Source organism: Miscanthus floridulus, chromosome 11, assembly GCF_019320115.1.
Source record: "Miscanthus floridulus cultivar M001 chromosome 11, ASM1932011v1, whole genome shotgun sequence".
Classification (NCBI taxonomy): domain Eukaryota; kingdom Viridiplantae; phylum Streptophyta; class Magnoliopsida; order Poales; family Poaceae; genus Miscanthus; species Miscanthus floridulus.
The window spans coordinates 18,690-90,778 of NC_089590.1; the positions used below are offsets into that span (position 1 = coordinate 18,690).

The 72,089-nt window shown below is 45.6% G+C and overlaps 2 protein-coding genes and 2 pseudogenes across 2 annotated transcripts; 2 read left to right on the plus strand and 2 right to left on the minus strand.

The window, feature by feature from the left end:
- The first annotated feature begins 24,392 nt into the window (after nt 1–24,392).
- On the plus strand, nt 24,393–27,608 carry LOC136493858 (uncharacterized; annotated as a pseudogene).
- A 4,969-nt stretch (nt 27,609–32,577) lies between these two features.
- On the plus strand, nt 32,578–38,074 carry LOC136494751 (uncharacterized). Its single transcript, XM_066490926.1, has 9 exons — nt 32,578–32,699; nt 32,815–32,885; nt 35,510–35,703; nt 36,610–36,906; nt 36,996–37,134; nt 37,415–37,502; nt 37,590–37,631; nt 37,717–37,765; nt 37,875–38,074. The coding sequence occupies exons 4-9, from the start codon at nt 36,878–36,880 to the stop codon at nt 38,071–38,073; spliced, it is 546 nt and encodes a 181-aa protein (XP_066347023.1). The 5' UTR covers nt 32,578–32,699; nt 32,815–32,885; nt 35,510–35,703; nt 36,610–36,877; the 3' UTR covers nt 38,074.
- Nucleotides 38,075–40,714: 2,640 nt separating this feature from the next.
- LOC136493867 (peptidyl-prolyl cis-trans isomerase FKBP43-like) lies at nt 40,715–43,842 on the minus strand. The gene is made up of 3 exons (XM_066489995.1): nt 43,728–43,842; nt 43,535–43,605; nt 40,715–40,912 (listed from the first exon to the last, which is right to left on the minus strand). Exons 1-3 carry the CDS (start codon nt 43,738–43,740, stop codon nt 40,715–40,717), a joined length of 282 nt encoding a protein of 93 aa, XP_066346092.1. The 5' UTR covers nt 43,741–43,842.
- Nucleotides 43,843–70,550: 26,708 nt separating this feature from the next.
- Nucleotides 70,551–72,089, minus strand: part of LOC136493870 (uncharacterized) — a 5,682-nt pseudogene continuing 4,143 nt past the window's right edge.

Sequence of the window (72,089 nt, forward strand, 5' to 3'; positions counted from 1 at the left end):
CCTTTCACAGGACCTGGCGGACAGGATAGAAGGCATAGTTCTCCCCTAGAGGGGCTAGTTAGTTAAATAGGTCATGCGGTCATTTTTGTAATAAGCAGACAAGTTCCATTCCTTTTGTTTCGTTTGAACAAGTCGGTTCTTTCATTTCGGTTGAACAAATTTGTTCTTTCTCCCCTTTTTATGTGTAAAAAGGGGTAAAGCGCTCCAACCCTTCCTGTTGTTAAGATTGTAGAGCTCGAGGTGCAGGTGAGAAACTTCGATCACGCTAGTAAGTAAGAGTGCCATAGCCGCCAGGGTGTAGGTTTCTTGTAGTCCAACTAGCCTTACTCAGTCATTCGTTTCCACAAACCTTGCCTCTAGGTTTTTAATGTGAGAAATGGGTCAGGCATGGTGACTATTTCAGAAAGGGTATATATATACCCTTATCAGCCCTCGAGTGAGACCTGACCCTTTGCCATTGTTAGGGTCAGGTTTCACTAAAGATCAAGATGATGATAGAGAAACTGGTAGGAGAAAGCGTTTTTTGTTTTAGAAAGATTATTCTTAGTTTTCATTCGTACCCTTCTCCCTAGGATCTAAGCCATCGTTCTACGACTGTGCATTTGGTCTCCTTATGAGTCCAACTTTCCTCGAGCCCCCACGCATAGCGGGGGTCCGGTCGAGGGTTGGCTCGTCTTTGTGATTGTCACCCCATCCATGGTTTCCATAACTAGAGGGGTTGAGCTAACATCACTTGCCTCGATGGCTTAAGTGTTGTGCTCGGTGAGCTCGCTAATGGGCATATCTGAGTGGAATCCGGGTCCATCGTTCATAACGGGGGTCGGCATAGCCCTCATGTGGCATTCCACTGCTCCTTAACTCACCTCCCGATAGATGCCCGAGTCATTCTGGAGATCAACTCAGGTGGCCCGCTGGCCTCCCCTTGATGGAGATTCTGTGGGTATGGCTCAAGGTTAGGATCGAACAAGAAGGTTGAGATGACCCTATCCGCTTCTGTGTGAGTCGAGCAAGGGCCACTAGGGCTCATCTACGTTTTCTCCCCTAGCTTTGTTTGACGTGAGGCGACCTCGAGCCCTTCACGGGCCAGCCTTCGAACCTCGATCGGTCGCCGCTCATATCGAATGAGACAACTACCGCTTCGTGACGCAACGCGAAGCATTGTGATGCAATGATTGCATATGTGATGCTTGGATGTATGAGAATAGATGAATGGATGATCATGCACTGGAAAAGTAAAGTGGGGGTTGGTAAAGTTACCTCGATGGCTCGAGTGACTATTTTGGGGAGCTCTTATCGGATATTTCTGAGTGGAATCTAGGTCGGTCATTCATGACGAAGTTGGCGTAACCCGCATGGGGCATCTTGCTGCTCCTTACCCATCTCTCGGCTATGGCCCAAGCCGTTCGATTGACTTGGGTGACCCGCTGGCACATGACTTACCTCGATGGCTCTAGTGATGGGTTTGGGGAGCTCTTACTGGATATGTCTGAGTGGATTCTAGGTCCCTCATTCATGACAGAGTCGACATAACCCTCATGGGGCATCCTACTACTCCTTACCCATCTCTTGGCAGTGGGCCGAGCCTTCTGATCGACTTGGGTGACCCACTGGCACAAGACTTACTTGCGTAGATAGAGGATGAGATCATCTCGCCCAAGAAATTTGTTAGGCAGATAAGCCAGGTGGCGAACTTATAATAAATGGACAAGCTCTTAAATTTTGTTATGGCCAAATAGATTTTTAGCCCCTCTCCCCTTTTTGTATAAAAAGGTTAATGCATTCTGACCCTTTCCATCGTTAAGGCTATAAAGCTCAGGGTATGGGTGAACAAACTCTAATCATGCTGGTGAGCAAAAATGCCATAGCCGCTGGGACATAGGTTTCTTGCAGTCTAACCAGTTTTATCAGTGTTTGTTTCTGCAACCCTTGCTTCTAGGTCTCAACATGAGAGAGGGTTGGGCACATAGAATGTTTGCTAGGTGGATATACTCTTAAATGTGTACCGACTCTTTCCGTAGTTAAGGCTAAAAAGCTCATGGTGCAGAAAAAACTCTGATCACGCTGGTGAGAAAAATGCCATAGCCGCTGGGGCATAGGTTTCTTGCAGTCTGACCAGTTTTACTCAGCGTTTGTTTCTACGACCCTCGCTTCTGGGTCTTAACGTGAGAAAGGGTCGGGCGTAGAGAATGTCTACCAGATAGATATGCTCTTATTAGCCCCCGAGTGAGGCCTAACCCCCTACCGTTGCTAGGGTCGGGTGTCACTAAACATCGAGGAGTTGATAGCGAAACTGATAAGAGAAAGTGTGCGTAAATTAAGGGTAAAACAATGTAGCTGTTTGATGTTCCAGGCATTGACAAAGACTTCACCATCGATAGTCTTGAGCTTGTAGGTGCCTGGTCGGAGCACCTCCACGATGACGTACGGTCCCTCCCATGGTAGAGAGAGCTTGTGGCGGTTCTTGTTGCTCTGGACGAGGAGGAGCACCAGGTCCCCAACGTTTAAGGCCTGATCCCATACTCGACGGCTATGGTACCAGTGCAACGCTTGCTGGTACTTGGCCAAGCAGAGGAGGGCGACATCATGCACTTCATCTAGCTAGTCCATGGCATCCTCGAGGGATGCCTCGGCTCATTATTCGTCATACGCCCTGACCCTCAGTGCTCCATAATCGAAGTCGATCGGGAGGATAGCCTCAGAACCATAGACCATGAAGAATGGTGTGTCGCCGGTGGCTTGGCTAGGGTCATCCTTAGTCTCTAGAGCACCACGGGAAGCTCCGCGACCCATCGTCCGCCAAACTTGTTCAACCGACTGAAGATCCTAGACTTGAGGCCTTGTAGGACCATGTCGTTTGCATGCTTGACCTACACATTTGTGTGAGGGTGCACCACAATGGCCCATTCGACGTGGATGTGGTATTCGTCGCAGAATCAGAGGATGTAGTTTGGGAACTGCGTGCTGTTATCCATGATGATATAGTTTGGGACCCCAAAGCGATGAATGATGTCAAGAAAGAACAACATGGCTTGCTCAGAATTGATCATGGAGATCGGTCGAGCCTCTATCCACTTTGTAAACTTGTCTATGATGACAAGCAAGTGTGTATAGCCCCTAGGCACCCTCTTGAGAGGTCCAACTAGATCGAGCCACCAGACAGCAAATGACCATGTGATGGGGATCGTTTAGAGCGCTTGGACCGGTAGGTGGGTCTGCCAAGCGTAGTATTGACACCCTTCATAGGTGCGCACAATCTATTCAGCATCAGCTACTGTGGTTAGTTAGTAGAAGCCTTGTCAGAACACGTTTCCAACTAGGGTCCTAGGCATGGCAAGGTGCCCATAGACCCCACCATGGATATCACTCAGCAACTGCTTCCCTTGTTCGATGTGGATGCGATGCTAGAGGATCCCGGTGTGGCTTTGCCTATAGAGCTCACCCTCAATAAGGACAAAGGACTTGGCGCGATGCGCGAGCCACCAAGCCTCCATTTTGTTCATCGGTAGCGAATCATGGAGGTGGCAGTCGAGGTAGGGCACCCTCCTATCGGCCAGAGGGTCAGGCTCTATCATAGGATCTTCATCAAGCTCCATGACTTCAGGGTTAGATGGGGCTACCGGCTGGTTAGCCCCAAGCCTAGGGTAGGCGGCCCATCACTAGTTTGTTCTAGCTCCTCCTAGCGGACCGAGGGCTTGTACTGATCACTGGCAAAGATGCCCATCGGCACTGGCTCTCATCTGGATGCCGTTTTTGCTAGCGTGTCGGTCGCCTCGTTGAGACACCTCAGGATGTGACTAAGCTCGAGAGCATCAAACTTGTCTTCCAGCTGGCGAACTTCTTGGTAATATGCACCATCTTGGCATTGTGGTAGCTTGACTCCTTTGTGACTTGGTCGATGACCAGCTAGGAGTCGCCTCAGACGTTGAGCCATCGGATACCCAACTCGATGGTGATGCATAGGACATTGATGAGTGCCTCATACTCAACCACATTGTTGGAGGAGGGGAAATGGATGCAAACCATGTACCTCATGCATACCATGAGGGGTGAAATGAAGACCAACCCCACACTGGTGCCTTTCTTCATCAGCAATCCATCAAAGTACATCATCCAGTACTCTTGGTTGACGACTACTAGCGGCATTTGGACCTTGGTCCAATCTGCAATGAAATCGGCCAGCACTTGGGACTTGATGGCCATCCGAGGGGCATATGAAATGCCTTGACCCATTAGCTTGAGTGCCCACTTCATGATTCTTCCTATGGCATCCCGGTTTTGAATGACCTCGCCAAGAGGGTAGGACATCACGACCATCACCAGATGCAACTCAAAGTAGTGGCATAACTTCCTCTTAGCAACAAGGATGGCATACAGGAGCTTCTGGATTAGGGGGTAGCGAGTCTTAGAATCAGACAATACCTCACAAATGAAGTACACGGGACACTGCATTTTGAGGGCATGTCCCTCTTCTTCTCGCTCTACCACCAGGGCGGCACTAACCACTTGCATGGTGACTGCAATGTAGAGCAGAAGCAGTTCCCCATTGATTAGAGGGACCAAGATCAGGGCCTTCATCAGAAGCTGCTTAACTATGTCAAGTGGCTCCTGGGCCTCGAGCGTCCATTTGAAATGGTTGGCCTTCTTTAGAAGCCGATAGAGGGGGAGACCTCATTCATCGAAGTGTGAGATAAAGTGGCTGAGCGTAGCGAGGCACCCTGTAACTCGCTGTACCACCTTTATGTACTGAATCAGGCCCATCCTTGTGATGGACAAGATCTTCTCTAGGTTGGCCATGATGCCATGCTTGGAGACAATAAAACCTCATAGCATACCCCTTGGGACTCTGAAAACACACTTCTTGGGGTTGAGCTTAATGTCGTTTGCTTAGAGTTTCATGAAGGTCTGCTCTAGGTCGGCTATGACTTGGTCAGCCCATTTGGATTTGACCATGATGTTGTCCACATAGGCCTCAATGGTCCACCCGATGAGATCCCCGAAACACTTGAGCATGCAGCGTTGGTACGTAGCTCCCGTGTTCTTTGGGCCAAACGACATTGTGACGTAGTAGAATGATCCAAACAGGGTGATGAAAGACGTTGCAAGCTGGTCGAACTCTTTCATCATGATTTGATGGTACCCAAAGTACACATCATGGAAGCAAAGGGTTTCGCACCCTAAGGTTGAGTCAACTACTTGGTCTATGCATGGCAAAGGAAATGGATCCTTTGGACATACTTTGTTGAGACCCATGTAGTCAACACACATTCTCCATTTCCCACTATTTTTTTTGTACAAGAACGAGATTGGCTAACCACTTGGGGTGGTATACTTCCTTGATGAACCCGATGGCTAAAAGCTTTGCAATCTCTTCACCAATGGCCCTACGTTTCTCCTCATCGAAGCGATGCAGGCACTGCTTTATCGGCTTGGAGCCTGGCTTGATCTTCAAGGCGTGCTCGATGACTTCTCTTGGAATGCCTAGCATGTCCGAGGGTCTCCACACAAAGATGTCTCTGTTGGCGCGGAGGAAGTCGACGAGTGCGCTTTCCTATTCAGAGGAAAGCATGGTGCCAATGCACACCACTTTGCCCTTGGACCGCTTAGGGTCAGGCATTTCTTCGACGATCTCCTCCCTGATGGCTGCTAGCTCTTTGGAGGCGACAATTGCCGCAGCGTGTTTGTAGCACTCGACCTCGTACTCATAGGCATGCTGGAAAGAGGTGTTGATGGTGATGACCCCACATGGACCCAGCATCTTTAACTTTAGATAGGTGTAGTTGGGGATGGCCATGAACTTCACGTAGCATGGATGTCCTAAGATGGCGTGGTAGGTTTTGTGGAACTCGACCACCTTGAAGGTAAGGGTCTCCATCCTGTAATTGGTCGAATCCCTGAAGGTGACGGGCAGATTGATCTACCCAAGTGGTACGGCCTACTTTCCTAGCACGATGCCATGGAAAGGGGCCCCAGTCAGCTAGATGCGTGCTCGGTCGATGCCCATGGCATTGAGCGTTTCGGTGTACATGATGTTGAGGCCACTGTCTCCATCCATCAGCACTTTGGTAAGCCGCTTCATGCCGATGATTAGGTCGACCATGAGCAGATATCTTCTAGACTATGGGACGCTTTCTAGCAGCGCTTGGAGTCATAGGCTGCTGACCCTCCAAAGATCATGAGGTAGCCATCCAGCGTTGAAAATCCGCTGTCCTTCCCCTCAATGTCATCTACGGTTGGCTTGGGCTCCTTCCTATGCTCCCCCTTGTTGGAGCCTTCAAACAAGAATCACTTCATGAGGACATAGTCCTTGTATAGGTGCTTGATGGGGAAAGCATGGTTTGGGCATGGTCCTTTGAGTAGCTTCTCGAAGTGGTCTAGGGTACCCTCGATGGGCTTCTGACCCCCTCTGTGGTCGACGGTGGCCACGAGTGAGCCCTCGTGCTGCTACTTGTTCTTCTTTTTGCTGGGACGATTGGAGGCACCTTCATCGGCGTCCTCATCCCACTTTGCCTTGCCTTTGAGGCGGTCGAAAATCGCCCTGACCACCTCCTCGCCTGAGGCATGGCTGGTGGCGATGTCGAGGAGCTCCTTGGTGGTTCGTGGGCCCTTATGTCCTAGCTTGTGAACCAGGGACTCATAGGTGGTCCTAGACAAGAAAGCTCCTATGACGTTAGTGTCGGTGATGTTGGGCAGCTTGTTGCACTGCTGGGAGAAGCGTTGGATGTATCCACGAAGAGTTTCCCCAAACTTTTGTTGATAGTTTTTGAGATCCCATGGGTTCCTAGGATGCGCGTATGTGCCTTGGAAGTTTCCCACGAAGATCTCTTTTAGGTCCACCCAACTTTGGATTTAGTTGGGCGGAAGGTGTTCCAACCACATTCATGCTAAATCGGCCAAGAACAATGGAAGGTTGCGGATAATAAAATCATCATTATCTGCTCCATTGGCTTGGCAAGCAAGCCGATAATCCTCGAGCCATAGTCTAGGGTTCATTTTCCTAGAGTGTTTGGAAATGTTGGTTGGTGGCTGGTAGCTTGGAGGGAAGGCGACGTTGAGGATGTGTCGGCCAAAGGACTGAGGCCCTGGTAGGCCGGGGCATGGGCTTTGGTCCTCACCACTGTTGTAGCATCTACCACAATGAGGGTGATAGCCATAGCTAGCTCCCTCCCTCGAGTCATCGTGGGTACTTCTGTGGGTGTCGAGGGTGTCACGTGCATCATGGTTGTGGCCGAGATGTTGATGCACTAGCACTGGGTACATCTACGGGTGTCGAGGGTGGACTAATGTGTCCTTGCTAGGGTGCACTAAGGGCATGCCCTGGTTGGCACCCTCGACGCCCGCAGACGTACCCGGTCCCAGTGCATCAGCATCTCGGCCGCAACCGTGACGCATGCGACACCCTCGACGCCCACATACATACCCACAATGACCCGAGGGAGGGAGCTAGCTGTGGCTATCACCCTCATCGTGGCGGACGCTATGATAGCGGCGAGGACCAAAGCTTGAGCACTGGCCTACCAGGGCCTCAGGCCTTCGGTCGACACATCCTCAATGCCACCTTCCCGCCAAGCTACCAGCCACCAACCATCATCCTAAAATACTCTAGGGAAATGAACCTTGGACTATGGCTCAAGGATTATTGGCTTGCCTACCAAGCCGGTGGAGCGGATAATGATGATTTCATTATCGCAACCTTCCACTATTCCTGGTTGACTCGGCGTGAACATGGTTGGAACACCTTCTACCCAACAGAATCCAAAGTTGGGCGGACCTAAAGGAGATCTTCGTGGGAAACTTTCAAGGCACATACAAGCACCCTAGGAACCCATTTGATCTTAAGAACTACCGAGAAAAGGTCAGAGAAACCCATCATGGGTACATCCAGTGCTTCTCTCGGTAGTGCAACGAGCTGCCTAATGTTGCCGATGCCGATGTTATAGGAGCTTTCCTATCTAGGACCACCTGCGAGTCCCTAGTTCACAAGCTAGGACATAAGGTACCATGAACCACCAAGGAGATCCTTGACATTGCCACCAGCCACACCTCGGGTGAGGAGGCAGTCAGAGCAATCTTCGACCATCTCAAGGGCAAGGCGAAATGGGATGAGGACACCAGCGAAGGCGCCTCCAACCATCTCGTCAAGAATAAGAACAAGCAGCGGCACGAGGGCTTGCTCTTGGCCACCACCGACCATGGGGGGGTCGGAAGCCCATGGAGGGCACTTCAAACCACTTCAAGAAGCTTCTCGAAGGGCCATGCCTGAACCACACCTTCCCTATCAAGCATATGTACAAGGACTATGACCTCGTGAAGCAGTTCTTGTCTAGAGGCTCCAACAAAGGGGAGCACGGGAAGGACCCTGACCCAACCACAGATGATGCCAAGGGGAAGGATGGCGGCTTTCCGATGCCAGATGGCTACCTCATGATGTTTAGAGGGTCAGTAGCCTATGACTCCAAGCGCCATCAGAAGCTCACGTGGCACGAGGTCTATACAACCGAGCCAGCTACTTCTACCTTCCTTCGATGGTCAGAGTCCACCATAACCTTTGATTGGACTGACCACCCAGAGAGCGTCCCCCAACTAGGGAGATACCCGCTCATGGTTGACCTGATCATTGGCATGAAGCGGCTCACCAAGGTACTGATGGATGGAGGCAGCGGCCTCAACATCATGTACGCCGAGATGCTCAACGCTATGGGCATCGACCGAGCGCGCATCTGGCTGACCGGAGTGCCTTTTCATGGCATCATGCCTGGAAAGCAGGCCCTGCCACTTGGGTAGATCAATCTACCCATCACCTTCAGGGGTCCGTCCAACTATAGGATGGAGACCCTCACCTTTGAAATGGTTGGGTTCCACAGAACCTACCATGCCATCCTAGGACAACCATGCTACACGAAGTTCATGGCCGTCCCCAACTACACCTACCTAAAACTGAAGATGTCGGGCCTAGGTGGGGTCATCACCATCGGCACCTCCTTCCAGCATGCCTACAAGTGCAAGGTCAAGTGCTGTGATCAAGCCACGACAATTGTCGCCTCCAGAGAGCTCACAGCTATTAGGAAGGAGGCCACCGAGGAAGCACCCGACCCCAAGCGGTTGGCCCGATCTTTTGAGCCAGTGGAGGGTGCCAAGGAGGTCCTCATAGACCTCAGCAGCCCTGAGGGCAAGATGGTGCGCATTGGCACCATGCTTTCACGTTGAGGGAAGTCGCCAAGCATGCTTGAAGATCCACCTAGGCTCCAAACCGGTGAAGCAACGCCTACGTCGCTTCGACGAGGGGAAACGTAGGACCATTGGCGTGGATATCGCGAAGCTTTTGGTGGCTGGGGTCATCAAGGAAGTGTACCACCCCAAGTTTTAGCCAATCCTGTTCTTGTACGAAAGAAGAGTGGAAAATGGAGGATGTGTGTTGACTACATGGGTCTCAACAAAGCATGCCCAAAGGATCTATTTCCTTTGCTACGTATAGACCAAATAGTCGACTCTACCTCAGGGTGCGAAACCCTCTGCTTCCTTGATGTGTACTCTGGGTACCATTAAATAGCGATGAAAGAGTCTGACCAGCTCATGGCATCTTTCATCACCCCCTCTAGATCATTCTGCTACATCACAATGTCATTCAGTCTAAAGAACGCTAGGGCTACGTACCAGCATTGTATGCTCAAATGTTTTGGGGACCTCATCGGGCAGACCATTGAGGCCTATGTGGACGACATCATGGTCAAGTCCAAATGGGCTGACCAGCTCATAGCTGACCTTGTGCAGACGTTCACCAAACTTCAAGCAAATGGAATTAAGCTCGACCCTGAGAAGTGCGTTTTCGGGGTATCGAGGGGCATGTTGCTTGGTTTCATTGTCTCCGAGCATGGCATCGAGGCCAACCCAGAGAAGATCTTGGCCATCACAAGGATGGGCTTGATTTAGGGTGTGTTTGGTTGAGCTGTGGCTATGGGAAAAAGCTGATGTGGGCTGTGAGCTGTGGGAAAGCTGTTGTGGGCTGTGAGCTGTAGAAAAGCTAAAAGCTGTTTGGTTAAACAAGTATAAAATATACATTCTATCTTTATCTCTCTTGAAACAACTATGGAAGAGCTTTTTATTCCACCAATTTTGAAAAGCAGGAAGCCAAAAGCCAAAAGCAGGGTCAAACCAGCTTTCAAAAATGTACTACGGAAAAGCAACTGCTTCTGAAAAAGCAGCCTCCAAAAGCAGCCCCTTTGGTTGGGCTTTTGGCTTTTGGGGCCAAAAGCCAAAGCCAAAAGCCCAACCAAATGGACCCTTAGAACATAAAGGGGGTACAACAAGTTACAGGGTGCCTCGCCGTGCTCAGCCGCTTCATCTCGCGCCTCGACAAACAAGGTCTCCCCCTTTATCGACTTCTGAAGAAGGTCGACCACTTCGAATGGATGTCCAAGTCCTAGGAGGCACTTGACATGGTCAAGCAGCTTCTAATGAAGGCCCTGATCCTAGTTCCTCCGACTAATGGAGAACTCCTTCTACTCTACATTACGACCACCATGCAAGTGGTCAATGCCGCCCTAGTGGTGGAGCGAGAAGAAGAGGGCACGCCCTCAAAGTATAGTGCCCTATGTACTTCATTAGTGAAGTCCTATCCGATTCTTAGACCCGCTACCCCCAAATCCAAAAGCTCCTGTACGCCGTCCTCATCGCCAAGAGGAAGTTGCGCCACTACTTTGAGTCACATCGAGTGATGGTTGTGACGTCCTTCCCCCTCGGTGAGGTCATCCAAAACTAGGATGCCACAAGAAGAATTGCAAAGTGGGCGCTCAAGCTGATGGGTCAAGGCATTACGTATGCCTCCTAGATGGCCATCAAGTCCCAGGTGTTGGCTGATTTCATTGCAGAATGGACCAAGGTCCAAATGCCACCAGTGGTCGTCAACCAAGAGTACTAGATGATGTACTTCGATGGATCACTGATGAAGAAAACGCCAATGCAGGATTGGTCTTCATTTTGCCCCTTGGGATATGCATGAGGTACATGGTTTGTCTCCATTTCTCCTCCTCCAACAATGTGACTGAATATGAGACGCTCATCAATGGCCTACGCATCGCCATTGAGTTGGGCATCTGATGCCTTGACATCTGGGGTGACTCCTAGCTGGTCGTTAACCAAGTCATGAAGGAGTGAGCTGCCACGACCCCAAAATGGCTACATATTGCCAAGAAGTCCACCAGCTAGAGGACAAGTTAGACAACCTCGAGCTCAACCACATTCTGAGGTGTCTCAATGAGACAACCAACGCGCTAGCGAAAGCAGCGTTCGACCAAGAGCCGATGCTGATGGGTGTCTCTGCCAGCGATCAGCATAAACCCTCAGTTCGCTACAAGGAGCTAGAACAAGCCAGCGGTGGGCCACCCACCTAGGGCTTGGGGGTTGACCAATCGTTAGCTCCATCCGACCCTGAAGTCATGGAGATCGAAGAGGACACAGTGACCGAGCCTGACCCTCTGGTCGACTGGAGGACACACTCTACCTCGACTACCTCCTCCGTGAGGCGTTACCGATGGACAAGACAGAAGCTCGACGACTCACGCGTCGCGCCATGTCCTTTGTCCTTGTTGAGGCAAACTCTACAAGCAAAGCCACATCGGGATCCTATAGTGTTGCATCCCCATCGAACAAGGGAAGCATTTGCTAAGCGATATCCATAGTGGGGTCTATGGTCACCATGCCATGCCTAGAACCCTAGTCAGAAATGTGTTCCGACAAGGCTTCTATTGGCCGACCGTAGTAGCTGACGTCGAGTAGGTGGTGTGCACCTACGAAGGGTGTCAGTACCATGCTCGATAGACACACCTACCAACCTAAGTGCTCCATACCATCCCCATCATGTGGCCATTCGTGGTCTAGGGGCTCGATCTGGTCGGATCTCTCAAAAGAGCCCCCGGGGGCTACACCCACTTGCTTGTCACCGTAGACAAGTTTACAAAGTGGATAGAGGCTCGGCCAATCTCTGTGATCAAGTCCGAGCAAGCCGTGTTGTTCTTCCTCAACATTGTCCATTGCTTTGGAGTCCCAAACTCCATCATCATGGACAACAGGACATAGTTCACCGAAAACAAGTTCCTCTGATTCTACGATGAATACCACATCCGGGTCGATTGGGCCATTGTAGCGCACGCCCGCATGAATGGGCAGGTCGAGCGTGTAAACGACATTGTCCTATAGGGCCTCAAGCCTAGGATCTTCAACCTATTGAACAAGTTTGGCAGATGATAGGTCGCTGAGCTCCCCACGGTGCTCTAGAGCCTAAGGACGACCCCAGTTGGGCCACCAGCTACACGCCATTCTTCATGGTCTATGGTTCCGAGGCTGTCCTTTCGACCAACCTTGACTATGGAGCACCAAGGGTAAGGGCATACGATGAATAGGGAGCCAAGGCATCCCTCAAGGATGCCATGGACCAGCTGGATGAAGCGCGTGATGTTGCCCTTCTCTACTCGGCCAAGTACCAGTAGGCGTTGCGATGGTACCACGACCGATGAGTTTGGGGTCAGGCCTTCAATGTCGGAGACCTAGTCCTCCACCTCATCCAGAGTAGCAAGGACCACCACAAGCTCTCCCCACTATGGGAGGGACCGTACGTCATCGCGGAGGTGCTCCGACTAGGCACCTAAAAGCTTAAGACCATCGACGGTGAGATCTTTGCCAATGCCTAGAACATTGAGCAGCTACGTCGCTTTTACCCTTAATAAACACACACTTTCTCTTATCAGCTTTGCTATCAAACTCCTTGACCTTTAGTGACACCCAACCCCAGCAACAGTGGGGGGTCAGGCCTCACTCGGGGGCTAATAAGAGCGTGCATATTTGGTAGACAGTCTTTACGACTAACCCTTTCTCACGATTAAGGCCCAAAAGAAAGTTTGCGGAAATAAACGCTGAGTAAAACTGGTCGGACTGTGAGAAACCCATGCCTCGGTGGCTATGGTGTCTTTGCTCACCAGCGTAATGAGAGTTTTTTCTGCACCCTGGGCTTTTGGGCCTTAGCCACAGAAAGAGCCGGTATGCATTTAAAAGTCTATCTACCCAGTAAACATTCTCTGTGCCTGACCCCCTTTCATGTTAGGACCTAGGAGTTAGGGTTGCATGAACAAACTTTGAGCACCATTGGTCGGACTACGAGAGACCTACACCTCAGTGGCTATGGCACCTTTGCTCACCAGCATGATTAGAATTTGCTCACCCGCACCCCAAGCTTTACAACCTTAACGAAGGAAAGGGTCAGAATGCACTAACCTTTTTACACAAAAAGGGGAGAAGGGCTAAAAAGCTATTTTGCTATATGAAATTTAAGAGCTTGTCCATTTATTACAAGTTTGTTGCCTGGCTTATCTGCCTACCCAAGTGTTTGGGCAGGATGTTCTCATCCCATATCTCCGTAGGTAAATCTTGTCCCGGTAGGTAACACAAGTCAATCGGATGGCTTGGCTGCTACCGAGGAACGGGCAGGGAGTAGTAGGATGCCCCACACAGGTTATGCTGACCCCATCACAAATGATGGACCCAGATTCCACTCGATCATATCCGGTAAGAGCTCCCCAAGCCCATCACTCGTACCATCAAGGTAACTTTACCGACCCTCACTTTTTCTTTTCCATTGCATGATCATTCATTTATCCATTCTCATACATGCATTCATACATTCAATCATACGTTCATTCATCCATTCTCATACATGCATTCATACATTCATTCATTTATTTGTTCATCCATTCTCATACATGCATTCATACATTCATTAATACATTCATTCATTTATTCATTCATCCATTCTCATACATGCATTCATACATTTATTCATACATTCAAACATTTTCATTCATTCATCCATACATTCATCCCATACATCCAAGCATTGCACATGCAATTGCTGCATCACAATGCTTCGCATCACATCACGAAGCGGTAGTCGTCTCATTTGATATGAGCGGTGACTGACTGAGGTTCAAAGGTCGGCCCATAAAGGGCTCGAGGCCACCTCACGTCAAACAGAGCCAGGGGAGAAAAACTGAGATGATCCCCAATGGCCTTGCCTGACCCTACTCAAAAGCGGACAAGGACATCTCAACCTTTCTCATTTGATTCTAACCTCAAGCCAAGCCCATAAAATCTCCACCGAGGAGAGGCCAACGGGCCACCTGAGCCTATCGAACAGCTTGGGCATCTACCGGGAAGAGGGTTAAGGAGTAGTGGAATACCACATGAGGGCTCTGTCGACCCCGTTAGTGGATGACGGGCCCGGATTCCACTCAAACATGCACATTAGCAAGCTCACCGAGCACGACACTCAAGCCATCGATACAAGTGTTGTTAGCTTAGCCCCTCTGGTTGTGGAAACCAAAGATGGGGTGATGCATGAAACGTAGCTAACCCATACCGAGCCCCATAGGGCTTGGGGCTCGAGCAGCTTGACCCTAGATTAGGAGACCGTGGTTCGAAGACCGGCCTGTGAAGGGCCCAAGGCCTCCTCACGTCGAACAAGAGCTAGAGGAGAAAACGTAGATGAGCCCTAGTGGCCTTCGCCCAACCCACCGAGAAGCGGACAGGGTCATCTCAACCTTCTCGTTCGATCCTAACCTCCAGTCAAGCCCATAGAATCCCCATTAAGGGGAGGCCATCGGGCCACCTAAGTCACCCTTCGGAACGGCTCAGGTATCTACTAGAAGGTGGGTTAAGGAGCAGTGGGATGCCCCACGCAGGCTTTGCCGACCTCATCATGAACGACAGACTTGGATTCCACTCGAATATGCCCGTTAGCAAGCTCACCGAGCGCGTTACTCAAGCCATCGAGGCCAGTGATGTTAGCTCAACCCCTCCAATTGCTGAAACCGCGGATGGGGCAACGATCGCAAAGACGAGCCGACCCTCGACTAGACCCCCGCTATGCGTGGGGGCTCAAGGAAAGTTGGACTCATAAGGAGACTGAACATGCAATCATAGAATGATAGCTTGGATCCTAGGGAGGGGGTATGTGCGAAAACAAGAGACACTTTCTCCTACTAGTTTTGCTATCCTCTCCTCGATCTTCAGTGACACCCAACCCCAGTAATGGCAAGGGGTCGGGTCTCACTTAGGGCTGATAAGGGCATATGTACACCCTTTCTACAATGGTCCTCGATCTTTAGTGACACCCAACCCCTTCCTCATGATAAAAAACCTAGTGGCAAGGTTCGCGGAAACAAACGATTGAGCATGGTTGGTCGAACCACGAGAAACCTACGCCCCGGCGACTACGGCACTCTTGCTTACCAGCGTGATCAGAGTTTCCTTCCTACACCTCAGGCCCTACGGTCTTAGCAAATGGAAGGGTCAGAACGCATGAGCCCTTTTTTCACACATAAAAAGGGAGGAAAAACTAATTCGATCAAACAAAACAAAATGACAAGTTTGTTCGATAGTACAAAAGTGTTAGAGCTTGTCCGCTTGTTACATAAATGATTACCCAAACTATCTGACTAACTAACCCCTCTAGGGGAGAATTATGCTCTCTATCCTGTCCGCCAGGTCCTACGAAAGGGGAGCCACCACCATCTCCATCTCCTCCAGCTTGTGGGCTTCATAGCCAGGCACGAAGTCGAGGCTCATCGTCTCTAGGTCGATGATGTCCCCATAATGAGAATGAGCAATCGCGAAGGATTAGTTGACCCTGGTGCAAAGGGCGTTCCTCTCAAGCTGGCGCACCCACGCTATGATCTCGACGGCATAGGCCGCAAGTGAACTGGTCCCCTCTGACCACACCACCTCTAGGTCATCACAGACCACTCCAAGGGCAGCGCTCAGGATACTGAGCTCATCGCTCTCTACCTGAAGGTTCCTCCTTGCCTCGGTGAGGTTCACGGCCAGCCCGGTAGAGATGCTCTTAGCCTCTAGCCTCTAGGTCACCCGACATTAAGGCCACGGGCTCTGCCTTGGCTGGCCCTCGAGGGTTGGCTCTGCCTCGACCGGTATCGAGAGTTGGTTCTGCCTTGTCTAGTACCGAGGTCGCGGGCTCTGTCTCGTCCGACAGAGACCCATACTAACGCCAACCACTGCAGGACCAAGCATGTGGGCCTAGGTCAAAGCTCTGACACTAGGGAAGTGACTGGCACACCTCGATATAACCCATGGCCGTGACAGGCCATGCCTGGGGACTCACATTAGCAACAACATCGGGCATACTAGTACTGTTTTGCCTAACCCTTGTACGAACACTGATAGACGTGTCAGTTCACCATGACGTCCACCAGGATAGAGTGGAGGGCCATGACCAGGAGACGATGCCTACACATGGCGCCAGTGATGGATGGGGCTACGACATGGAGATGTCCCTGTTGATGTCTATAGGGTCAGCGGGACCCATGTGAAGGAAAAGAAGGACCTAGCGATCCTAGAGGACTTCTTCTCCTTCCCATTCTCCTCTCTTCCCTCCACTATAACCCCTGCCTTCCCTTGGCCTATAAAAGGGAAAGCAGGGCATCCCATTAAAGGCATCGCACATCAGACCAATGATTAGAACACTTAACATCTGAACTCGACTCGAATCAGAGCTCACCCCGCAACACACCACTAGAGACTTGGGACCAGTCCCTCTCTCGACCATTTGTAACCCCTACTATGAACTTTCAGTGCTAATAACATAAGAAGTAGCAATGAACTAGATGTAGGGACATTCTACCCAAACCAGTATAAACCTCATGTCCTCTTAGCACACCATCCAGGCCAGACGCACAATAATACAAATTTACTAGTTGGTGGCAACGTGAAACACCGACACCGGCGGAGTGGGGAGGTTAGACGGTGATAGGAGCCTGCACCAACTCTCCCCTGTCACGACGATGAAGTCTAGGTTCCCAAAGCGCACGTGCGCACCCAAAACCTAGTTGACACCGTGACTAGCCATCCAAGGCCTGATGTGGACGTTGAGACGCGCAAAAAGCCCTTACCTGGCATGCCAACTGTCGGTGTTTCGAGTTACCAACTAGTAAATTTCTAGTATTGCGCATCTGGCTTAGATGGTGTGCTTAGAGAACACGAGGTTTATACTACTTTGGGCAAAAAATCCCTACGTCCAGTTCATCACTGCTGCTTGTGTTCTAGCACTAAAAGTTTGTAGTAGGGGTTACAAACGAGCGAGAGAGGGATAGGTCCCAAGTCTCTAATGTGTGTGTGCTCCTAAGGCATGTTAGGGTGTGTGTTTTGATGTCTATAGCCATGTAGAGTGGTGAACCACCATCCTCCTCCTAGGGTGTCCTACTTCCCCTTTTATAGACGAAGGGGAAGAGCAGGTTACATAGAGAGAAAGAGGGAGAAGAGCCAAGGAGAGGAAGGCTTTTAGGACCGCCGGGCCTTTCTTCTCCTTTATGCGGGTCCCTCTGACACTGCAGATGGTGATAGGGATGCCTCCATGCTGGGCACCTGTTTACCGCTGATGCCACGCGCCGACGTTGTTAGCGGGTCATGATGCCCCATTCCATCTCGGCGGGCGACATGACGAACCAGCGTGTTGGTCAGCGGCTGTACAGGGAGTAGGCAGCATAGTGACCACATGTCCATTAGTGTTGCTGATGTGAGTTCCCTAGAGTGACATGTCATGGGCACGGGTCATGTTGAGATGTGCCCGCTCCCTGCATGATGCTAGAAGTTTGACCTTGGGTTGTACTTTCTAACCTATAGTGGTTGATGGCGGTATGGGCTTCTGCTAGGAGCCGCACCTGAGGGGTCGGGCGAGACGGAGCCCCTGACCCAGAGGCCAGGCGAGATGGGGCCCCCGACCCACCCTCGACCCAGAGGTCAGGCGAGGCAGAGCCCCTGACCTAGAGGCCGGACGAGGTGGGGCCCTCGACCTAGAGGTCGGGCAAGGCAGAGCCTATCTCTAGAGGTTGGGCGAGGTGGAGCCCGCGCACCTAGGCATCGGTTGGAGCTGTAGTCATGCTCTTGACTGCTCGGCTGAATCAATATTGATGACCATTAGCTTCTCCTCTTTGGGTACCCTAGTATTGGTCCTCGACACCCTCCGAGGCTCATATTCCAATTTTTTAGCATATTTAATTGGTGAATAAGTCTGAAAAATGGTATAAGATGTATGAGGTCTCTAAATCCCAAAGACCTTTGACTTATCAACTTTGAGAGGCTCATATTTATTTTTCCTAGCATCATAATGAATTTTTGGGATGAATGAATACTGGTATTAATTTTGAAGATTTGCATATACCATAATCCTAAAAATGTTAGGATGCTTCTAAGAATATTTTGAATAACCATCCACTACCTTTTGCACCTTGCTACTTGTTTACATGGAGTAAACTTATATGCACATGACTTAGTTATAATGATATATGCAAACCTTCAGGAAGAAGGAATATCTCAGACTTGCCCTAAATGGTAGAATTATATAGCATGATCATTGTTAAATCCTAGTAGGATATTCTACTATCACTGAAGTGGAGTGGATCTTAAGCATAGTAATTCCTAGTATTACTCTCAAAGAATGAGTATGTGACCAAGCTAAATCCTAAAGGTCTTATGGGACTCATTGTATGAGGAATTCTAGAAGATATCCTATATATATTATGATGATTGCATAATGTTAGTGTCAGCATGAAAACGCGTCTCGTGCTGGGCACACGAGGAAGCCGGAAGGGTCTGCTCGATGGAGCTAGAGATCCGCCTGGCTTCAATGCAGGGGTAACCGATCCTGCGTACTCCTCCCGAGACATGCCAGTCAATTCGACCCTACAATTGACAAGGAGAGAAAGTTTATCAGTAATTTAAGGTGGAACGTGCCGGTCTATGCCCAGACAGTTCCAAATGTGCCGCTTCAGGAGCAGCCAGACATGAAAAGCGACTGAATAGCCGATCCGCATAGAAATCAGCTATTATGGACGGTAAAGCTTGTGAGTAGCGATTAATTTCATATTGACATATTACAGTACTCGTATATGTAAATAAGATCATCAGCTAGATAGATATTGCCAGTGTAAAACATTAAGCTAATGAATCTAATCAGGAAAAGATATAGCACACGAACGAATCGACTATCTGATACAAATGGATCTACAAACACTCTGAATCTAATCTGTTACCACCAATAGTGAGGTTCGACCAGATCGATGATAGTTATGATGATAGTAACAAACTAAAACTGAAGAATCTGCAAAAACATTCGTACTTCAATAGGCTTTCCGAAAGACATGCTATACATGAAGGCTCAGATAAATCAGCTAAAATAGCTGATTCAGGTGAAAAGGACTATAGTGTGTGAACAATCAACTATTTCACATAAACAAACCTATGGACTCCTCAGACTCAACCTGCTATCCCTAATAGTGGGGGTCGACCGGATCGATGCAGCCATGAAAAAGACAACAAATCAAACCCTTGAAGTACATAGATCTATTCATGATTAACAGAATCATGGACACATACCATAGGCGTTGACGCATAGGCGATCGGCTATTTAGCTGATGTAAGCATAGTAAACAGCTAAGGTCACCCCCAACTAGGAACAAATCTACTAACTATCATCCTCCATTCTATAGTGCCATAAGTGGGGATCGACCAGATCGTTACAGCCATAATGGTGAACTATAAACTAGATTCAACTAGCCAGCAAACCTCTTCAAGATTATTCATGCCTTAACCGCGTACTATGCACGACCAAGATTGAAGTAAAAACAGCTGATGAAGCATAATTCATCGCTCAGAGTAAGAGTCATCGTGTTGTAGTAAAGCGAACGATGGACTAAAAGGATATAAGGCTGATCTAATTCGATCTTGATCGGGCGAATTGATGTTGCTGTAAACTAATAACAATGAAAACATCAGCAAGATCGGTAACTTAATGAATCTACTCGAAGGACGCCACCCTTTGATAGAGCCGATAACTTGACCTTGATCTAGTTTGAGCAGTGGAGGTCGACCGGATCGATGCAGCTGTACTTGAACTAGATAAGAGTCGATAACTAGCTTATACTAGAGTCACAGTGGAGGTCAACTGGATCGATGCAGCCGTATGAACGAAAGTATAAGCCATGATGGTACTTACAGACAAGCCGGAGGTCGGCCGGACCGATGCAGCCTTGCTCGCTAAAGAACTCGCTGAGATCTACTCTACTCCTACTCCTAAGGGTTGGCCAGAGCCAAAAAAAGTAAATGACTTGTATTTGATTGATTGTTTCTCTTTACAATAGCCGGGGTTTAATATTTATACCTAGAACCTAAACATGAATCCCACATAAGTATGACTCATTACCATCTTTGGTATATAAAAGAAAGTATTCCTATCTTAAGATAACTTGGACCATAATCTTTCCCCTTTTGTAAAGTCCGATATGTAGTTTCCCAACACCAACTGTAGCTCATCACCATTATCTGCTGACGTCATTCAAAGAGAGCCGATTTTAGTGTCGCATCTGAATCAGCTGATATCGATCCTTATGCAATCGATTCCTTGATTGACACAATCTTAGAAGCCTTCGAGTTCCTGCGTTCTTCTCCTAAATTTTGGTGTAAACAGTTTAGAATATTGGAAATTGAATTTTCAAGCTTATATGACCATATGGGATATAAATGCTACTCTATAAACAAATACAATTAGCTTGAAGCTTTGTGTTAAAAGTCATAGATGATGAGATGATAAAGACAAATTTGTTTAATTCCAGAAGAAACGTTTCTTGAAATAGAAGATCAAGAGCATTGAAGTACTAGAAGTATCCAATATCATCAAGAATTACTCAATATCAAGTAGAAATTGAGTCAGAATTTTTAGATAGCTCTATAAATCAGGATATGTGACTTGCATATATTATACTCCTAGAAGGATCGAGCAAGCATTAAGCTGCTAAATGTTAAGCATTGAAGCTAAGACATGTAAGAATGGATAGAAGTTAGAACATTTAAAGTTTCTCTTGAAGAAGAACTTAAATCATGTGCTTATAGATTTGTTGCTTTTGAAATTCATATCCTGAAGTATTGATAGTAGTGGTGGTGGTGCTTTAAGTTTTAATTTCCATTGAATTAAGTGGATTATGTAAACTCGTAGAAGAGTTAATGGTTACTTTATTAGCTTGAAGACTAATATGAAGTTCTTAGTTGTAATTTTTACTTGTAGTAATATATGTTAATCTTGCATGGAATGAATTAGATTTATATGTTTTACATATAAACATTTTCCTATTGCCTATCTAAACAAATTTTGCATTAATTTTATCCACAAAGAAGCCTCAATTAACCATGAAGGTTATAGTTCTTTGTGCACTACTACCATATAGGTAGAAAGGAAACTGAATTTCTAGAAGTGCATGAACAATTGGACTATACTAGCATATTAACTGATCTTAGAAGGATCAATTTAGTTAAGAAATAGTATAATCCATAAACTAAGTATTTAATACCTCACCCCAAAAACTAGAAGTTTAAGTTCTACCCTGAAGATGTTGCTGTACACTGAATAGTGCACTTAATATGTGAATTTCATGCCAGAACCAATGAATACCAAAAGTATGATTGGATTCTATGAAACATTAGAAATGATTATTCATAGATGATGCATATAGCATATTACTACTTGAAGTAACTATGGCATGAAAAGGGGGAGGAATTTTAGATAAAGGCATAAGAAAATGTGAGTAATATATATTTAATAGGCATAGCCTTTCTAAATCTATCTTTAAGTGCATGAATCAAGACTTGAAGTCCTAGCCGCATCCCTTTCGGCCGAGTTAACTTTCTCTACATTGCACTAATTGCAAGCTTGTAGCTTTGCATTTTGTTGTTATCTACTACGTTGGATTGAATACCAACATTTCACATTACACATGAATGTGTATCACTATGTTGTGCTCACATGGAGTTGTAACTATCTCCACTCTTGCATGAATATTAGTATAGCGGCTATATTTGTAGCTAGTAGCTACCTTTGCACTTCCCTCATAATTAAATTGGCTAGCTAGCATGCTATATCTACATAGTTCTCGTTGAACTAAGAAATATTTTGCTTTCAATGCATCGCATGCATAAGCAATAGATTAGTTTATGGCCATGTAGCCTAAGATTAGGGGGAGTCGATTAATCTAAAATTTACTAAATGGAGAAGTGACCCAATTAAATGGGCTGGATTATAGTAGAAATTGAGTTAATAGATAAAACACTTATGATGATTTGGGATTCATGAAGAAAAGACATTTGGGGATTTGCATTAATGGATTAGAAAATTCTAGAAGAAATTCCATGTGAAATTTGAATGTTGCGTATTTCATACATTTGAAGTATATGGTCCATTTTTATGTATGAGTAATTGGATTAATTTTTTTTGGCTAAACAATAAAGAAGCTAGACAATGAAATAGGTTTCTAAACTATGATATATGCGGATCAGGGGGAGATCATCCCTAAGTTTATAGGAATGTTGAACATTCTTAAGTGCACTTTATGTATTCTAGCTCGCTGTATTTAATGAATAATAACCCTCGTTGTTAAATATGTGCATGAATATTTCCCACAAAATTTCATCATAGCATACATGAATGGGCCTCCACTTGTAGTTTGAGATACATGAATTTAAATTATTGTAAGCCCATGATAGGGGTTATCTTTTGAAGTATGCTATTAAAAGATATAATATTGGCATTAGAGGGAGAAAGCCTATATTTTGAATACTAAATATTATTTTCACAGAAGGAAAATAATCTTATAAGTAAAATATATTCCTTAAAGCTTGAAGCAAGAATAGTATCATGCCCTAAATCAAACAATAGTTTGACTAATGCTCTTGTGAAGCATGAAGCGGAGCATATGCCAGATATTTTTTGAAATTGAGAGGAGTAACTTGAAGTTATAAGCCAGAAGTTATGTTTACTAGTAGTAAACTAAATATTGTATACTATCAAGCTATAATCTATGAGGATGCCTATGAATTCTAGTTTATTGTATATTTGTTAAACAAAATAAGAAAAAACTCCTCCATTCTCATGAAGAGAACACCTCATGAAGAAGGGTTAAGCACCTCATGAAGGGGATCATCACGAAGATGAAATCCAACACACTAAGTGCGCACATCACTAGTGTTGGGTATGTAGAACAATAAATTATCTCTTATTTGGAAAATAACAAAGAGACAGAATAATCTCATATTATGAAAATATTGGGAGAAAATAATAGTTGTCGACAACCCTACCTCTATAATTGCAAATGTTTCTCTTATGAGAACCCAGATCCAGAAAACAAAGTTCATGGCAAAGTCGCCTGTAGCGATTATATCGGGTCAATAAAGAAAGCAACTGAGGTTAAATTTCCTACTAAGAAGAAATAAATGTTTAGCTATATCTCTGGCAAATGAAACTAATGATTATGAAATATGCAGTTAGTAAGTGGATTCTGAAAATCCATACAGTTCCAGAAGAATAGAAATCGCAACATATGAAAATTAAATCTCATACTAAGTATTAAGAAGTCTAAGGTGGAATATATATTCATGTATGAATATTGAAGTCTAAAAAAGAGCGTGTCCTAGAAGGAAAAGAGTCACTGAGCAACTGTGTAAGTGAATAACACTATCCCAATGTGTATATCACATAATAATCTCTCATTTAGTAGAGAATATATCTCATAGAAGAGAAATGTTATTCACTAAGAATGAGAACATACTTGAAGGATTTAATCCATGAAGGATTTACCAGTCAATTCTTGAAAAACACCATTAATCCCTGAAGTGGATGTAGACTCGAGAGAAAAAAAATGAGAAATCCTAAATACCATGAAGGTGTTATATATACAAAGGCGAAATAGCCATTTTCGTCCCTAAACTATCGGTCGAGGCTCAATTTGGCCCCTGAACTATCAAATTGTCCACTTTCGTCCTTCAACAATTGATTTCGGACTCAATCTCGTCCGTTCCCCTTGACAGCACACCACGTGGCTAGCTAGACATGCGTAATGTATGTCCTACCCCTCGCTCACTTCTTTACCCGTTGGCCAGCTAACGATGTTTCCCTCTTCCCCATTTCCTCCCTCTCGTCCTCATCCTCTCTGTTCGTCATGGCAGCTACATAGGTAGGTTAGGGTTTTGGCTTGGGGCGGAGATCAGTGTGGGATGCTAGATTGTTCAAAGGGGTGGAGGCGCACCCCTTCTCCTAGTGGAGGCATGCCCCTCATCCTTGGGCAGACAGACCCCTACTCATAGGCAACCACGACGCAGGAAGAGGAGTGGACGTGTTGCAAAGGTGAGATGAAGTGGCACTTCACTGGTTTTGCAATTGCATTTGATTTCCTTGTAGAATGTTTAAATTTGACCATATAGTGGATCTGTAGGGCTGCAAAACAATGTCTGAATTGTAGGTACTGGAAGTTAGATTTCATTTTAATGGGGAATTTGTTCTTGATGCGTCAAAGATGTCGTATTGCGATGGGGATTGTGGAGTGTCCCACATAGAGAAGGACAAGATATCTATCCCAGAACTTGAAGGCCACCTATTGGATCACACAACTTTTCCTAGATCTGTTAGGATATTCTAGTTGCCATATGGTGTAGAATTGAACAGTGGAATGAGATTACTTGTAGATGACAAGTCATGTTTGGACATGATTAATGAGCTAGGAACTGCTAGAGCTATAGATATATACACTGAATCAGTTGACATGGGTGGGAATGAAGAATCTAGAACACAGTATGCAGATGAGGATGTATTTGCCATATTTTGAGATGATAATATCATTGATTTGGATCATGTAGAACCTATTGTTGAGGAACAAACTATCCAAAATAGGGACAAATTTGTTCAGAGTGGTAACATGCTGTGTTTGGAAGGTCCAACCCATGGTCAGGATAGTCTGAATGAAGAAGAATAAGCAGAAGATTTAGAATTAGAGAGTGATGGCTATGACACTATAGGTTTCACAAGTTATGAAGATGATGAAGTTAGGGAGATAAGAACCAAATACAAAGAGTTTATGTTAGAAGTAAAGAAGAGAGGAGATATTCCAATGGACAACCCAATTGAGGTTGATGGCATACAAGGTGGAGATATTCCATTAGACAGTAATAATCAGGTCTTAGAAGGTGGAGATGGTGTTGAATACTTTGATTCAGATGGTGATGCATCATATGATGAGGACAGTGATGGTGCCTTTACAAGAAGGAAGTGCAGGTTCCCAATATTTGACAGTTCTACTGATACTCCATAGTTTGCAGTTGACATGTGCTTTAGAGGAAATGATCAATTGAAGGATGCTATAGAGAGGTATGCACTAAAGATGAAGATAAATATCAGATATGTGAAGAATGAGCAAAAAAGGATTAGGGCTATTTGTAGGTGGAAAGGTTGTCCTTGGCTTCTATATGCTTCCCATAACTCAAGATCTGATTGGTTTTAGATTGTAACTTATAATCCCAACCATGCTTATTGTCCTGAGCTTAAAAATAAAAGGTTATCTACAAGTAGGATATGTGAGAGGTATGAGAGTACTATCAAGGCTAATCCATCTTGGAAGGCTAGAGCAATGAAGGAGACAGTACAAGAGGACATGGGAGTGGATGTGTCAATCACAATGGTTAAGAGAGCAAAGGCATGTGTAATGAAGAAAATAATGGATACTCAGACTGGTGAGTACTCCAAGTTGTTTGACTATGCTCTGGAGTTGTAGCGTAGTAATCCTAGAACTAGTGTGCATGTTGCCCTTGACCTAGAGGAAGAAGACCATGTGTTTCAGAGGTTTTACGTATGTTTTGATGCATGTAGAAGAGGATTCTTAGAAGGATGCAGGAGGATAATTGGGCTTGATGGTTGTTTCCTTAAGGGGCCATTGAAAGGTGAGTTGTTATCAGCTATTGGCAGGGATGCAAATAATCAGATTTACCCAATTGCATGGGCTGTCGTGGAATATGAGAATAAAGACTCATGGAATTGGTTTCTTAGGCATCTTCAGAAAGACATCAACATACCTGTTGGAGCAGCAGGCTAGGTGTTTATAACAGACCAACAAAAGATAAATTTATGTCTATTTATGTCAATTTTATGCAGGGGCTATTTTAATCATTAAAACAAAATGTTTAAATCATTTGTGTCCATTTTATGCAGGGGCTGCTAAGCATAGTATCTACATTGTTTCCATTTGCTGAGCATAGGATGTGTGCACGCTACATCTATGCCAACTCCATAGAAAGAAATATAGGTTGCAAGAGTACCAAAAGAGGTTTTGGAAGATTGCAAAGGCACCTAATGAGCAGTTGTTTAAGCATTACAAGAGTAAGCTTGCTGCAAAAACTCCTCGGGGATGGCAGGATTTGGAGAAAACAAATCCTATTCATTGGTCTCGAGCTTGGTTTAGACTTGGATCCAATTGTGAATCAGTTGACAACAACATGAGTGAATCATTCAATAGTTGGATTATAGAATCAAGGTTCAAGCCTATTATTACTATGTTGGAGGACATCAGGATCCAGGTGACTAGAAGAATCCAAGAAAATAGGAGTAATAGTGAGAGGTGGACAATGCCAGTGTGTCCTAACATTATCAGGAAATTCAACAAGATTAGGCATAGGACATAGTTTTGTCATGTCTTATGGAATGGTGATGCTGGATTTGAAGTGAGAGACAAAAAAAATAGGTTCACAGTAGACCTGAGAAGCAAGACATGCTCATGTAGGTACTGGCAAGTCTCTGGGATTCCATGCCAACATGATTGTGCTGCCCTATTCAAAATGGCACAAGAGCCTAACAATTACATACATGAGTGCTTCTCACTTAAGACATACAAGAAGACATACCAACATGTACTGCAGCCAGTGGAACATGAGTCAGCTTGGCCTGTGTCTCCAAATCCCAAACCATTGCCTCCTAGAGTAAAAAAGATGTTAGGCCGACCAAAGAAAAATAGGAGAAAAGACCCTTCAGAGCCAGTGAAATCTGGAACCAATTCGTCAAAAGTTGGTACTAAAATTAGATGTCGTCGCTGTGGAATTTATGGTCACAACTCGAGGACATGCTCTATGAAAATGGTGTTTACTGAATTTACTATTTTTCCTTGCTGCACTATATTCATTCCTTACTCATTTTACTAACTTGGTCCATACTGTACAACAGCAAGAATAAGCTGGGTCATATAATCCTCCCACCACCAATGCAAGTCACTCAAGCCCATTGCAAATTGAACCTGCACAGTCGAAGCAAACTAAAGGAAAATCCATAGCGGCATCATCAAGTAAGAGTAAGATGCCTGAGGGTTCATCATTTATACAGGTTAGTAATAATTCCGACATGTCCATGCTACAGCCTAAGTAAATTGTATATTTGCCTAAATTGGCTTTGCTGTTTATAATCTAGCCATAAGAGAAGACTGATATCTTTTGGAGAGAGTACTCAAGCATCTGCGAAGTCAAGTGCTCAAGCATCGGCAAAGGCATCTGTTGGAGGGAGTGCTTTTGTTGTCATTGAAACCAATGCTGGGACTGCTGGCTCATTTGCAAAGGCAACAATCAATGTAAAAGGTGGATGTGCCTCTGCAAAAATCCATTCGATTTCACTTGGCTGTGGATCAGCATCAGGCCAAAGCAGCTCATCCCAGAAAAAAACAACAGAGCTGGTGAATTCAAAGAATAAGATGATGTAGCTTGCCAATGTAGTTTCAAAGCAGCAATGCTTTTGTATCACTTAGTCATAATGTCGTGAACACTTGTATTTGTTATGTCAAAACCATGAGCATGAGACATGTTAAATTTGTTTTTGCATTCATTTCTCATTGCCTCAAACAGTGGTTACATAATGAGCCATATGCCATAAGCAATTACAATGCTAAAACAAATTAAGATTACAATGCACTCTCGTTGTTCTCTAATAGTACATTTCAGTTCACAAATTTCTTGTTTCGCTCTCTGTCGATCAGCATACATATCATCCCATTGTCCAGCTGAATGTTCGTACAGCTCCAACATGCTGTGCCTCATGGAAACTAGGTCCTGAATCACCCTTTTTGCTCTACCTTCAAAGTGTTCATCGATCCAATACTTGAAATCACAAGGCTGCTCAACTTGTGAGCACGCCAGGAACCTTCTTCCTGTGTCTGGACTAGACCAACAACAACACAAAATTAGGGAGAATCCATGCCGGCATGTAAGCCCTGTCCTCACCAGCATCCCCTCTGAATGTTGTTCAAGCAGTGTTTCAAGCTACACCAAATCGATGATTTTTTTTTATCAAAAATCAAATCAATCCCCGATTCAAATCAACCCTAGCCCAAACGCCAACAACTCTATACTCACCTCCACTGCGCGCGCAGCTTCATGAGCGCCAGAACTCGACGCTCCGGGATCTGGCGCTACTCCCCTTATTGGTGTCGACCTTCTCCCTCTCCCCTCCCTGGATCCATGCTCCATGGGGATACAGGCCACAGCGGTCGCCACCTCCACAATGGAGCGAACAGATGGGGGAGCGATGGAGCTAGCATATGGGGGAGACAGGGGAGATGAATCAAATGAAGCAGATGAGGGAGAGGGAACTGGGGACCCGGCGGCCAGTGGGTCTTCTTCTCCGGTGGCGACGATGAACAGAGAGGACGAGCGAACAGAGAGGACGAGGACGAGAGGGAGGAAACGGGGAAGAGGGAAACACCGTCAGCCGCCCAACGGGTAAAGAAGTGAGTGAGGGGTAGGACAGACATCACGCATGTCTAGCTAGCCACGTGGCGTGCTGTCAAGGGGAACGGACGAGATTGAGTCCGAAATCGATTGTTGAAGGACGAAAGTGGACAATTTGATAGTTCAGGGGCCAAATTGAGCCTCGGGCGATAGTTTAGGGACGAAAATGGCTATTTCGCCATATACAAACACTCATTAAATGTATATTATAAAGCTAGCAACAAATTGTTGATATATCCTCTAAAATACCATAGAAGGTATAAGAATAATGGTGACTTTGGCAATTGAATTATTCCCTAAATGCCAAATGCAAGACTGGATTTATTATTTAGTGGTACAATCAAAGTCCTGAAGATTTGTAGAACATATAATTTAAAAATCCACTAAGAAAGAATTATAAGTACTCAAACTCTAGTATAAGTTTGATACACTATCTAGAAGAAATTGAACATTGTAACTTATTTATTCCCATAATCCTCCGAAAGGATTTATTACTTTGAAGGATAAAATTTATTTGTTTTGCACAACTAATAAGTAGTTATTATGCATGAAGCATATTGCTCTTGTTAATTACCATATAATTCATAGAAGACTTATGAGCCATCTTTTTGAAAGATACAATATTGTGGTACTACATACCATTATTAAGCACACATTTATGAAAAGTGTGGTTCGAGCAATGAAGTTCAAAATTTGGCTTTATGAGGGGAGTATATTTTTATTGAATCTACCTTGAAGGGAAACTACTAGAATTACAAAGATCAAGTAGATCATATTTGCTAAAACACTGAAGTTTATGCATAGATCATGAAAATAAATATCTATCATGAAGAATAGAATATCTTGAAGAATACATGACTAAGAAGGTTAAATGTTGTATTCTTTTTTCCTATGTGAGTTTTTACTTAAAGGTTTCTCACACATGGTTTTTAATGAGACAACATATGCAATGCAATTAATGAATGCATGTACTCTTTTCTCCAAGAACCGTTTTTTCCCACCAGATTTTCGGATGGAGTTTTTAACGAGGCATGTGTATATCATGGTAATCGCCCCAAGGGGGAGTGTTGTAAAATATATGGATTCTATCCTAGAAGGAAAGGAGAAGGAGGAATCCTAATGTTTGTATGTGGGCTCTTACCAAACTCTTAGACCTTGGCAGGACTATATATATGTGAGAGTTCTATGTTGTAATGACCAATATTCAGATAAATAAAGAATAGTCTCTCTATCTTGTGTCTATTTGTTCTTCTATTTTTACTTACTATGTTCATCATGAGAGACGGAGAGGAAAATATCCTAACCGCTGGCAACATGTTTTATAACAAAAACGTCATCCTAAATAAATGCTTGTGTACGGATAATGAGACATTGGGGGGCCTCAACTAAGATTAGGCACCGCTTGGGCGCCAAACAGTTTGGCGTCGGCGCCAAATCTCTGCCGTCGCTCCGCATTCTCCTCCCTAGCTTGTCTTGTTCTGCTCTCCCCACTTCATCTTGTCTCTACCTGCCTGTATCTCTCACTTAGGAGCTCAGTTCCCTTCCACTTCCGCCTTTTGGTCACCGGCCATGGCGCCCACCTTGCCACGACTTACGTCTGGCGCTGCTCTGTCCTCCTCGTCGCCGTCGTCGACCGGCCCCAAGCCCGACGTCATCATCCTGTCCTCCGACGACGAGCTGGAGGCGAGCAGCTAGAAGAGGTCGTCATCGGCCGGCTCCAAGCCCAACGTCATCACCCTGTCCTCCTCCTCTGATTTGGAACAAGAGGCGAGCAACTGGAAGATGTCATCATCGGCCGACTCGAAGGCAGGCCCCGTCGTCTTGACCTCCTCCTACTCTGACTCCGATGGCGAGCTCCTCGCCAACTGCCGGAAGAGGCGTTCACCGCGCAACGTGGCCTGGGTCTTCTCCTACGAGGTCAAGATCCTCACTGCGCTCGCCGACGAGCGCCTCGAGTCCTGGCGGCTGCCAGGCTCTTTGTCTGCGCTCCTCGACGCCATCTGCCGCTGGGTCGACCTGAAGCGGGAGAACGCCACATCCGGTGACGTCACCAAGAAGGTGCACAACCTCAAGGACAGGTTCAAGAAGGTGATCGCCTCCGGTGGCTCGAGCGGTGAGCTCCGCGACAGGGAGCTCTACGACCTGTCGGTGAAGGTCTGGCCGGAGCTCCTCCCGTCGATTGAGAGCATTTCGTCGTCGTCTTCTTCGTCAGATGGAACCTGCAGCCACTGATGGCGATCGATCAGGGAGGAGCTTGGAGCCTAGAACGATGGTTCCAGCACTTTTGTTGATGCTCCAGCTAGACCTTCACCGATGGAGATCGATCATCCACTTCCGTTTGTTCCTGGCTTCCTGCTCCTGGTCTTCGTATACGGAGGTAAGAATGAAGAAACTGGCCCTAATCACTACCGGAGACCGGCTCTTTGTCGAGTGCCAGGTGGTTTGCCAAGTGTTGTTTTTCGGGCACTCGGCAAAGACGCTTTTGCCGAATGTTTTTTTTGACACTCGGCAAAGAGGCTCTTTGCCGAGTGTTTTTTTAACACTCGGCAAATAAGCTCTTTGCCGAGTGTTTTTTTTGACACTCGGCAAAGAGCTTATTTGCCGAGTGTTTTTTTGACACTCGGCAAAGAGCTTCTTTGCCGAGTGTTATTTTTTTGACACTCGACAAAGAAAATTTCAAAGCACATTTTGAAGCAGTAAATTAATTCAAATGAAAAAGTTTTCAACTACAAAGTTGTATAACTCATCAAGATGTACAATGTTTGTTTTGGTCTTTTCTTCATACGACAAAGTGAAAATAAATTTGTTCACAAATCTAACATATCTCCCTTGTAGTTTATGAAACTACAAGAGAGATATATAAGATTTGTGAACAATGTTAGAACGGCCATGTCGGATGAACAGATGACCAAACAACCAAAATAAACTTTGTAGATCTCGAAAAGTTATGAAACTTTGTAATTGACAACTTTTTGATTTGAAAACATCTTGTCATGCAAAACTGCGTTTGAATTTTAAAATGTTAAAATTCGAACTTTTCAAACGACCTCGGATGAAAAAACAACCAAAATAAACTCTGTAGATCTCGAAAAGTTATGAAACATTGTAGTTGACAACTTTTTGATTTGAAAACATCTTGTCATGCAAAACTGTGTTTGAATTTCAAAATTTTAAAATTCAAATTTTGTAAACGACATCGGATGAAAAAACTTCCTAAACTAAAAGTGTAGATCGCGAAAAGTTATGAAACTTTGTAGTTTACAACTTTTTGATTTGAAAACATCTTGTCATGCAAAACTGTGTTTGAATTTCAAAATTTTAAAATTCAAATTTTGTAAACGACCTCGGATGGAAAAACTTCCTAAACTAAAAGTGTAGATCTTGAAAAGTTATGAAACTTTGTAGTTTACAACTTTTTTATTTGAATTCGTTTAGGACATCAAACATGTAATTTACACTCGGTTTAGTATAATATATTGGGAACTAAAACGGAATCCAGACACAAGTGAGAGTGTTGTGTAGTGGTAGAGTAGGTACATGCACAGCGGGAGGTCTCGGGTTCGAATCGCGTTGGCCGCGTAGCCATGAAATTCACGCGAAAAATATCGTAGATGGGTGGGCACTGGCCGGTGGGGGCCTCCATTGATAAAAAATATTTTTTGGATAAAAATTCCTATTTTTTCGGGTTTTTTTCGGTTTCAACTTTGCTGAGTATCGGGCACTCGGCAAAGGCTTTGCCGAGTGCCCGATAAAAGACACTCGGCAAAGTTAGCTTTGTCGTCACTGTTTTTAACGAGTGCTGTTCGCCGAGTGTTACGCTCAGCGAACCATTTGCCAAGTATTTTATGTCTTTTGCCGAGTGTTTCGGGCACTCGGCAAACTCAAAGAGTCCGATAGTGAATAAGCAGCCAAGCCTCCTAATCAATATTTGCTCTTGTCCCCAATCTTTATTTTTACTTCTTTAATTAGACTGTCTTGGTGCTGGATAGCATCGCCACCTTTTTGGCTCCTCCCAGTCCCAGCTCCCAGCAACCTCCGATCCGATCGAGAACGCATGGCCTTCTGGGGTAAGGACTCCAATCACCAGCTAACTTTCCATCGCCGATCAATTTTATTTACTCCACCGCGAGTCTATCCATAGCCGGATCCATTTTTTTTTCTTCTGAATCTTATGCTTTGCAGCTGTGGAGGTGAAGCCTTGCGAGCCGTACGTCCATGAGTCCTCCCGCCGAGGCCACCTCCGCATCACCCAGGTGATGAACGAAACCCCCGCCCCCCTCTTCTCTCTCTCATACACAGATGACCAAGAAACGTATCTTTGTTTCACTGGTCACAGTGCGAATGTGCGATAGGTACACGATTAATTCAGTCGAGCTAGCTCGTGTAGTTCTTATCACTGCGAGTATGATTTCCCTTTAATTACTCTCAACTCAAGGTTCCGGCCTTCCGGGTCTTTGTTTAATTGTTGTGATTGTGGTTGTGCTTCTAGTGAATAATTTATTTGACTAGGTTGTTTCAAAGTATTTAACCATTGGTGAAAGAGTTTGGATTTTATACCCACGGCATTTAACTATTAGACATGGTTCCACTTTATGTTTAGAAATGCAGTGATAAGGGCATAGGGCTGGGGTACCATTCAATAAACTACACGAAAGTTAAGAGGTTCTGTCGCTACAAATTTCAGTACTATGCCTATGCTGATATCAAGATTCCTGGTCTTTGTTTAACAATTGGGTTCATAAAGTTTGCATCTTTTCTTGTTCTGGTTCCCAGGTGTACCAGGTTCCTAGTCACTGCCTCCAAGGATTAGTTTACATTAGTAGGCTACCTCAAAGTATTTGACTGCGATTGATGCTATTTGATAGTGAAGAGGACATAGCCAATCTTTGCGCACAGTTGTGATCATCGCCTAAAAATAGTTTGCCTTGGACACTGCAAAGTATTGAGTGCATCACTACAGTCAAACTGCGCCCCTTACTTCCTCCTACATACATTCTGATGTCCTCTGTTTTCAAGGCACTGATTGCCCCACTTTAGTACAACCAGTGCACCATAGAACACTCTGCATAGAAATAGGAAATATGATTGTAAGTAGTTTCAGGTTTCACTTTCAGCATAATGTTCCAGAATCCAAAACAATGATGTCTATTTGGGAAAGAAACTAAGAGGAGAGTTGAGACTAAAGTATACTAATATAAACTTCATTGTTTGAAGGCACCAAACTCCCGAATAAAATTTGGAATTTGTGATATCAAACTCTGCAAATAAACTGAAAATTTGTCGATAGGAAGTGGTCATCACCCTTTTGTCTTGGCAACTGCTATTTGTACCATACTTTTTTCTGCCCATCTTAAATGTGTTACCCTTCCAGTTTGCACTTGCTCTGAAATATTTTTTATATGCTGAAAGATGCATTTTACATTTGTGTCAAATTACCCCTCCAATTCCAAAAGAACGCTGTTCAGGCTGCATCCTGTCTGACTTGTAAACTTCGGGAGCTAATATATGTTTTATCACCACTAGTGAAACCACATGTTGCCAAAATGACACTAGTCTATGTCAATGACAAATGAGGTTGGGTCTTACATGTCATTCACAGGCACAATGATACAATTTTTCGAGTCATATAATGGGCTCAACACATGAAAGATATTCGTAGATTTTGTAAACAAATGGTTTGAAATCTATTGAAAGTTTGAAACAGAATAACTGGTCGGTTAGTGTCAATGTCTAAAGCAGCATTCTTCTACTGGATGGATTCCCACCTATTGCATTTCATGCTTGCTGCAGTGTGCTTGCCAAATAAAATGTGTGATTTCTAGATTTACTTGCTTCTTTGTGTGTTCCTAACCTCAGATATGATAGGAGTTGTCCCTAAATATTCTTCTCAAGTTTTATGTAGTTTTAGTTACTGCTTAAATATCAATTTTATATGAGCTGGATAAAATCTTCGGCACTGACCTGTCAGATGAAACGATCTTTCACAACCATGTTAGTCATGCCTTTCAGATAATATATATTTAATTTAATGCGACTTGTTTGTATTAGAATGGTTTAGAGTTAGTTGGACTAGTATACACATGAGTGAAAGGATGTGGATGCTTGTGATAACGATTGCGACTTGTTTCTATTAAAATGGTTTACACTTAATCGGATTGGTATATATATGACAGTGACAGGATGTAAGATGCTTGTGATAAGAAATGGAGCCTGTGTCTATGAAGTAATAAGATTACTGTCCCCTTGTAATTAACAGATGAATATTGTATATATTCATTTAGTTCAGTGCATTCTTTGATTGATTTCCGTCCTCTGCCAGTGCTTGTGTTCTTATCTCTGTTCTTTTGCTGCATTTGGATGTCGTTCTTTCAAGAACCTTGTTTTAGGACATGTTTTATTCATTATTGATCGTTTTGTTTAATTGATGTAGCTGGTCAATCTGGTGTTGCTAATAACAAAATGTTTTTAGCATATCTAGTTATATTCTACATATGCAGTAGAGAAAGGTTGCACCATGGAGGGCATGTGTTCTATTACTTGTCTCTTTTGTATCCAAAGCTTTATTTGTTCATTCAGTGGCTTATAATAGATGATGTATGCTCTTAATCTGCAACTACAGGAAACCCCAGATAGCTTAGTTTTGTGGTACAATGCAAACAGATTAAAAAATGTGGATTTACCAGTAACATTACATGGAACATTTTCTATATTTATGCCAATTCAAAACAATTTTAAAAACTTGGAAGCTATGCATGACAATTCATCAAAACACCTGCTATAGAAAATATTTTCTGCATTGTTTGCTATACAGAACATGTGCAATGTTTAAGAAACTCTTGATTACTAAAGCATGTTTCTTTTTTTGTGTATTTTTCAGGCTACACTAGGTAATCTTGAGAGTGTTGGTTGGAGCACCATAGAATGCAGTGTTGGTAGTATGATGCCTGTGAGGCTCTGCGCATTGAAGTCTACATCGGGCATGTACAGATTAGACCTGGAATATGACGAGGAGCAAAATGTTGTTTTCTCTGTGATTGGGGATAGTTCAGTTCACCTGGCAGGATACTACAAGTAAGTGTATATATTATTCTTGGTATTGTTTTACATTGTTCTGGTATAAACATCAAATCACTAGAGTTTTACATTGTTCAGTATTCTTGGTAGAGCAACATTTTCCATTGCACAAATCAAAAAGTACATTTCATGCGTAGTTCGCAAGGGGTGGGGTGGCGCACTGTGCTTTAAGCTAAGGTATTGTTTTATTAATTTGGTCAGGTAATAGTTTGGCACTATTAAATTAGTACATTTTCAAGGTATTGAGTCTAACTGAATAGTAATTGAGTACTATTGATAAGACGGTAGGTCAGTTAAAGTTGTCGGTTTGCTTGTTTGTTTTGTCTTTACTTTTTCCTTTTTGCCACAACATGAAGGAAAAAAGAACTTCAACATATATGATGCTATAGTTGGTAAATCTAGATGGACAAGCACCAGTTCAATTTAATTATGTACTTATTTTATACATTAATGTACTAATATAATATTTTTTGTAGTTATTATCATACAGTCACATAAACTACACATCAGAGCCTTAGTTTTTTGTTTGGGTGTAGCATATATATCGTTCAACACAGAAGACTTGTGTTAGGAATGGCCCAAAATGGTTGCGTATGCCTTTCCTAGTTCAAGATTGTTGCTTACCTGATATCTTTTAGAGCCTATGTACATGAAATTAATCAGATATAATTAGATTTACAATTGCATGTAGCATATTATATCAGCACACAAAACTTGTGTTATGAATGGACCATAATGGTTGGATATGCCTTTCCTAGTTCAAGAGCTGTTGCTTACCTGTGATATCATTTAGAGCCTATATATATACATGAAATCAATGAGATATAAATGGACCATAAGCTCTAAATCATGGTACTATCTTGATTTGTACTTATTTGTTGTGTACATGTTTTATCTCTGTAGGATCCCTGATGTTGTGCCAACGTACAAGCTCTTGTAACACAAAGTCAAGAAGCTGATGATCGTGAAACCACACATGTTCACAGTATTGCACAGGAAACCACACATGTTCATGGTATTGCACAGGAACACAATGCTCTAGACACTGAAGTACATAATGATGGTACAAATCAAATGGTTGAGCAAGCTGGTATTAATGCTGCTATCAACGTAGACGTGCTTGTAACACAATGCTCTAGAGACCAAAGTACATAATGATGGTCCAAATCAAATGGTTGGGCAATCTGGTCTTAACATGAAGTAAGGAATAAAACTAGTTGACTCATCTAGTATATTTTTTTTCTCTTTCTAATTATTTATTTTCATAGTGTGTATGTTTCATTTTGTAGGATCTCTGATGAAGTATCTCTTGGTTCTGGTTATCGTCCAGTCTACAAAGAAGATGTAGGAGACCCTATCGACGAGTTGAAAATAGATGAACTAAAATCGAGAGATTGTAATGCTGAAATAGCATCTGATGGGAAGGAGGTCATCCTCAACTCAACCTTAGTATATATTAACATTCATTAGCTTGTATAATTTTTTGTGCATCTGATAGAATTGTATTAGATGTTTATAACAATGTCTAAGCTTTTTTTAGCAAAGTCTTACCTCTTATAGCAAATTAGAATCTCTCTCCCCTCCCTGTTCGTGCACAAAATTATTGATGACTACTCTTAAATAATATATCACAGTATGGGCAGTTTTTTATACATTCCTTGACCTAGGAAAAAGGAACACGTTAATGATTTTAAGGTTACTTGTGTAGGTTGAAGTGAAATATATTGGAATGGTGAAGGATGGGAAAGTTTTTGACTCTTCTGAAGGTCACCCTGCCACTTTCAAGTTCACGCTCGGTAAAAGATTGACAAAAGCTTTCATTTCTGTTCCATGTCTAATCCTTTAGATGATCACAACGTATATGCATATTCTGATGGTTTCAGGTGCTCACAAAGTAATTGCTGGATGGGAGCAAGGAATTCAGGGTTATAAGCATTCTTTACTAAAGCACACATCTCATCTTTATTTTTGTGATAATTTGGTTGAAACCAGCTTTAGTTTGTCCTGTAGGCATGCGTGTCGGTGGGAAAAGGAAACTGACCATTCCTCCTGCTCTGGCGTGAGTGTCTCATTTCATTCACGTGCTTCTTTTCTTTCATTAGAATATGCACGTTCACGTTTCATGCACACTTGTGGAAGGCAAAACTAAATTTGTGCTTATTTTTTAGGTATAAGGACAAACCACAAAAGAAAACAAGACCAGATGAACCACAAAAGGAGACGATACCAGACGAACCACAAATGGAGATAATACCAGCCAACTCATGGCTTGTTTATGAAATTGAGTTATTTAGAGTGTCGGATCCTGGTGAAGAGAAACCTAAAAAGAAGAAGTCGAAGAAGTCCCGTTCGGTGAATCGTCACTAGATTGGAGCAGCAAATGATATATTTTGGTTCCCTTTCAGATAGCACATCATACTCAGTACAAACTAGAGTTCTTTTGATGTATTGTGGCATGGGGTATGTCGTTGGATCAGTGGATGGTGAACTTATTGACACGACCAGTGGATGGTCACTTGTCAATAAGTTCACCATCCACTGATCCAACGACATACCCCATGTCACAATACATCAAAAGAACTCTAGTCTGTACTGAGTATGATGTGCTATCTAAAAAGGAACCAAAATACATCATTTGCTGCTCCAATCTAGTGACGATTCACCGAACGGGACTTCTTCGACTTCTTCTTTTTAGGTTTCTCTTCACCAGGATCCGACACTCTAAGTAACTCAATTTCATAAACAAGTCATGAGTTGGCTGGTATTATCTCCATTTGTGGTTCGTCTGGTATCGTCTCCTTTTGTGGTTCATCTGGTCTTGTTTTCTTTTATGGTTTGTCCTTATACCTAAAAAATAAGCACAAATTTAGTTTTCCCTTCCACAAGTGTGCATGAAACGTGAACGTGCATATTCTAATGAAAGAAAAGAAGCATGTGAATGAAATGAGACACTCACGCCAGAGCAGGAGGAATGGTCAGTTTCCTTTTCCCACCGATGCCTACAGGACAAACTAAAGCTGGTTTCAACCAAATTATCACAAAAATAAAGATGAGATGTGTGCTTTAGTAAAGAATGCTTATAACCCTGAATTCCTTGCTCTCATCCAGCAATTACTTTGTGAGCATCTGAAACCATCAGAATATGCATATATGTTGTGATCATCTAAAGGATTAGACATGGAACAGAAATGAAAGCTTTTATCAATCTTTTACCGAGCGTGAACTTGAAAGTGGCAGGGTGACCTTCAGAAGAGTCAAAAACTTTCCCATCCTTCAGCATTCCAATATATTTCACTTCAACCTACACAAGTAACCTTAAAATCATTAACGTGTTCCTTTTTCCCAGGTCAAGGAATGTATAAAAAACTGCCCATACTGTGATATATTATTTAAGAGTAGTCATCAATAATTTTGTGCACGGACAGGGAGAGGAGAGAGATTCTAATTTACTATAAGAGGTAAGACTTTGCTAAAAAAAAGCTTAGACATTGTTATAAACATCTAATACAATTCTATCAGATGCACAAAAAATTATACAAGCTAATGAATGTTAATATATACTAAGGTTGAGTTAAGGATGACCTCCTTCCCATCAGATGCTATTTCAGCATTACAATCTCCCGATTTTAGTTCATCTATTTTCAACTCGTCGATAGGGCCTCCTACATCTTCTTTGTAGACTGGACGATGACCAGAACCAAGGGATACTTCATCAGAGATCCTACAAAATGAAACATACACACTATGAAAATAAATAATTAGAAAGAGAAAAAAAATATACTAGATGAGTCAACTAGTTTTATTCCTTATTTCATGTTAAGACCAGATTGTCCAACCATTTGATTTGGACCATCATTATGTACTTTGGTCTCTAGAGCATTGTGTTACAAGCGCGTCTACGTTGACAACAGCATTAATACCAGCTTGCTCAACCATTTGATTTGTACCATCATTATGTACTTCAGTGTCTAGAGCATTGTGTTCCTGTGCAATACCATGAACATGTGTGGTTTCCTGTGCAATACCGTGAACATGTGTGGTTTCACGATCATCAGCTTCTTGACTTTGTGTTACAAGAGCGTGTACGTTGGCACAACATCAGGGATCCTACAGAGATAAAACATGTACACAACAAATAAGTACAAATCAAGATAGTACCATGATTTAGAGCTTATGGTCCATTTATATCTCATTGATTTCATGTATATATATAGGCTCTAAATGATATCACAGGTAAGCAACAGCTCTTGAACTAGGAAAGGCATATCCAACCATTATGGTCCATTCATAACACAAGTTTTGTGTGCTGATATAATATGCTACACGCAATTGTAAATCTAATTATATCTGATTAATTTCATGTACATAGGCTCTAAAAGATATCAGGTAAGCAACAATCTTGAACTAGGAAAGGCATACGCAACCATTTTGGGCCATTCCTAACACAAGTCTTCTGTGTTGAACGATATATATGCTACACCCAAACAAAAAACTAAGGCTCTGTTGTGTAGTTTATGTGACTGTATGATAATAACTACAAAAATACTATATTAGTACATTAATGTATAAAATAAGTACATAATTAAATTGAACTGGTGCTTGTCCATCTAGATTTACCAACTATAGCATCATATATGTTGAAGTTCTTTTTTCCTTCATGTTGTGGCAAAAAGGAAAAAGTAAAGACAAAACAAACAAGCAAACCGACAACTTTAACTGACCTACCGTCTTATCAATAGTACTCAATTACTATTCAGTTAGACTCAATACCTTGAAAATGTACTAATTTAATAGTGCCAAACTATTACCTGACCAAATTAATAAAACAATACCTTAGCTTAAAGCACAGTGCGCCACCCCACCCCTTGCGAACTACGCATGAAATGTACTTTTTGATTTGTGCAATGGAAAATGTTGCTCTACCAAGAATACTGAACAATGTAAAACTCTAGTGATTTGATGTTTATACCAGAACAATGTAAAACAATACCAAGAATAATATATACACTTACTTGTAGTATCCTGCCAGGTGAACTGAACTATCCCCAATCACAGAGAAAACAACATTTTGCTCCTCGTCATATTCCAGGTCTAATCTGTACATGCCCGATGTAGACTTCAATGCGCAGAGCCTCACAGGCATCATACTACCAACACTGCATTCTATGGTGCTCCAACCAACACTCTCAAGATTACCTAGTGTAGCCTGAAAAATACACAAAAAAAGAAACATGCTTTAGTAATCAAGAGTTTCTTAAACATTGCACATGTTCTGTATAGCAAACAATGCAGAAAATATTTTCTATAGCAGGTGTTTTGATGAATTGTCATGCATAGCTTCCAAGTTTTTAAAATTGTTTTGAATTGGCATAAATATAGAAAATGTTCCATGTAATGTTACTGGTAAATCCACATTTTTTAATCTGTTTGCATTGTACCACAAAACTAAGCTATCTGGGGTTTCCTGTAGTTGCAGATTAAGAGCATGCATCATCTATTATAAGCCACTGAATGAACAAATAAAGCTTTGGATACAAAAGAGACAAGTAATAGAACACATGCCCTCCATGGTGCAACCTTTCTCTACTGCATATGTAGAATATAACTAGATATGCTAAAAACATTTTGTTATTAGCAACACCAGATTGACCAGCTACATCAATTAAACAAAACGATCAATAATGAATAAAACATGTCCTAAAACAAGGTTCTTGAAAGAACGACATCCAAATGCAGCAAAAGAACAGAGATAAGAACACAAGCACTGGCAGAGGACGGAAATCAATCAAAGAATGCACTGAACTAAATGAATATATACAATATTCATCTGTTAATTACAAGGGGACAGTAATCTTATTACTTCATAGACACAGGCTCCATTTCTTATCACAAGCATCTTACATCCTGTCACTGTCATATATATACCAATCCGATTAAGTGTAAACCATTTTAATAGAAACAAGTCGCAATCGTTATCACAAGCATCCACATCCTTTCACTCATGTGTATACTAGTCCAACTAACTCTAAACCATTCTAATACAAACAAGTCGCATTAAATTAAATATATATTATCTGAAAGGCATGACTAACATGGTTGTGAAAGATCGTTTCATCTGACAGGTCAGTGCCGAAGATTTTATCCAGCTCATATAAAATTGATATTTAAGCAGTAACTAAAACTACATAAAACTTGAGAAGAATATTTAGGGACAACTCCTATCATATCTGAGGTTAGGAACACACAAAGAAGCAAGTAAATCTAGAAATCACACATTTTATTTGGCAAGCACACTGCAGCAAGCATGAAATGCAATAGGTGGGAATCCATCCAGTAGAAGAATGCTGCTTTAGACATTGACACTAACCGACCAGTTATTCTGTTTCAAACTTTCAATAGATTTCAAACCATTTGTTTACAAAATCTACGAATATCTTTCATGTGTTGAGCCCATTATATGACTCGAAAAATTGTATCATTGTGCCTGTGAATGACATGTAAGACCCAACCTCATTTGTCATTGACATAGACTAGTGTCATTTTGGCAACATGTGGTTTCACTAGTGGTGATAAAACATATATTAGCTCCCGAAGTTTACAAGTCAGACAGGATGCAGCCTGAACAGCGTTCTTTTGGAATTGGAGGGGTAATTTGACACAAATGTAAAATGCATCTTTCAGCATATAAAAAATATTTCAGAGCAAGTGCAAACTGGAAGGGTAACACATTTAAGATGGGCAGAAAAAAGTATGGTACAAATAGCAGTTGCCAAGACAAAAGGGTGATGACCACTTCCTATCGACAAATTTTCAGTTTATTTGCAGAGTTTGATATCACAAATTCCAAATTTTATTCGGGAGTTTGGTGCCTTCAAACAATGAAGTTTATATTAGTATACTTTAGTCTCAACTCTCCTCTTAGTTTCTTTCCCAAATAGACATCATTGTTTTGGATTCTGGAACATTATGCTGAAAGTGAAACCTGAAACTACTTACAATCATATTTCCTATTTCTATGCAGAGTGTTCTATGGTGCACTGGTTGTACTAAAGTGGGGCAATCAGTGCCTTGAAAACAGAGGACATCAGAATGTATGTAGGAGGAAGTAAGGGGCGCAGTTTGACTGTAGTGATGCACTGAATACTTTACAGTGTCCAAGGCAAACTATTTTTAGGCGACGATCACAACTGTGCGCAAAGATTGGCTATGTCCTCTTCACTATCAAATAGCATCAAGCAGTCAAATACTTTGAGGTAGCCTACTAATGTAAACTAATCCTTGGAGGCAGTGACTAGGAACCTGGTACACCTGGGAACCAGAACAAGAAAAGATGCAAACTTTATGAACCCAATTGTTAAACAAAGACCAGGAATCTTGATATCAGCATAGGCATAGTACTGAAATTTGTAGAGACAGAACCTCTTAACTTTCGTGTAGTTTATTGAATGGTACCCCAGCCCTATGCCCTTATCACTGCATTTCTAAACATAAAGTGGAACCATGTCTAATAGTTAAATGCCGTGGGTATAAAATCCAAACTCTTTCACCAATGGTTAAATACTTTGAAACAACCTAGTCAAATAAATTATTCACTAGAAGCACAACCACAATCACAACAATTAAACAAAGACCCGGAAGGCCGGAACCTTGAGTTGAGAGTAATTAAAGGGAAATCATACTCGCAGTGATAAGAACTACACGAGCTAGCTCGACTGAATTAATCGTGTACCTATCGCACATTCGCACTGTGACCAGTGAAACAAAGATACGTTTCTTGGTCATCTGTGTATGAGAGAGAGAAGAGGGGGGCGGGGGTTTCGTTCATCACCTGGGTGATGCGGAGGTGGCCTCGGCGGGAGGACTCATGGACGTACGGCTCGCCAGGCTTCACCTCCACAGCTGCAAAGCATGAGAAAGATTCAGAAGAAGAAAAAAAGATGGATCCGGCTATGGATAGACTCGCGGTGGAGTAAATAAAATTGATCGCCGATGAAAAGTTAGCTGGTGATTGGAGTCCTTACCCCAGAAGGCCATGCGTTCTCGATCGGATCGGAGGTTGCTGGGAGCTGGGACTGGGAGGAGCCAAAAAGGTGGCGATGCTATCCAGCACCAAGACAGTCTAAATAAAGAAGTAAAAATAAAGATAGGGAACAAGAGCAAATATTGATTAGGGGGGCTTGGCCGCTTAGGGCCAGTTTCTTCGTTCTTACCTCCGTATACGAAGACCAGGAGCAGGAAGCCAGCAACAGACGGAAGTGGATGCCGCCGGCCGCTCGCACTCGCACGGGAGTCGCGATTCGCGAAGATCACCAAGACGCACGGGATCGCTCGTTGCTCGCAGCCTCGCACGGGAGTCACTCACTCGCGCAGGAAGGCGGAGTCGCAGCCGCGCGGCGGAAGGGCACGGGAGTCGCGAACGTGGAAGGCCAGCTCGAACCCCCAGGGCCGGACCTGCCAAGACTCCGGGAGGAAGGCGAAGAGTCGGCTACTACCTGGCTATTATACTAGTAACATTTGCGATATTTGCTAGGAGTACTCCGGTACCGGTAGTGCACTCGTGGTTGACTGGTTGTCTCTCTTGTACGCACGGTTTACGAGGTGAATTGCTGCAATAAACTGGGAGAAGCGAGTGCTACCGTTCGACAAAACAGCTCTTCATGATAAGCTAAAAATGAAATTACTATATTATCTTTCTCTTTATTTTTTTGTCTTACTTCCCTCCGTTTGGGTTTCCTTGTCAACAATTTTTTACTGTAGCAAATTTGACCATCTGTTTTTTTCTTCTAAAAAAAATCTTAGATACTTCAATGTATATAACACTAATAAAATATATTCAATAAAGAATCATATATGTGAAAACTTGATGTATATAAAAATCTTTTGCAGAAAAAACGTATGGTCAAAATTGCTACAGTAAAAAAATTCGGTGACGAAGTAAACGAAAACAGAGGTAGTATTTTGCTCCTCTCTCTGCGCAAGCTTCTTTGCGGCGGCCTTCTTCTCTGCATAGCCGCGCCACTAGCCTCCGCGCCAGCCGCCAGCGACGCCCCTCCCTCGACGATCGCGCCTAGGTGGCCTCATGCCCCAACGGCCGCGCCCCTCCTTTGCTTGGGGCAAATCCGGTGTACTCGCACGGTGGGACCCATGGGCATGGATTGGAGCCAGGTAAAGCTACTATTTTTAGCTCTATCCTACCCTAAATCCATGTGAGAGTAAGATTGGCCCGTTTGGTTCCTTTAGTCTCTAGACTAAACTTTAGTCCTTGCCCTGTTTGATCACAGGACTAAGACCATTAAAGCTGTTAGACAATGACCAAAATACCCTTCTTATCTTCTTCTTCCCCTCTCCCAACAAGACCCTAGGCCCACACGGTGGGTGCCTCTCCGCCGCCCTCGCGCCGCGCCCCTGGCCGGCCCCGCCCCGACGCGACGCCCTGGCCAGATCCGCGTCGTGCCCTGTTCACCATGGCCGGATCCGCGTCGCGCCCTGTCCGCCCCAGCTACGAGCTCCATGTTGGCTCGCTGCCCCTGCCTCGCGCTACTCCCCGCCGGCTCTGTCGCCCGACGCGCGCCGCGCCCTTGGCTGGCCCCACCGCAACACGGCGTCTGGCTGGATCCGCCCCGTGCCCTGTCCACCATGGCCGGATCCACAGTGGTTCCTCGGTGGCTGTGCGTCGCGGCGCTCCTCATTGGCGGCGCGGTGTCACGAACTGGCTACGACGGCGTGGGGGGAGCAGGAGGGGTGGGGACCGGCAATAATTGAGGGGTAGCCCCTGTCCATTGTGCATTTTGGTCCCCTTTAGCCACCCCAAAAGACTAATGGACTAAACCATTTAGTCTCTGTTTTAGTCACCCTGTTTGATAATTTTAGGGACTAAAAGGAACTAAAATGGGGGACTAAAGTTTAGTCACGTGGAACCAAATAGGCTCTTAAGGGGTTCCCTGGATGGAACTGTTTCGGTTTACCCCGTTTGGCAAAAAAAAAACAGCCTCAAACAAAATCCAGGAGCTATCAATGGAGCGGTACGCCTTGCTGTCCTCTCCCAGTGCTTTCTAGAATGTAAATTTTGCTTTCTACTAAGGCAAATAATCTTAAGTTTGATTAATAAATTTATAAAAATATTTATTTTTGTAAATAAGCTTATTTTAAATATATATATTTCATTACTAATCTAGCGATATTTATTATGCATCATAAATATTAGTATTTTATATTTAATCAGACCTAGAATTATTTAATTTTATATACAATCATCATGAGATTTACTTTCCAGGTTATAGCTGGATGGAGATTTTTTTCTGTTTTCGATACTTTTTCTATGAAAATAAGTTGACTTCTATAATTTTTTTAAAGTTCCTAGACTCCAAAGGGGCTTTTATTAAACATGGAACTATCAAGTTAGTGGTAATATCTTTTTTTAATGAAAAATGGCATCACCAACGTCCAGGGTGGAGTTTCTGGTACTGGCCTGCATCTATTTTAGCAGTGATTTTTTAGAAATTGTTGGTTGTTTGTGCTATCAATGTTTTTTGGCGAGTTAAAAAAATCAGTGATTGGGAATAAACTTTTGGAAACTCTCCGAGATGCTCTTAATGGCAAGATCTTTTTTTAATGAAAAATGTCGTCACCACGGAGATTTTATTATGTGTCCAAGATAGCTCAGGTTTTCTAGTGACTCTAAGAGTAAGGCTAATTATATAACCGGCTGCTGACTGTACGAATCCTTGCAGCCTACCTCTGAGCCTATTCATATAGTGGTTATATCTTCATTATTAATGTGTGGCCTACTTGTCTCTCTCACGAAGTTTCTTGTTCTTGTATCCAAGCCGGCTGTAAGCTTACAACATGCTTCTCCTCTCTCTCATCTCCTCTTTCCTCCACATCAGCAATTAAATAAAAATCATATTATTTTCATTGAATTCTGCAAAAAAAATGATTTGATATAATTAATATATCTTAAAAAATCATATTATTTTTTTGCAGAATTAAATAAAAATATTTTTTATATAAAAATTATAGATTTCGACGAGATCTACAACTTTCTATTTTTGAGTTTTTTCATTTGAAGTCGTTAAGATGCTCAAAAAAATTAATAACATATTTAGACTTAAGGATATTTTCGTCTTTTCACACCTGCAGTTTGACGGCGTTAGAGTCCAAACTGACGGAAGTGGCATGGAGGACACGAAAAAGTTGGAGCAGTGGCGCTGAAGACCGCTGAACTTTTCCAGAGACACACAGGGCATTGTGATCTTTTTTAATGGCACACGGGGAATTGTCTCTTTACTATACTTGCTCTAATGACTGAGGTTTGATTTCCAACTTACTCCCTCCGTCCCATAAAACAAGACTTTAAATTTATTTTGTCATATTGTTAGACATTGTATCGGTACTGTTTATCAGAGCTTTTGAGTGGAATCTAAGTCATTATACCTCATCACTAGTCATATCGCTAATATGTCCTAGAACTGTATAGTGTTTTTCTTTATAAATTCAAACCAAGTAGTATGCTACTCGCCCTTTTGCGTGGAGTTGAATCAAGTAGTGCTACTCCCTCCGTCCCATAAACCAAGTAGTGCTTGATCCAACTCAATTTAGAAATTTGGATTTAGTTAGTTGTCAAAATTAGAAAAAAATAACCATTCCGTAGATTTGAGTATAAAGTTGTCTCCGCTAAACTCAAGTTGTTTTGACCTCTTAGAAAGTTGGCTCGGCTCGTTAGTTAAACGATCTTAAACCTTGGGTCGCCTCGACTCAGTTTGGTTCAATAAAAGACTCAAAACCATCGACTGCATTACGATCGGGAACCTACCACATAAATAACTCAGACATTATGGACAAGATAGCAAGAATATTTCAATGCCACTATAAAAATAATTTAGAGACAACCTAACTGATTAACAAAGATGAACACATCTAGAGATCGTCTGTGTAAATGGCCAGACAGCCTCCAACAAATCCCCGCCTCTAAAAATCATATACAGATAGACGGGCGTCTTAAGGCGGTTCTGTTAATCATCGAATAATAGCGACAGATATCTTAGGATGCCGTCTCTGAAAAATCGCTATTACGGCCATTCTGAGCACCCATCTTTGATAATCGATTTCAGAGACGGATGTCTTAGATGTCCATCTCTAAAAATAGTTTATTAAAAAGATAATTTATAATTTTTTTATATGAACTCGGATGAAGACAAGCTTTATACTAAAATTTTAGCCCTTGCCACGATCTACAACTCTGTAGCTGAAAAAAAATTGAAACTTTTTAAAGTCCCAATATTATTTTAAGTTCATGGGTTTTGAAATTTAAAGTTTAAAAATTTTCAAACAACCTCAGATGTTGATATGGTCTATACCAAAGTTGTAGTTCTCACTACCATCTACAACTTTATAATTGAAAATATTTTTATTTGAAGTTGTTTAGAGTCCTAAATATGTGTTTTAAGTTCATAGATTTGAAATACAAAATATAGAATTTCTAAAGATCTTGAATGTTCACATAGTTAATGTATGCCAAAGTTGTAGTGGCCAACCTCATCAACATGTTTGTTATTGATAAGTTTTTTATTTGAATTTTTTAGTGTCTAAAATATTTGTTTTAAATTCACATATTTTGAGATTCAAAATTTAAAATTTTCAGAGACACATCCTATACCAAAGTTGTAGTGCTTGACAAATTTTAAAACTTTGTAGTTGTTTGAGTTCATTCTAATATAAGATTACAAATGTTGATATAAAAAGATAGCGTCTCATATATAATTACAAATGAGTGTGTGGTGTAGCGGTAAATAGGTGTTATGATTATGTAGTAGGTTGGGGGTTAATGATTATGTAGTAGGTTAGGGGTTAATTCCTCAAAGATACTTTTTTTTTGTTTTTTTTTGAAAAAACATTTATAGAGGTGAGCATTTAATGGTCGCACAATCACCTTTGGAAATAGCCAATTAACAGTGATCATTTGCCAAAGGCGGGCATGTTGTCTGCCTCTGTTAATAGAAAACACATGTCTTTGAAAATGCTTCCTATAATAGAGCAAGCATTTAACAATTCCACATAAACAATTGTTTTATTTATTTATGTTTCATTTGGTTTCCAACCCAAGTGGAAATCAAAATATTGTTTTGTCATTATATTTTTGTTCCCCATTTAACTATTTATTAATTATAGTTGATACAATCTCTTTTGTTCATGTATTTCGCCTCTTGATCCACATGATAATTGAAATAAGGTTTACTTATTTATTCTGAATTTACTAATTAAATTATTTACATGAGTTACTTATTATATACATACTTTGTTTTTCTAATCCAAATTACTATATTCTATTATTGTATTCTAATTTAGATATTTATTGATTTGTTTCTAACATCAACTCTGGACTTGCGTATTTTATATATTTGAATTAAATGCAGGAAAGGCTCTTGAACTTATCAAGGTATGTCACTTAGGTCTATGAACTTTGAAAATACATTTTTAGATCACTAAACTTGTTAAGTGGTATACTCCAGGTCCATACTATCACGACCCAAAGTCGTTCCAACTAAATCTTTCAAATAAAACCTCCTTAAAGACCTTTAAGAGATCTTTGAACACCGTACCAAGGATCACTTTATCATCCTTTTAGGGAGATCCCTGATGCTTTCTGCAATGACAAAGATCCAAAATTCGCAGATCAACTTCATCGACTCTCCTGAGTCAACTCAAGCCAACCATGGTCAACCTAAAGTTAACCTCGCAAGAAATATTCTCCGAAAGATGCAAATCAACCTCCTTGACCTCTCCGACTGTGTTCAACAACTATATCAAGGACACCAAAGAATGGCACCAATGCCAAAGGTCCCTTTCTCTGGATTAATTTCTTCAAATCAGGGAATTGATGGAACATCCAGGTGCATCTGATGGAATGTCCATCACTTCACTGAATTAGCATAATTGAGTGGGAAGTGAGCTATCCCACATTCCGTCCTAGTGGACCCACTTGCTAGCATGAATTTGGACATCCCTTCAACAGAGACAGCTTCATCTCTCACCCACTCTCTCATTCTCCACTCCCTTACTCTCTCTGTCTCAAGAAAGATGAATAAAGTAAGAACTAGAGAGAGAAAGGAACAAGGATGGAGGAGGAAAGGGAAAGGGAGAAGGCAAAGGGCAACAAGATCAACACCTCATCAACCTCAAGAGCATCTCCATTTCAACCTCTAGTCATGGTCAGCTCAAGAGCTCTCATTCCATTTTTCTTGAAATCATCTCCAAACCCCCTAACCCCCCAATCTCTCCATGCATGGATGAAGCATGAAGCTTGGTGATCTCTCCACCATCTCAAGGGTGAGATCAAGGCCAACCTTAGCTCAATCTCTTCATGAGCTTCTCCAATCTCTTGGCTCATCAATTTTCATAAATTTTTGCAAGGAAAATCATGAATGCCCAAATCCACCTCTTTAAGCTTGGGATCAAGGTTGCTCAAGGCCCTAGCTTCAATCTTCGTGGTTTGGGAAGCCATTTCAGAGCTAAGTTGTCATTGCCCAATCTCAAGCTTTATCTCTCTTTTCTCATGCATAAAACAAATTCATAAATCATTAGTTGCACTTGATAACTAAGGCCTAAAACCTAGCTATCATTAGCCTATCATGTCACCAAAAGAAACATGGACACATCTCACACATGCATAGTGAACCCAACCCTCAAACTAGGTTTGAATCAAACTCAACACTATGAACATGGGTTCTGTCGACATGGACAGAGTGTCTATTGTCTTGGACAGAATGTCCGTCAACCCTGCACTTAACCAAAACTCATAACTACGACCTATACCTTCACTATAAATAAATTCATAGAGTATCCATAGAGAATCACGGACTGTTCGTCAATGATTACAAAGACACTAGTGAAAGCTCTGGTTTGGTTTTGGTGAATTGATGAAACCCTAAGTGCTAACCTAGTTTATCAAAGTGATTATGAGATAGGTGGCACATTCCAAGTGGTGAAGCAAATGAAGATCATGACATGATGATAGAGATGGCATGGTGATGATCAAATGCTTAGACTTGGAAAACAAGAAAGAAAAACAAAAGGCTCAAGGCAAAGGTGAAATTGTTAGGAGCTTTTTGGTTTAGTGATCGAGACACTTAGAGAGTGTGATCACATTTAGGATCGATAGCCATACTATTAAGAGGGGTGAAACTCGTATCGAAATGCGGTTATCAAAGTGCCACTAGATGCTCTAACTCATTGCATATGCATTTAGGATCTAGTGAAAAGCTAACACCCTTGAAAATGTTTGTGAAAATATGCTAACACACAAGCACAAAGGTGACACACATTGTGTCGGGTTCATGAACCCGGGGTTCCTCAAGGACCAGCTTCCTAGCAAAGGCTCGGCCCAGCAGACGACGTTGCGAATGACGCACAACTCCTAGGCCGACCCAAATACCAAGCGACAAGCCAAAAGGCGATCCAATCTCCGACCGGAAGGCCTGGCCAAGGAGGAACGACACTCGCTTCTGACTTCGGCCCGCCTCTTCGACGGAAGGCCTGGTTTGCTTCCGACTCTGACCCGCCTATCTGACCGGAAGGCCTAGCCAACGCCACCTCCGACTCTGACCCGTGTCTCCAACTAGGGATGCACCAAACCTCTGCTTATAGCTCTTCTCTGACTGGCGCAGTCAGAGCCGACTAGGACCAACCAACTGGGGACACCCGCTCGGTAAGGACTAGGAAATAGGCAGAGCAAGTAAAGGCAGGGCGCTTAAGTCAACCACAACGCCAAGAACCATACCTTGCATGACCGCAAGGCGGTATAGACAAAACATGTCAGAAGGGTGCCCTGCAACCTTCCAGACATGTTAGAACCCCAACAGTAATGAGGACGCCGACATTTACCCTACAATGTTATGGGCACTATCAATTCCCGTACCAGGCAAACACGGTAAGGCCCCCCACATGCATCTGGGCATCCATAGTGTTGTGGGCACCGGCATTTACCATACCTGGTAGGACACGATAAAACCTCCCACATGCGTCTGACATCAATAGTATTGTGGGCGCCTACAATCACCTTGTACTCGACGACATGAGCAACAAGACTTAGTAGCTTACGTACTCTCTCTCTCTCTCTTGTAAAGTCGTCCCCTTCATCTATAAAAGGGGATGCGCTCTCTCCCAATAGGGAGATCCATCAGTTCACTTATGATTGATTCAACACACAACAACAGAACCACCAGGTTCAGACCTCGAGCACACGCTTGAACACTTAGCACATAGCGGAGCTCCTATCTCTCTCGGTCCTTCAGACCAGAGTCCGACCGAACCTCTTGCACCCCCATCTTTCTCCTTCTCATTTGTAACCCCACCGCAAACTTCAAGCACCTAGGCTTAGGAATAAAGTCATCGACCAACTCAAACTGGACGTAGGGCACAATGCCTGAACCAGTATAAACCCTATGTCATTGAGTGCTAGGCCACATCCGATCACAACGTACGACAAAACTACAAATATTTATGTGTTGGTCACTTTTTGCACCGATAGTTGGCGCCGTCCGTGGGGAAGATGTCGTACGTTCACGCTTTTGGTCATCGGATGGCCCACTTTTCCGTCATCTTCGCCATGGCGGGCTCAAGCGATACGACTCGCTTTGGCTTGTTGGAGTTTCCTGCACTCCCACCTATTGGGATGTGGGTTCCACCCACCTTTGAGCTATCCTAGACCTTCCTCTTTGGGAGTCTGGACTTCGTCGTTGACCAGCTCGGTGTGGTCCAACTCTACGAGGAGGCCCCCATCCCAGCGCCCGATGGAGGGGCGCCCTTTGTCGGCTTCGGGACTCCCTACGACTTCAACGATGAGGCACCTACGCTTCATTCTGAGCAAACGCTCTGCTCAAACCCTGCTATGAGTAATGTACATGCTGTTATTCATTCACTGTTTACTATCTTCCGCCGATTATCCGGAGGGACCGCGTTGTCCGCACCACAATCCTCCACGGACGCATATGCTCGGGGCTCCGAAGGATGCTAGCACCGCCCCCTCTCACATCTAAATTCATGGGAATGGCGAGCTATGCTCCCACCTATTTCCATGAGCTCCTAGATGACAACGTTGAGAGCGACGGCTCCAGCATCCGCGACGTGGCACCTAGCCACCGTCCGTCCTAGGAGTGCGCTATGGTGGACGCTCTAGGACAGTCGCCGGTGGTAGCAGAGTCTATACAAACCCACACCCCTCCGGACCCTCATGCGGGGGCCCTCGCGTGTGCATAGAGGCACGGCGAGGAGCTACGACAAAGGCGGTAGAACCAGCCGCCACCTGTGTCGGTGCACCACGGTGTGCCCTGTGCATGTGACCTAGCGAGCGGCGCTCAAGGTCACGCCTGCCTGGTCCAGCGCAACATCGTGGACGGGAACGATCCCCCATGGTTCGCCTAGGCTGGCCAGAACATCACTGCTGCGGCGATGCTTCTATGTGGCATCCCTGAGCCTGTCAACCCCTAGGAGCGGGTAGTCCACCAGAACCTTCGGGTGCTTGTGGAGACTACTGTCGTTCAGCAGGCGGAGAGCTCCGCATCACGACACCGACTCACGGCCTCTCTCCCCACCAAGGGAGTGGGGACGCACCAGACGAATTGCTCCATCCGCTCACCGCTAAAGCCGCCAAGCGTGGCACAGGAGGCCACAACTGCACCATGGTCCGACCCAGTGCCTGCTCCACACCGACCCCCTGTGCGCGAACGGCTCAGACCGAACCAATACGCTCGCGGCGTCATTAGCAACCGGCGTCAGACCTGGCATGATGATGACGTCCATCGGGCGGCGCTGAGGCAGGCAACGTGGACCCCGGCCGGACCGATGAGGGGAGCAGTGGAACACACCCCAGACATGGTCGTCGACCGGATGACTGGAGTCCTAGCCCGAATGGCCCGGGACCGCGGGCCTTTGGCCGACGCATCCATAGAGCACCGTTCCCACAACACTTCTGGCCGCCCACCAACATCGCCAAGTACACCAGGGAGACGAACCCCGGTATATGGCTCGAAGATTTCTGGCTCACCTATCGAGCTGGAGGAGTGGATGATGACCACTTCATCATTCAGTACCTCCCCATTTACATGGGGGAACATGTTTGAGCGTGGCTCAAATTCCTCCCGCACAACAACATCCACGACTAGGCAGACCTCAAGAGGGTCTTCGTCAGGAACTTCTAGGGGATGTATGTCCTCCCCGAGAACTCCTAGGACCTTAAGAGCTGCCAGCAGGAGCCCAGCGAACCCCTGTGGGATTACATCTGCAGGTTCTCCAAAAGATGCAACTCCCTCCCTGATGTCATCAACACGGATGTCATCAGCGCATTCCTCTCTGGGACAACCTGTGAGTCCCTGATCCACAAGCTTGGTTGCCTAAAGCCCAAACCACCCACGACCTACTCGACGTCGCCACGAACCACGCCTTCGGCGAGGAGATGGTCGGAGCGATGGAGACCGGGACAAAGGCAAGGCCAAGCGCGAGGATTAGGATGAGGGCCCCTCCACGTAGAGGGGCAAAAAGAACAAGAAGGATCAGCGCCGACCGACCAACTCTGCGTTGGTCGCCACGACTAATCACACGGGCAAGCAGCCCCAGCAGAGCTCGCCTGACCACTTCCATGAGCTCATGGAGAGCCCATGCACCAACCATGCCTACCCTGTCAAGCACCTCTACAAGGACTGCGAAGTCCTCAAGCGCTTTCTACGACAGGCCGGTGGGCCAAAGGAGGGAAAGGGCAAGGAGGTAGCAGCCAAGAAAGGGGACGTAGCGAGCAAGGATGCGGACGACTAAAAGTCCCTGTACGGTGACCAAAGTAATCTGACTGGGCACCCACCTACTGAAGGACGACAAACGGCAATGTTCTCACCAACACTTAGAACATCGAACAGCTACGTCGTTTCTTCCCCTAAAAATTCGGTCTTACCATTTTTTACTTAACGTTTGGTCCCATAAAGCACCCTGGCCCGAACACTTTCGGCCTAGGTTGCTCGAGGGCTCCATGAAGGTGTCATACCACCTCTCCTTTTGTTTCCTAACATATGGTAAAATACCTTCCTACCCGAACAAAAGGGTAGTTCGTTCCTTTGATTACCTTACGTAGCTTTGCTTTAAATATTCCGATCGATCGCACCCTGCCTCTACCTACAGTTATGAGCAGCTGAGCCTCATGGGCCATGCTTGGGCTCTTAAGGTTGCAGCCTATGGGATGAACGGGTAGGTGCAAAAAATAAAGAATAAAAAACAAAATTATGCTAAGGTAAAACTAAGGAACGAACGGGACAAGCTTCCCCGAACGAAGTGATTCCATCACAAAAACGAAACTAATTGTATTCATTGAATACACTAAAACGTTTACACGGAGGCTCCCCCATGAACTTAACTTTTTACATCTGCTAAACTACTTCCACTTTACCAGCTATGGTAGCTGCCCGACGGCATCGGCTATTGGTGCGACCGGCGAAGGCACGGGCTGCTCGCTCTCTGGCTAGATGACATTTGGCTCTGTCAGAGACAGGGCGACGTTCATCTCCAACCTGGGCTCCACTCTATCTGTAGGCTAGGCGACTTCCCCCTAGCACGCGACTTCTGCCACGTCCACACGGCGAGCATCCCTCACCCACTACGCAGAGACTTGCCCGGGCACAAATTGTGCGTGGGGCAGCAAGCTCTCCCTGAGCGAGTGGATGTCCTCTGTGCTCCAGCCATCGGCATACCCACTGCAGATGGTGGTGAAGTCCAGGTCTGAGTGGTGCGTCGTCACCGATGTCAGCACCCCCGATGTTCCATAGAACATCCCGGCAGAGATTTGGGCCCAAACCTCATTCGGCACCTCCGCTAGTCGGATGGTAGGCGTGCTGGTACTTGGCACCGACCCAAAGACCTCTGAGATGACAACCTGGGCGACGTTGCGAAGCTGGTCAAGCTCCCCCTCGAGAGCATGTCACTCTTCAAGGGACTTGACCAGTGCCTCTACATTCTGGCCAATTGTCACCATGGCCGTCCCCAGGTCCCGCTCCAACAACTCCACCTTTTCGCCTAGCTCTGGAAGAAGGGTGACAAGCTCAGAAACAAGAGGCAAAACAAGACATCAACCAGAAGCAGAAAAGAAACATACCGAGGCGAGTGTTCTCGAGGATGGAAAGCCCTTCCTCCTACCGAGTCACCTGCTCACACAGTCGAGCATCTACCTCCTCCATCCCGAGCACCCAGCATCGGAGCACGATCACTTCCTGGTCAGCCTCTGACCAGGCCTGCCGCTCTGACTCTAGGGCCTTTCCGCTCCATCTCCAAGGCCTCCAGGGAACCTTGGAGTGCCACCTCGGTGTCCCCCAGGGACTTCTGCAGCACCGCCTCGATCTCCGCCTAGCGGGCCTTGGCCGCCTTAAGCCCTCGCTCGGCGGCCATCGCCCGCTCCACCGCAAGCGCTTCTGCCACCCACGCCTCGGACGCCTCCGCCTCCCGATCCTGGGACTCGCAGTGGGCAAACTCTAGCTGGCACTCGAGCTCCTCCATCTGGGCATGCTCCATCTGGAGAAAATGAGACTTGTGGCTCAACATCTCCTCCAGCCCCTACAAAACAAAGAAGCAAGCGTGCTGAGGCAACCGACGAAAGACCAGGAGTCAAGGACAAACGTAGAAAACTCACCACTATGGCATGGGGTAGGTCAACCATGACCACCCGCTCAACGGACTTGACCCGCTCTAGGGCCTCCTCTAGCTTCACCCTAGTTTGGGCGAGATCGGACTCTGTCGCAAGTCCTCTCCCCCCAAGCACGTTCCAGAGATGACACTCCTGCTCATCTCGAAGGACGAACCACACCTTCCTCGGGTCCTTAGGGTAGGGCCACACCAGGTCAGTCTCCCCCAGCCCGCTGGAGGGCCCAGCTGATGACCAGACCACCGCTAGCTCCTACGACGGCGGCTCCACCTCGTCACCTGCTTTGCCATCAGAGGGGATCTCCACCACCATGATTTCACGGGCCACCGGCAGGCGTTCTGGCTCTGGCCCAGCCGCATCTCCCCCTGGCACCTCCAGCTCCGACCGGGAGGGTGAGCCATATGGCCCTCCGCCCGGCGAGGTAGGGAGCCTGATCTCCCTCTCCTCTTCGGTCATAGCCGGTAGAGGAGGGGCCGCAAGGGTTACCTCCGACGTAGCCTCCACCATCACCACTAGGATCACTGCCAACACTATCGCCACCACTACTGCCATACTGGCGACCGACCTAAGGGGAGCCGCCCCTAGAAGGGAAGGACCTGCCGCCACCACCCTGCTCTCCCCACCGCTCGCCACAGCGTGCTGCAAGGTGGGCCTCCAATCCTCCTGCATGGGAGTTGGGGTGATGCTCAGCCCCATCAACATCTGGCCACTGTCGAAAATATATAGGTCAGTCGCACTCTAGAAAACTCAACAGCGACATCGAAAATAAACAAAGAAAGCATACCGGGACGGAAGCGGTAGGGCTTTGAAGCCCCGACCTGACAACAATGGCCCAACCAGGCGAGGACCGCTACCGGGCCGCGACCCATGCCCCCTCACTTCAACCGGGGGGGAGTCAACCCAACCGGCTCCTACTCAGCCCGCGCGTCGCCATGATTACCGGCTCAAGGCACGCCAACCAGAGCAGCCGGCGGGGCATCCCCCAGTCATGGGTCGCGCGCCGGCATTGGCCCCAAAGATGTGTGGGTACGAGCCTGCTCCTTTGACCGCCTGGCTTGCTCCACCACACCTAGAACAGGTGAGGACAAGGCCAGCGATGCCTCAGAAGGGCATGGTGACCGTGTCCACTTCGCCTCCCGTTCGCCGATGGCGTCCGCGCTCGTAGCATGCTTCCTCGGCATGGGAACATCGCCGTGCCTCTCTGCCTCCTGCCCACCACCAGCAAACACGACCGTAGGATCACGATGCTCCACTGAGGTCACAACGACCTCCCAACCTTCCTCCTCCTCGGAGAAGATCATGTCATCACCCACTTCTATGGGGTCCTCCAACTCGAGCTTTGACTCAACGTCGCTCCTACTTTCCCTGGCCCGCACATGCCTGGCGATCTCCATCTCCTTCTCATGCTTCCATCGAGCCTCCTCGGCTTTCTTCTTCTTCCTTTCAACCGCCACCTCCTTCAGGGTGGCTTGCTGAGCCGTGCCCTCTGACCCCTTTGGAAGGTGTGGCCAGGACTTGTAAACTCCAAGTCCCTACGGAACGGACAACACGAAGTCAAGAATATAGGGGAACGGGACTGAAAGGAACATGAAGTAAGGAAAGGACAATGTACCAGCTTGGACAGCCTTGAAGCATTGAGGGCTTCGGGCTTCCCATCAAGGGACTCCTTGGGCCTTAGCTGCAGCACCCGGTCGAGGTGACTCCAGACCTCATCATTCAATAGCTCCTCCGGTGATGCACGGTCGGGGTCTGCCGGGCCGTCGTACAGCCACATTGGTCACGTCCACTCCGCCAGCGGCGCGATCCGACGATGGAAGAAGGTGTGAAACACCCGCTGTCAATAGAATATCATCGGCAGTCCACCGAGGGGTATCCCGCGATGGTAGATTTGTCAGTGGAGGTGCGCATAATCAGGAACCAGATGGTGACACAAGGCGCAGAGACAGCGATTTAGATAGGTTCGGGCCGTCTAATCGACGTAATACCCTACGTCCTATGTTTTTGGTGTATTGTATTGAGATGTAGTAGATAGATCTTGTCCACTAGGGGACCCCTGCCTCTCCTTATATACTCTAGAGAGGTAGGGTTACAAGTAAAGTATCCTATTTGGTACTATACAATAGCTTGCGGTGCACGCCGAGCAGCGCTGTGTATGCCTTAATCTTATGGGCCGGGCCACCTCTGATGGTGCGGCCCATGTCTTGTCTTGTGGATATCGGGGGCTATACCCCCATAGCTAGTCCCCGAGCCTGACAGTAGGTGACGTAGTCACATGGTGCTAGGGTCAGAAAGTAGAAGACCAGCCAAGCAGGCAGCCAGTCCCCGGGCGTAGCCTCAAGATAAGAAAAGCACACATTCACCATAGGGTGAAGTGTGCCCACTTAGTCCCCAAGCCTGCTAGAAGATGAAGAATGAATCTTGTAGCAGGGTCAAAGAAAAAGAAGTCTGAAAGCTTGCCGACATCGTCTGACATGTGCGTATCAAGACCCCAGATGTGCTGCCCAAGATCAGCTCCCTGATCCAAACAGCATGGAGCAGCTTGATAGCACACCAATGAGACATAGCAAGATCTAAGCAGCAAGGAAGTCCCCGACGTAGATGGCAATGTCCGAGCACCAAGGAGTCCCTAGCGTCATTGGCGATGTCCAAGCACCAAGGAGCGAGGAGTCCCTAGTGTCGCTGGCGATGTCCGAGCATCGAGGAGCGAGGAGTCCCTGGCATCACTGGCGATGTCCGAGCACCGAGGTGCGAGGAGTCCCCGGCGTCGCTGTCGATGTCCGAGCACCGAAGAGCGAGGAGTCCCCGGCGTCGCTGGTGATGTCCGAGCACCAAGGAGCGAGGAGTCCCCGGCGTCACTGGTGATGTCCGATCATCGAGGAGCGAGGAGTCCCCGGTGTCGCTAGCGATGTCTGAGCATCGAGGAGCGAGGAGTCCCCGGCGTCGCTGGCGATGTCCGAGCACCGAGGAGCGAGGAGTCCTCGGTGTCGCTGGCGATGTCCGAGCACCGAGGAGCGAGGAGTCCCCGGTGTCGCTGGTGATTTTCGAGCATCGAGGAGCGAGGAGTCCCCGGCGTCGCTGGTGATGTTCGAGCACCGAAGAGCGAGGAGTCCTCGGCGTCACTAGCGATGTCCGAACACCGAGGAGTTCCCGACGTAGCTGGCGATGTCCGAGCACCGAGGAGCGAGGAGTCCCCGGTGTCGCTGGCGATGTCCAAGCACCGAGGAGCGAGGAGTCCCCAGCGTCGTTGGCAATATTTGAGTACCGAGGAGTCCTCGGCGTCGCTGGCGATGTCCGAGCACCGAAGAACGAGGAGTCCCCGGTGTCGCTGGCGATGTCCGAGCACCGAAGAGCGAGGAGTCCCCGGCGTCGCTGGCGATGTCCGAGCACCAAGGAGCAAGGAGTCCCTGGCATCACTGGCGATGTCTGAGCACTGAGGTGCGAGGAGTCCCTGGCGTCACTGTCGATGTCCGAGCACCGAAGAGCGAGGAGTCCCTAGCGTCGCTGGCGATGTCCGAGCACCAAGGAGCGAGGAGTCCCCGGCGTCGCTGGCGATGTCCGATCATCGAGGAGCGAGGAGTCCCCAGCGTCGCTGGCGATGTCCAAGCACCGAGGAGCGAGGAGTCCCCGGCGTCGCTGGTGATGTCCGAGCACCGAGGAGCGAGGAGTCCCCGGCATTGCTGGCGATGTCTAAGCACCGAGGAGCGAGGAGTCCCTGGTGTCGCTGGTGATGTTCAAGCATCGAGGAGCGAGGAGTCCCCGGCGTCGCTGGTGATGTTCGAGCACCAAAGAGTGAGGAGTCCCCGGCGTCGCTGGCGATGTCCGAGCACCGAGGAGTTCCCGACGTAGCTGACGATGTCCGAGCACCAAAGAGCGAGGAGTCCCCGGCGTCGCTGGTGATGTCCGAGCACCGAGGAGCGAGGAGACTCCGGCGTCGCTGGCAATGTTTGAGTACCGAGGAGTCCTCGGTGTCGCTGGCGATGTTCGAGCACCGAAGAACGAGGAGTCCCCGGCGTCGCTGCCGATGTCCGAGCACTGAAGAGCGTGGAGTCCCTGGCATCGCTGGTGATGTCCGAGCACCGAGGTGTCCCCGACGTAGCTGGCGACGTTCGTGCGGTGAAGTGTGCCCACTTAGTCCTAGAGCACGAAGAATCCGAGCGCCGAGGAGTAACCGGCGTAGCTGGCGATGAAGCATGAACGACGAACAGTCTGGTCAACTGGTCGTCGGTGAAGTGAGGATTGAGTAGAAGCGACCGACGAACAGTCCGATCAACTGGTCGGCGATGAAGTCCATGAACCTAGTGGTCCGACTAGTTGATCGGTGGAGAAGTCCGAGCACCAGGTGGTTCGATCGCCTGGACGATGATCCTGTAATACAAATATGTAGAACGGGTAGTACATGATGTAAAAATATATGAACTCTGGAGAAAAATCAGCAATGGCGATGAAATAGCGTATGTAGCTCGGCGATCAGTTAGTGTGAAGATGTATTTATATTTAATACAAACCGCCCGACCAGTTAGTGTATAGCCAAGTCTCCAGCCCTAGCTAGCCCGTTAACCATAACACGGGGCGCGGAGCCCGTGCACGTGTAGGAAGAACAAAGCGTTGCTAAGGAGCCGCTGCCGACCACCCATAACGAAGAGGGCAGATGCTCGTGCACGTGTAGGGAGGAGCCGGAGATAGGGCCGTCTCTGGAGGCGTCCGAGCATCAACATGACTGTTCGGGGGTTCGGAAAATCGTTTGGAGAGCAAACATGGAGAAAACAGCTCGGAGAAACATTATGGCGATATACGGAGATTGGAGAATATTTAGAAGAATATTAAAATGTGACTTAGCTTTAGACAAAAAGTCTGGTCGGCGACGTATGGCGCTATCTGGTCGGTGTTGACGAAATTGTCCGGCCCTCGAGCTTTCTAAACTATCGTCATGGTGGCGGTCGTGATTGTCATGGCGCTATTATTTGCGACGATCTTCATTGCGACGCGGCAGGTGGTCGGAGTAAGTAGTCCGGACAGCTCGCTTAGCGGCTCTGGCGGGAGAGTGGAGTCGTAGTAGAACGGACATAATCGGTGGCCGTGGCCGAGCAGACGTGCCGGCCTTTTTCTCTCGTGCACGTATCAGTACATGCGTACGTGCAGAACAAGGCTTCTTCAATAACTTGATCCCGTAGCTAGCTTGCATGGCTATTTGTTTATTATTTGATTGATTGCTCTTGGCTGATGGAAGCGCCAAACGACGATAGGCTGCCGCTCTACCGTGCATGCATGTGCTTGGGCCCGATTGGATCTCGTTGTACCTTGGCGATATGCTTGTGGTCGGCTCGGCATCACGATCATGATGGACTCGGATTAGGATGGGGCCAGCAGATCCAATCGGAAAGTGGAGCGCCGTGCGGGTGCCGCGAAGGTTGACTCGAAGGTGGAGACCTTGAACGCCATCTGGCAAGTGAATGTGGTGGAGCTCACGAACGACATCTCAAGATCGGATGAATAGGCGAGCTTGTTGTACGAGCGCCTCCCCGGCGATAATCTGTTTGAGCTGTAGATGCACAAGGCCATCGCTGAGAACGTGCCGATGATCTTGAGGTACGCCATCTGGTTTGTTGGAGGATCAAGCGCACACTCCTACTTGGCACGTCAACTGTCGACAAAAGATGCTCGGTAGTCCACCGAGGGGTATCCCATGATGGTAGATTGATCGATGGAGGTGAGCGAGATTAGGAACCAGATGGTGACACAAGGCACAGAGACTGCGATTTAGACAGGTTCGGGCCGTCTGATCGACGTAATACCCTACGTCCTATGTTTTTGTTGTATTGTATTGAGATATAGTAGATAGATCTTGTCCACTAGGGGACCCCTGCCTCTCCTTATATACTCTGGAGAGGTAGGGTTACAAGTAAAGTATCCTATTTGGTAGTATACAATAGCTTGCGGTGCACGCCGAGCAGCGCTGTGCATGCCTTGATCTTGTGGGTCGGGCCACCTCTGATGGTGCAGCCCATGTCTTGTCTTGTGGATACCGGGGGCCATACCCCCACACCCGCACCCCATCGAGTCCCTACCGCACCAGCTTCTGGAGCTCCGCCTCGATAATCTACAGCTTCTTCTTCTGCCGGCTCACGGGGCCCCACGACCAGCTCTCCTGCCTCTCCGGCCTCCTACCGGTAAAAGGCGGGAATGGTGCCTTTGCCGGGTTCTGAATGTAGAACCATTCCTCGTGCCGCCCTCGATTGGAACCACAGGGGGTGTACGAGCCCGACGCGCTTGGTTTTCTCTACAGCGCGAAGCCCCCCACTGGCATGACCTTGAGCGGCTTCCCCTCTGACAATGCTCGCCCGAAGAACATCCGCCGGAAGAGATCCACGTGCGGCTCCATCTCGAGGAAGGCCTCGCACACGGTGATAAAACCGGTGATGTGCAGCACCCCAGTCAGATTGAGGTGCTGCAGCTGCAGGCCCCACTCATTGAGCAGCCCTCGTAGGAACCGGTGCGCAGGGTATCCTAACCCGCGCTCATGGAAGGCGAGGAAGGAAACAACCTCGCCGCCCCGAGGTTGCTGGAAATCCTCCCCCGTAGGAGCCATCCAGTGCGCCACCTCCTTCGGCGGCAGAAACCCCTTCTCAGCGAAGGCAGCCAGCACCGACTCCCTCAAGACGGATGACCTCCAGCTTGACATTGTGCCCCGGGTTCATGATTGGATCTATGAGTTTTCTCCTCTCCCTCGCTCTCCCCTTTTCTCTTCTAGGAACCGCCGTGGCACTCAAACACTCTTGGCGAGAAGGAAGAAGGAGAAGAGGCGGCAGATGAGGAAAAGGCGAAGGAATGGAATAGAAGCCCTCTCCCTTCTCCTACTTAAAGAAAGAGGCACAACAGTTGGGAAAGGCACAACGATTGGGGAAAGGCGAAACGACAGGGGCAAAAAACCCTCTCCCGTCCCCCATTCAATGCGGATGGGATATGATGGGACACGCCCTGACCGATGGGATGCACCCTATCCAATAGAACGGTGCCTGGTCAGACGGGACATGGCCTGAGAATGGCCCACCACTACCGCACGTCGAGCGCAAGAAACATGGCATCACAACGCGCAGGCGGCCCTCCGCCTTCCTAGGCGGGACTTGAAAAGGCCCAACAAGGGGATCTCCACCAGGAGAGACCAATGGGCTTCCTGAGTCAATCGGATGGCTCAGGCGAGCGCTGAGAGATAGGTAAGGAGCAAAGGGACGCCCCATGTGGGCCATGCCGACTCCGTCACGAATGACGAGCATGGATCCTGGTCGGACATTTCCGATTGGAGCTCCTCAAACCCCGTCACTCGAGCTATCAAGGTAACATTACCGACCTCCGCTATTTCTTTATATGAGCATTCATTCATCCATGCACGCATTCATTCATTCCATACATCCAAAAGCATCGCATATGCAGTTAAATGCATCACAACGCTCCGTGTTGCGTCACGAAGCGGCAGTTGCCTCATTCAACATGAGTAACGACCGACTGGGGTTCGAAGGCCGGCCCACGAAGGGCTCAAGGCCGCGTCGTGTCAAACAGAGCCAGGAGAGAAAACGCAGGTGAGCCCCGAGCGGCCCTCGCCCAGTCTACCCCGAAGCAGACAGGGTCATCTCAACCTTCTCGTTCAATCCTAACCTCCGCCAAACCCATAGAATCTCCTTTGAGGGGGGCCAGCGGGCCACCCAGGTCGGTCTCCGGAATGACCTAGACATCTATCGGGTTGCAGGTTAAGGAGCAGTGGAGTGGCACATGAGGGCTATGCCGACCCCATCACGAACGACGGACCCGGACTTTACTCGAACGTACCCATTAGCGAGCTCACTGAGCGCGTCACTCGAGCCATCGAGGCAAGCGACGTTAGCTCAGCCCCTCCGGTTGTGAGAAACCGTGGACGGGGTAATGCACAAAACTCAACCGACCCTACCAAACCCAATGGGGATCAGGGGCTCAAGACGCCCAAATGCCTCGGCTACGCCTGGGTCCACAACCCCGACTCGCCTGATCCCTCACTGTGCCCAGCGCCTGGATCCACGACTCCAACTCGCCTGATCCCTCGTTGCGCCCGGCGCCTAGATTCGCGACTCTGACTCGCCTGATCCCTCGCAGCGCCCGACACCTGGATCCATGACTCTGACTCGCCTGATCCCTCGCAGCGCCCGGTGCCTAGATCTGCGACTCCGACTCGCCCGATCCCCCGGCGTGCCTAGTGCCAGGATCTATGACTCTGACTTGCCCAATTCCAGACACTCCCAACGCCTAGATCCACGACTCCGACTCGCCTGATCTTCCAGCGCGCCCGATGCCTGGATCCACTAGTCCGTCTCGTCCTATCCCTCAGCGCGTCCAATGCCTGGGTCCACAAACTTCGACTCGCCCGATCCTTGAATCAGCAAATCTGACTCACCCAAACCCTCGATGCTCCCGACGCACTGGTTGATGAACTCCGTCTCGCTCAGTCCCTCGGCTAGGACAGCGCTCCTGGAAATGACGAGTCCAAAACTAGAAAGAGGAGGCTACACCCACCAAGGTACACACACGCCCACTGACAAAAACCCCCTAGGCGATTCTGCCTGAATCACCCGGGGGCTCGGGGGCTACACCTACGAGTGCACTCATGCGCACCCACTATCAAAAACAAAGATTCCCCCGCTGGCAACACACAAAAAAACCCTAGACAATTCTGCTCGAATCGCTCAGGGACTTGGGGGCTACACCCGCGGGTGTGCTCGTGCGCACCCACAGTCAAGACAAAAATACCCTAGGCGATTCTACCCGAATCACCTAGGGGCTTGGGGGCTCTTGTTGGGTTCATGAACCCAGGGTCCCTCATGGACCAGCTTCCCAGCAAAGGCTCGGCCCAGTAGACGACGTTGCAAACGACGCGCAACTCCTAGGCCAGCCCAAATACCAAGCGACAGGCCAAAAGGTGATCCAATCTTCGATCGGAAGGCCTGGCAAACGCTACCTCCGACTCTGACCCGTGCCTCCGACCAGGGATGCACCGAACCTCTGCTTACAGCTCTTCTCCGACTGGCGTAGTCAGAGCCGACTGGGGCCAACTGACCGGGGACGCCCGCTCGGTAAGGACTAGGAAACAGGCAGAGCAAGTAAAGGTAGGGCGCTCAAGTCAACCACAACACCAAGAACCATACCCTGCACGCCCATAGGGTAGTACCAACAAAACATGTCAGAAGGGTGCCCTGTAACCTTCCAGACATGTCAGAACCCCAACAGTGTTGAGGGCGCCGACATTTACCCTAAAGTGTTATGGGCACTATCAATTCCCGTACTAGGAAAACACGGTAAGGCCCCCCACTTGCATCTGGGCATCCACAGTGTTGTGGGCGTCGGCATTTACCATGCCTGGTAGGACACGATAAAACCTCCCACATGTGTCTGACATCAACAATATTGTGGGCACCTATAATCACCTTATACCCAACGACATGAGCAACAAGACTTAGTAGCTTATGTATTCTCTCTCTCTCTCTCTTATAAAGCTGTCCCCTTTATCTATAAAAGGGGATGTGCTCTCTCCCAATTGTGTTTAGCACTTGAGAGCAAGGGTTCGAAAATTTGACCGGTGGAGTGTCCGCCCATAGAGTGTGGACAGTCTGATGGTGCCACCGGCGCCTTGTATAGAAAAGATAGGGTTTCACAGAGTGCACCGGACGCTGGTCACGCAGTGACCAGACGGTGGGGTCCTGCATCCGGTCAGTGACGCGCAGTGAAGGTCGCCATCGGTCTCTTGACCTGACATAGGCAACCGGACTCTGGCTAGACACTATTCAGCGTTCGGTCATACTGATGTGGCGACGCACAGAGAAGACGATGAGTGACCAGACGCTGGGCGAGTCCGGTCGAACATGACCAGACGCGTCCGGTCATGAATTTTCACCTCTAGAAGCTTACTAGAAGTGACCGGACACTGGGGTCCTACGTCCCGTCCGGACGCGTCCAGTCACGAGTGGAACCTTACTGGAACTGACCAGACACTGGGGTCCTATGTCCGGTCCAACACCGTAGTGCGTCCGGTCACAACTTAAATGTACTGGTGATTGTTGAGATCGGGCGATCAGCATTTGAAGTAGGGGCCACGTGGCGTGCATCGTGCGACCGGACGCTGGGGTCCTACGTCCGGTCGATCTAACCGGCACGTCCGGTCGCCTCGATTTTTCAGTGAACCGAGAGCCATGGCTGGCTCAAGCTCGCTCTCTTGGCCATTTGCATTGACATAGCAACCTTGTGAGCTTAGCCAAAGCCCTCCCACTCATCTCCATCATTGATTCATCATCTTTGTGAGATTGGGAGTGAATCCAAGTGCATTGCTTGAGTGTTTACATCTAGAGGCACTTGGTGTTCGTGTTTCGCTGCGGGGTTCGCTTGTTACTCTTGGTGGTTACCGCAACCTAGATGGCTTGAAGCAGCGAGGATCGTCGAACGGAGGTTGGTGATTATCTCCGGCTCCGATCGTGGTGATTGTGAGGGGTTCTTGACCTTTCCCCGAGGGAGAGCCAAAAGATACTCTAGTAAATTGCTCTTGGCTTGTGTGATCCTTATCTTGTGTTGGTTGTGCGGCACCCTATTGAGGGTTTGGAGGGTTTGGCGTGTGATGCCAATTAACGCGTGAACCTCCAAGTGAGTGAATCGCCACAACGAGGACTAGCTTGCCAGCAAGCAAGTGAACCTCGGTAAAAAATCATTGTGTTCATCATTTGATTCCGAGGTGATTGATCTTCATTGGTATTCATTCTTGTGATTGATTGACTCATTCCTCGACTCGGCGGTATAACCATCTTGTTATATCTCTTTATATTACCACAAACTAGTTGTCAAGCTCTTTAGTGTAGCTAGTCGTGAGAGCTTGTTAGTTTGGTTAGTGTGTCTCTTTAGTTAGCCTTTGAGAGCACACTAACTTAGTGTAGTGACATAGCCATTGTATGGATAGAGACTATAGAAACTAGAATTATGGTAGGTGTCTTGCATTTTTAGTAGACTAGTGCAACACTCGTATCGCCTCATATTTGTCTAACCGGTTTGCTAAGTGTTGTTGTAGAAATTATTAATAAGCTATTCACACCCCTCTAGCCATTAGGACCTTTCAACTAGGGGTACACATCAACCCTACCAAAGACAAGAGATATCACTCATATGACCCGTTGGTACATAAGGGATACCTCGATGTCTCAACCTTTAATTTCCCTAGTTCGGCCAAGTATGTCCATGAACCATGTCGCGGGGTAGAAACCGCACCAAGCATTGTTGTTCATCGGGTGTCACTGATGAGTGTGGGTCTTCGTGGCTCGGATGGACTCAAGAACAAAGAGAAGACACGAGGATGGGCATGGGAAAGTACCAATTGACATAGGAGTAGCGATAGACTGGGCAATGGAAGGTTGCCTAGGAGCATATACTACTACCAGTAGTACTTACATTGGCCTTGCCGGCCAGTTGCATATCCGCTCTCCGTGGCACGTCAACACTCACTCAACCCCTCTTATCTTCTAGTATGCAAAGTGAACTCTCCTTTATTAGCATGCGGCTGCTAGTATTTATTAAGGCCCTGTTTAGTTTTTAAAAATTTTCACCTTAAAATATCACATCGAATCTTGTGGCACATGCATGGAGTACTAAATGTAGACGAAAAAAAAACTAATTACACAGTTCTCGGCAAAATCGCGATCCGAATATTTTAAGCCTAATTAGTCGATGAAAAGCCTTAAGTGCTACAGTAACCCTTCAATACGATGTCGGATGAAGATAATTTTTATATGTAAATTGTAGACCTCGATGAGATCTACAACTTTATAGTTTTAATTTTTTTCATTTGAGGAAAGTAAAATGCTCGAAAAAAATAATATAAAATTTCAGCACCATATTTTGTCGCGTGATGAGACTCAAATTTTAAAAAATAGAAAACCCTTCAATACGATGTCGGATGAAGATAATTTTTATATGTAAATTGTAGACCTCGATGAGATCTACAACTTTGTAGTTTTGAATTTTTTTCATTTGAGGACGTTAAGATGCTCGAAAAAATAATATAAAATTTCAGCGCTCCCAAAAATATCAAAAGTCACTGTTCACCCCACAAAACCGCCCAAAAGGCTGAAAGTTGAACTTTTTTGAGAGTTGGAGGGCCAAAGTTATCTGGTTTTAAAGTTCGAGGTTGAAATCCGGACTTTGGTGAAAATTGGAGGGTGTAAATTAAACTTTACCCTAAATTAAATGGCAATTTGCAATTTTCATTCCTGCCACAAAATGATTAAGTGCTTCTTCAATATTGCATTGCATTGTTCTTTCAGAGTACTTGTAGAAGTGGCTAGGAGGGAAGACGCGGACGCCGTCCTAAGTCACAAAACCGGTGACCAGCAGCCGCGCTTGTATTTTCTCTAACCACTTCACCCCTAAGTCTTTTCTCCATATGAGAGACAAATTCCCCTCGTATTCACTTTATCTGATTTTGAAATGTGTATTTGAGACCATAGACCAATTCAAACGAAAAGGTTTTCAACTACAAAGTTATAGATATCATCAAGATCTACAATTTTGGTTTTGGTAGTTTCCCCATCGAGACCGTTTGAACAAATTTAATTTCAAATGTGAGAAATTCAATCACAATTTTCCTTGGATGAATGGAAAAGGTTATCAAACTACAAAGTTGTATAACTGTTTGAGATATGAGCAATGCTACTGTACCCCCTTTACTTGCTATGAGGTAATATCTCAAACAAATCTGGATCATTGATTTTTTTCGAATTTTTTTAGATTAACTAATTAACCTAAGAAAAAAAGAAAAGATCTTATATCCTAAAATCACGGAAGACAAGTGAGTGGGCGCATGGCCCTTCCTTGTGTTGTTCCATCGCATGCGCAGCCTTCCATGCATGCGAACCGAATCAATCAGCGGCGACAGCGTCACGGCAGGCAAAAATCTCCAGCGAAAACCAATCAACACGTTAGCTATCATGTAACAAAAAAACTAATACTAGTACCTACTCCAGTAACTATATGCAGTTGCACGTACAAAAGTTGTCACGCACCTCGTATTTGGTATTATTTTGTTTCAAAAAGTTACACCAAAGTTCACACATTTGCCTTTGATCACATTATAAAAAAGTTACACTGTAAATCAAGACGTCATACATACTTCTGAGTATATCTCGTTCTGTCACGTCAAAAAAAACATTGCTAACTCAAAACCATCTAAAAAAAAAGATCAGTATAAAACTTTTCAAAAAGAAATAGACAACATAATTTTCTTCCAAAATTAGAAATAATTAAATATACAATTTTATTATTACCTCCTCCTAGGAAGTAATATGTGGTAAAAGATATCCAGATCAATGGTGCACATTTATTTGGGTGTACCACAACAGATAGTCATTCTTCCATTCGAGATCGTTTGAAAATTTAAAATTTACTATGCTACACTTATTTTTAGAAACGGATATAGATCCAACTGTCTCTATAAGTTGATTTTCTAGAGGTGGCTCTAGATCTAGCTGACTATAGAAATCCATTTATAGACGCGGTTAGATCTAGAGCTATCTCTAAAAAATGGGCATTTGTAGAGGCGGCCGGAAATACCATCCATACCTTACAAATGCATTTTTAGATGTGGCTAGCTGAGTGGTTGCGACACTTAGTATGATTTGATCGGTCATGTTTGGAACCACTTTTAATTGATTCGATTATAATCATCGTATGGGGATTTTCTTTCAATTCTTGATTGTGTGCTAGTTCAAAGTTTCAAAGTATGGATCAAAAGAATATAAAATAATGGCAAAATAGCCATATTCGTCCTCAAACTTTCATCCAAAGCTCAAATTGGTCCCTCAAATATCAAAATGGCAACTTTAGTCCTTGAATTTGTAATTTCCGTTCAATCTCGTCCTCTGTCCGCCGTCATCTGCTACAGCAGCTCACTCCGTCAGCACAGCCCATGTACTCTGCCAGCACAGTTGTTGTAAGTGGCTGTAGGAGCGTAGATAATCATATAAGGATTTTTGAAATCAAATGATTTTGCGAGAAAATAAAATGTCTCATGTCTCAATATCAGCTGACATAGACAATGTTGTTCACAAAGGATTGACCTTGACAGTCAATGCCTACTGAAATTACATGATGCTCTTTTTTGAGGCCTCAAGTTGTTTTCCTATTTTTTCAGAGAGGAGCTGCGTTGTCCTGCTGCTGATCCACATCCAAGTGAAGTGGACTGAATGTTTGCAGATGCACGGCCGCTTATTACACTAATGGTTGCCTTTGTGGCACCTTTTCCAACATTTATCTCAATGACAACAGAGGCACTCCCACCATCAGATGCCTTTACATAGCTTCAGCAGTTGACTTGCATCTTGAAAAAGAAGCCAGCCTTTTGTTTTGGCCAGACTACAATAGAAAAAAGATATTTCAATTTACTTTGCTGTAATAGTATATGCAACTAATCTGAAATGATTGGTACAGCTTAGTAACCTGGGTAAAGGAAGAATCTGTCCTTTTATTATAGTATAATCCATAACCATCAGACCTATTGCTTTGAGTTGAAGATGTGGCGGGACGCTTTCTTTTTTATTGCTTGGATTGTTCAGGTTCAGTGCCAGCTTGTTGTGATGGATTATGCGACCCCGTGTTCTCTTGCTGTTATATAGCAGAAGTTAGATTCATCTCATGTGAAACAATACATTACAATAATAAGGAAAAATTCAGAAATACATCAACACCATTTTCACAGAGCATGTCCTGGAGTTGTGACCCATATTTTTGCATCGTCTGCATCTAGTTTTAGTACCGACTTTCGATGACTTGGTGCCTGATTTCACTTCTGAAGGATATTTCTTTCTATTTTTGGGTGGACGCCCTGGCATTTCTTCACTCTAGGAGGCAATGGCTTTGGATTTGGAGATACAGGCCAGGCTGACTCATGCTCCACGGGTCGTAGGACATGCTGATACGTCCTCTTGTATTGCTCAATCCAGAAACACAAATGTACATAATTGTTAGGCTCTTCAGCCATTTTGAATAGAGCAGCACAAGCATGTTGACATGGACTCTCATAGACTTGCCAAAATCTGCAAGAACATGTCTTGTTTTTCAGATCCACAGTGAACGTCCATTTCTTCGTCCATTTCTTGTCTCTCACTTCAAATCCAGCTTCACCATTCCATAAAACATAACAAAATTGGGTCCTATGTCTGATCTTTCTGAACTTTCTTAAGATATTGGGACATATTGTTGTAATCCACCTCTCACTATTGCTCCTATTCTCTTGAATTCTTCTAGTTACTAGGACCCTTATGTCCTCTAACATAGTTATGATAGGTTTAAATCTTGCTTCAATAATCCAACTATTGAATGATTCACTCATGTTGTTATCAACTGATTCATGGTTTGATCCAAGCCTGAACCAAGCTCTACACCAATGTATAGGGTCTGTTCTCTCCAAATCTACCCATCCTGTAGGATTTTTCACGGCAAGCTTGTTCCTGTAATGATTAAATAATATCTCATTTGGTGCCTTTGCAATCTTCCAAAACCTTCTTTGATACTCCTATAGCCTATGCTTTTTCCTCCAATTAGCATAGATATGACGAGCACACATTTTGTGCTCAGCAAATGGAAATAGCTGCTGAATAATACTTAGTAGGCCCTACATAAATAAATGAAGTGGATGTCAGTCCACAATTTATAAGCTAAC

Excerpts from the sequence above, each read along its gene's own strand:
- LOC136494751 (XM_066490926.1), top strand. The coding sequence starts at position 36,878 with ATGGTTGGGCAATCTGGTCTTAACATGAA. Across the intron at positions 37,503-37,589 it reads CACTTTCAAGTTCACGCTCG|GTGCTCACAAAGTAATTGCT; the intron begins GTAAAAGATTGA and ends TGATGGTTTCAG. Across the intron at positions 37,632-37,716 it reads ATGGGAGCAAGGAATTCAGG|GCATGCGTGTCGGTGGGAAA; the intron begins GTTATAAGCATT and ends TTTGTCCTGTAG.
- LOC136493867 (XM_066489995.1), bottom strand. Across the intron at positions 40,913-43,534 it reads GCCACCTCCGCATCACCCAG|GCTACACTAGGTAATCTTGA; the intron begins GTGATGAACGAA and ends TGTATTTTTCAG.